Genomic DNA, 72,089 nt, shown 5'->3' with positions numbered 1-72,089 from the left:
CAATGCTATCAATATCAAACCATCAAAAATCTTCACCTGAACATGCTATGTAGATTTCAAATCAACCTCAAAAGATTTTCTATATGCACATTCTGATTTCAAAAAAGATTGACACTCTTGATTTGTTTATCATAGGATATATTAGACATTTGACATATCCTCAAATAGTTCATTGAGCTATGAGTAAGTTGAATATTAAAGAATGTTGGAAACTCACTTTCTTAAGTGTTCATCATAAAATCCATATATTTTAGTTATATGTAGAAACAATATTGCGGCACTTTTATATACATTAATAGTTATCAAGTGACTCTTAAGATTTTGTAGCTTGACGTAGAAAGTCGCAAAGAAAATAATTATAATAGGCTTATTACAACAAAAACAAAAAAACGTAGTTGTCAACTTTCATGCTTTACTCTTAGAATAGTAATCCTTTATGGATAACGTACTTTAAGGGCCACCAAGAGCCTACAATGACAAACACGAATCGTGCTAAAAAGAAGCAATGTTAAAATTCTTGCATGCTAAATTTTAATTTTAAAAATGACACATTTAAGAACCAATCAGCAATGAGTGTAGATATAGCAAAAAAAATAATACTATCAACACACATATGTATAGAAAAAAATCAAATACAGATACTCTTATTATACAAAACGTACGAATAGGGTGAAAAGGTAAAAAAACGTGGTGGCATTTCCTAATTATATATTTACTTGTAGAGTAATTATCAAAATTACCCTACAAATGATCTAATAGTGTAATTTTGTAAAATAATTTTGTAGGGTAATTTTGATTTTGTACAGTAATTTTGTAGAGTATCATAATTAGTCTACAAATTATCTTGTATGATAATTTTGTAGAGTATCATAATTACTCTATAAATGATCTTGTAAAGTAATTTTGAATTGTATATTGTTTGATAAACTTGCAAAGTAATTTTGATACATTTGTAGAGTAATTTTGATAATTATCCTACATAATCATTTTACAAAATTACCCTACAAGATCATTTGTAGAGAGTAATTTTGATAATTATGCAACGAGCAAATAATTACGAAATTGCCACTGCGTTGTTTTTTTTTTTTTTTTTTTTTGCTTTTTCATGCCTTTCATACGTTTCGTACAATAAGACGCTTTGTACTTGAACTTAACTCCATATGTATATCGAGTTTATATTTATTTCAAGTGTAAAAAATGATGAGCCATAGGCACAAACTCTTTGGTCACCAGCAACCTTACCAGAAACTATAATTCCACATCTAGATTCCCCTTAGTCATAAACCATGAGACCTCCACTCAGAAACCCGATCAACATCTACGGTATGACTCGGCTTCACTTAAAAACCCGATCAACATCACCGGTATAACTCGAAAGATCGATGTCGACGATCGAATTCTAATTTGCAATTATTACCGAATCACCGATAGTCTCCTCAAGCAGATAATCGATACTTTAAATTTGCATTTCTATATGGCTTTCGAAGATATAGTCTGATTAACAGTATACATTGATTGAAATTAGGTTTAGTCGTTTACTTGGTTTGGTAATATATTAACCAGCTGATCGCCTACCTCCGGCGATCGTCGCACCGCAACTGTCGGCAACCACCTCCGATCGCTCGCTGATACCCTCCACTAGACTACCTTGTTCAGTCAAACTAGGTTTCCGATAATGATCACTTCGCCCCTTTCACGGGTTGAATTGGTTAACTGTGACTTGTTTTCTCGGTCCGTGTACGTTGGTTTTAGCTTCGGGTTCTGCAAGTTTGTTTCAATAGCTGATTCCAGAACTTCATGTGATCGTGAACACGTCATCGAGCGTGATGTTTGTTGTTTCCATTGTGTGTTTCTAAGGTTTTTGTAATCTCGTGACAGATCTTTCAATGATATCAAACACTAGTTTTGTATTCATGCGGAAACTAAACACAAAACGATTCAAGAATAATGAACACAATGAATATGAATCAAAAAGCTTATCTTGCATACACCAAGAAGATGTCAGATACAAGATTATTCTCGATTTCGGCTGGCTCTAGACTTCACAAAAGCTGATTAACCCTAAATTGTTACAAAGGGTTTCTACTTATACTAACCAAATATGGTCCTAAAGCCCCTAAATTGTTACAAAGGGTTTCTACTTATACTAACCAAATTGTTGGAAATATGTTCACTTTAATGTTAGTTAAACCTTAGTTATGTTTTATAATTATTCGAACAATATGTGTATGTATAATATGTAGTCGGATTATTAGTATATTAGGACGATAATGATAAGCGGTTTAAAGATAAGCGGGTAATCATTTCAAACTAAACTGCAATGGCAGTTACCCGCCAAATCTAACCGCCATCAAGTGATGTATGTATATGTAATACCGGCAAATATTTGCCGGTTACCAAGACATTTTCCCGCTAATCGAAAGTGTCCCTCAAATATTCTTCTTTCTTACATTATTCTGCATTGTTCTTGTTCTGCACATTTATATCCACCATGGCTGCAAATCGTTTTGCAACTTCCGCTGCAAATGTTTACTCAAATGATCATCGTGGAGATGTTTCGGATGGCCAACATAGTGGTATCAGAGCCACTACAAGATCCGATGCAGAAATTAAACCGACTGCCACATCAATGCCCTGTCAACATTGCATTGATGAGAAAAATGAAAGAAAACGAAGAACCCAACGTGAACGATTGTGTTACTATTGCCATCTGCCTGGACATCAGATTAACACGTGTAAAACCAAAGAGAATGATGAAGAGTCGCAACTGATTCGGCAAGCGATTAATGCCGGAATAAGAACACAGGAGGATGAAGTGCATTGCCGAGATGAAATGGTCGTTACAGGAACCCACGGTGGGCAATGAAAAGATATATGGTATGTCAATCCGACGTTTAATCATCATTTTGTGGGTAACATAGATGTTTTCAAGCATGTAAAACATATAATGGGGGTAGAAACTAGATTCGGAATGAATAATTTCTTATTCATCCGAGGAGTGGGTGTAGTGGAAATGAAAATGGGAAACGAAACACTGAACATTCCTAGTGTTTTCTACTCGCCGGATATTGATCGTAATGTTTTAAGTCTTGAACAGTTAACACTTCAAGGCTTCACGGTCAGAAAATCCGGTGATACTTGTAAGATCTTTCCCATGTTCTCATCTCCGGTGATGAACACAAGGAATGATAAAACCTGTTTAACGAAAGAGGAGGATTTGGGATTAAAAGAAAAGAAAAGACTGCATGATATGTGCGGTATCGATGATGAATTTAAAGATGATTTTCTGAATTCCTATTTTGAAACTCTAAATGTTTCGAATGAACAAGAAGATGACTGGAATCTGATGATTCTTAAAACATTAGAATTCCGGGAATTTGCTGATTGTAAGGCTCTAATCAATATGCTCGATGACCAAGATTATGTCTTCAAGTATAAGGTTGTTCTTCAACGAAAGTTTGAAGAAATGATTCACTGGTTTCTATATGAATACATGGGGATCACATCAAGACCTGTTCCACCGTACTTCCCAGATCAAAGGAAAATAGACTTATTAAGTCTGTATATCTTGGTGGCAAAAGACGGTGGATATCGAGAGGTGACTACCGAAAACATATGGCCCATCATAGCAAAAGATTTGGGGTTTGAATACAAGGATGGAGATTATATGAGGATTACATACGCTATGTATCTCGATGTCCTCGAATACTATTACAAATTCAAATCGGTACAGGAGGCAGTTCATGTGAAAGAGATGGTAAATGATGGTGCTGAACTCACAGGAGATAGACACAGGAAGACACGAAGTGAAGGAACAGATCAGAATGAAAATGCTGATAATGTTTACAATGGTGCTGATTCAACCCAGTTTGCACTGTTCGCCGGAAACGGATGGGAGGATAACTGGAACATGCACAAAAGGAGGAAGCGTTTCAATTTTAGCTACATGAAGAAAGCAATGGAAGACGCCAATCGAAGTGTCATGCAAAAGGGTTCTAACATAACCAAAGTTTAAGGGGGTTGTGTTGGAAATATGTTCACTTTAATGTTAGTTATACTTTAGTTATGTTTTATAATTATTCGAACAATATGTGTATGTATGATATGTAGTCGGATTATTAGTATATTAGGACGATATTGATAAGCGGTTTAAAGATAATCTGGTAATCATTTCAAACTAAACTGCAATGGCAGTTACCCGCCAAATCTAACCGCCATCAAGTGATGTATGTATATGTAATACCGGCAAATATTTGCCGGTTACCAAGACATTTTCCCGCTAATCAAAAGTGTCCCTCAAATATTCTTCTTTCTTACATTATTCTGCATTGTTCTTGTTCTGCACATTTATATCCACCATGGCTGCAAATCGTTTTGCAACTTCCGCTGCAAATGTTTACTCAAATGATCATGGTGGAGATGTTTCGGATGGCCAACTCAAATATGGTCCTAAAGCCCCTAACGAAGCCCAGCTAAAACCACCTAAATACCCACAATATCGACCCAAAACTAGTTACATTACAAGCCCAAACTAGTTAACTACTTAACCCATTATGCGTAAACCTTCAGGTTCCAATAATCCCCACTAGGTTTATAGCATAAGGGCACTTCGATCTCAACTGCTTCTACTGCCACCAATAGTATCCCTCAAACCAGCAAATCCTTGTTTCTTGATGTGCAACGCACCAGCAACAGCTCCAGTCCACCCTTTAGCAACCATTTCATAGTTCTCAGTAGATTAAATCTGATGCCGTGTTAGAACTTCTAAGATCTTGTACGCTCAATGTCAATAAGTCAACTTGATCTGCCATTCTATATTGCACATCACCATCACATACCATCAAAGCTTGCCCCACAGATTCATCATACACCCAGAATTTCAGATTCTTGAGTCCACCTCTGGGATTTTCTTCACTAACGAAATAGATTTCTCTTTATCTGTAGGAGGCCAGATCACGTTCTTCAATCGCCTATTCGTCCTTGGATCACGAACTCTAGGAGCAAGTTTAAGATAGGATTCCGCAGTCTTCATTGAAGGAAACCCTCTCTTAACCTCTCTTTTAAGTCCTTCAAAGAACATATATCCTTTTTCCATTTGGCTCATCATCAGTGTAAGGAGCATTCACAAGCATGGATAAATCCACCTTGGTTAGAGATTGAAACTGACCTGGTTGAGAATAATATTCCACCGGACCAATCTTTCTTTTGATCCACCATATCTTTCTATCATGATCATAATCCCAACTCACAATACCATACTTGTTTCCTACCTGGCCATACAAGCTCGAACCTATATCCAGCAGATGATGAGTAGCTTCAACAGTAGAATCCACAGGGTTCAAATTTCTATTCTTAACCACAACTAACTCCCTTTTCTTTTTAAATCTCTTTGCTTTTTCTTTAGCCTTTTCTTTATCAGCGGGAGTGTTGAAATACAAATTCAATGCTGCTTCACGCTCAGCATCATCTTTAGCAAACTCTCGAGCTCTAGCTTCAGCAAAATTTCATATTTCTCCAAGCCAGTTAGTTCAGCAAACCCCTGGGTAAACTGCTTTTCTAACTTTCCACGTATATCATAAACAATGGAGAATAAAAATCCCACATCTCCTTGTAACTGATCGACCTGCTGATCCTTGTGAGCGATCGTGTCTTCAAGCTGAACAATCTTCGCATCTTTATGGATAGAATCTTGTTCAAGTATTACGATCCTCTTCTTCAACTCACTAACACTGACATCATCATTATCACTTGAATCATCAATAAAAGGCATCTTCGAATTATCAAATCTTTGCTCTTGATAATGTACTCCATTCGAACTACACACACTCTAAAGATGGAAAATGGATGATGGTGGTGGATGATGGTGTTGTAGTGGTGGTTGAGTGGTGGCAAGTGAGAGAGAAGTGGTTTGCCAATGGATGAGTTGAAGTGAAACCAAGCATCCCTATTTATAGTTGAAAACAGAACATCCACCACGGCTCGTGCCCGCCTGGCATAGCCCCGTGGCCATCAGTTTCTCTCTTCTACATTAATTGCAGTGTCAGATTTGTACTAACACGAACCCATGTGTCAACGACACGGCCCGTGGCCAAAGTACTTGTTGTACTTCTTCAGATTGTGGAAACCCTAGAGTTGACCACGCACCATGTTGCTTTAGCATGACCCTATGTTGAGAAAAACTTGACGTGTGTTGGTGTAAGTATATTTTTAGTTATATTTTTAGCTCCATTTTAACTCGCCGAATTCAAGTTTTAAATTTATAAAACACGATATTTTACTATCACTCTACATACGTTAGGGCAAGTGCACCCATCGCGGACGTAGTATAGTGACGGCAAGATACCGAGGTCGTCCAAGGACACAAGAGCTTTTAATACTGGCTTATCATCAACTACTAATCGAACCAAACTTTAAGAAAATTTTAAACTAATAGAAAGATAAAAACAGAAAATAAAATAAAATAAATTTAGATAGACAAGAAAGAATCACTTGGATCCGACTTATCTTTCATGTACCCTTTTGATGATTTCCGCACTTTGGACATTTTAAGAGATTATCTTAGTTATAGTAGTAGGCCCCTCTTTTGAATGTGACGTTACCCTCGACCTACTGGTTTGAGTCAGCAAGGATACAATCCCACTTGTGACACCTGTGTCACCGCGACCATCAAACAAATACCAAGCCGATGAAATATTGTATTTCATACTTGGGATCTTGTATAAATATGTGTATCTTTTGCACATATCAATTCTTGTTCAATTTCAAACTTTATATCGCTTTCTGGAGAATTATACGCAAACTAGTGTGTAAACGTACTCAGTTTAATGCGACAAATACTCCGGAACATCAACATATACTCAACATACCTTAAATAACCTATACATAACTTAGAAATAAGTTTTGAAGGCTTTGGTATGGCAAAAACAAGTTTATTCGCTTACAGGGACTAAACTTGACAAACTACGAAAGTATGACGATTCGTACTAAAACAGACATTCCGGAATATGTCCATAAGTTAAACATACCATAAATATCCTTTACATAGCTTAGAAATAGGCTTTGAGGGGTTCGGTATGCTAAAATAAACTTTTGGATCATTCAGGGACTAAAAATGTCAAAAAGTGCATAAGTTTGCACTTTCGCGCATAACTTACGTTCTGAATACATCCGGACATCCAAAAATTTATGTAAGCATCCTAATATTATGCCTTAGTGTTTGGCATGAGAAAAATCCATTCGTCGCGTCATTTGGATCGTCTTTCGCGCTTATGCGCATTCCGTCGTAATTAAGTGAACATCGCGTTCGTACGATCAAACGAACCGACATCCGGGATATTTTCAAGCATATTTCATGTTCCCTATGTCTTAACATCATTACAGAGCTTGAAATTGGGTTTGACGGGTGTTAGAAGTGCCGTTACGCAACGAAACATGTGCAGGGACTATTTCTGCAAATTCTGCAGAAATAAGGGCTAGGCGTGACGCGACGGGTCTAGGCGTCACGCGAGGCCCCTTCTGGACCAGATTCAATGTTTAAACAGCTTGTAACAGCCCTTCAACTCTAAGGGCAATGCCACTTGTCAAAACCCTATGGTGGGGGCAAAATGAGCCACCACAACTTTTCGACAAGTGTACGGGTTAGATCGTGGCACGTTATTCAAGAAACGATCCTAACGGCTTTGCTTTTCCTATAAATACCCCCCCCCCTTTTTGCTAAAAACTCACACAATCTGATCTAAAAGCTCTAAGTTGGAACCTTTGTTTCATACCTGAGCCATTTTGATCTAGATTAGCATTCGGGGACCCTTCGTAAGTGTTCTTTCGTTCTTTTATTCGCTTTTCGAGTCCGAAAGTCAAAGTTTTGCTTGACTTTCTGTGTGACCATCCTATGGTCAACCCGAAGTTCATGGAACTTCATAACGTGAGCGTGATCACGATGGTTATAGTCCGTAGTGACTATACCTACTGATTACCACGTTATCTAGGCTCAGTGACGAGTCGTAGTTTCGGCCAAAATACGCATTCTTGCGTATTTTGTAACCAACTACTCGTGAGCATGAAAGCCGTTTGTTTTGATGCCAAACCTGTTTTCTAAACTTATTAAGCATGTTCTAACATGCTTAGCTCGTCACTTTTAGTTTAGTGCATATATAGGGTCGTAAGGTAAGCGATCTAAACCATCGCTTATACTTTCGAACCCGGCCCATTTGGTCGATCATTAGGATCCGACCAAACACATTCGGTGACCATAGCTATAACCTTCCGAGGTTATACCTTGTGGTCATGATGTTAGGCGTTCCAAACGCGTTCTACGCGAACGACGCGTTAAGGTAGCATAAGCTACCTAAACGGGTCGTAATGGGTCGCAAGCACTTAGATTAGGTTTCATTTTAGTATGTAGGCTTTGTTAAACCATATTTCACGAGTCTCCATACTCGTTTGGTTTACGAACCCGCATACTATCCGATCCTTCCGATTTTGGTCCGGTATATTAATATAGCTACCTATTAGGTGTCGTTTGATATTCCGTGATCTCTAGCATTATTTGGTTATTATACAAGAACTTCAAAGCAATCTCAGGTGAGTACATTGAACCCCTCTTTTACAGTTTTCCAAACTGTTTTGGGGTGAAACACATGTGCCTACCTGTTACTTTCATGCTTTCCATGTTTTCACATCATATACCTGCTATGTTCGTTAGTACATTATAGTACATGATTTCATTACATTTCATGCTATGTATGCCCATTGTGTGCGTACTTAGTACATTGCTTTACAATACATTTCATGCTATGTATGCCCATTGTGTGCGTACTTAGTACATTGCTTTACATTACATTTCATGCTATGTATGCCCATTGTGTGCGTACTTAGTACATTGCTTCACATCGCATTTCATGCTATTTATGCCCATTGTGTGCATACTTAGTACATCACTTTACAATACATTTCATGCTACGTATGCCCATTGTGTGCATTCGTAGTACATTATTCTACATTGCATTTCTGTTGCATATGCTCATCCAGCATATGAACACATTATACTACATTTTGAACCGTTGTAACCATTTGACTATGTGAACCATCTTAACCCTTCGATTATATGAACCGTTTGTAACCATTGAACCGTGTAAACCAGTTGTATCCGTTGACATGATTTACATTGACAATAGACATTTAACTATACATGAACATTTCTACAATAGTTAAATATTTCATCTTGATGGTTTGGTTTGAGCAAGTGATCTAAGTAACGAGGCATGTGTAATATGATACAAGCATGGTGGATACGCCGCTGGTACTTCCTATATATAAGTGTTTGTATGGTATTACATATCGTAGCGTTACTTGAATCATTTCAATTTGAGACACATAACATTTTATACAAATAACACACTTTTCACAAGACAATGATTTACAAACAACATATCTTATACAAACTCAGTTTACATGGTTATTCATTTAACCATACATTATTCTCTTATTTATACATATCATTTGATCTTACCGTTCTTCAAATGATTTACAAGACAAAGCAAAATACGAGGTTCATGACTAAACATTTTCTCATACATAAGTCATGAATTCCGTTTTCACACAACCAATGTATCTCACAGGCATTTTTATGCTGACGTACCTATTTTCACATGTGTTTTCAGGAGATGATGCATAGGACTTATCAAGATATACTTAGGCGGACCTGTGCCTTAGTGACTTAAAACGAGACAAGAACTAGTTAATTTATGTTATGTACTCTTTGGTTCTTGTTTAAACAATGTAAACTTTCATGTTTGATTAATATAACGAAACTTCAATTGCCATGGATTTGAAACAATTAATTCTGTTACAACACTCCCCGACGTTTCCGCCACGTTTTGTATGTTCTACGTGGTCGGGGTGTGACATCACTAGCTCAGAGTATTGAAAGATAATTAAGTAAGTTATTAATGCAAAATGTGGTGGGCCCGTACAGTTTATGTTTGATGGGTTTTAGGGCATTTTCAGTATAAAAGACTTGCTATAAGGGTGTTATATGCAATTATAACATAAAGTAAGTATAAAACATGTAGGTCCATTTTCGGAGGATCGATCACGAAACCAAATCCATGTTTATAACAAACACGGTCACGAGTGCGGAATTCTCGTGACGATGCAAAACCAAGCACAGAATATCAAGAACACAATGTAACCAAAGATTCACAGTCTATTGATTAAACGGATGAGAACAAACATCAAACATATACACACAATGCTTGAAGATAAACTCACAGTAGGATATGCTCTCATGACTTCTCACAGAAGTCCAAGTGTGGTTTATATAGGCAGCCTAGCCCAAACATGACGAAACACATAAAGGGCCTGACGAAAAACCATGGTCGACGAATAATCAGGTTATTCTTCACAGTTCACGACGAAACATAGAGTGAGGAATAACTAGGTTTTTCGTCACACATATGAATGACGAAAGATGGGTCTTTCGTCGAGGGCTGCAAAACAGAACAGCTGCAAACTGTTTGACAGTTTGCAGCAGAACATGTAAAAACACACACAGACATAAACTACTGACCAAATGCAACATGCATCAGTTTATAACATACATACCAAAGAGACAACTGTCGGACCAAAGTAAGATAGGAGGATATCCGACTTGGTCGACGGACGGAACTAACAGACTCAATAAATAAAAGACCGTAAAATACAACGCTAATAAAGAACAAGTTACAGACACCAAAATATGCACCAACAAACTCCCACTTGTCTGTTACTTGTTCTTCGGTCTTCAATCTTCAGTCTTCAGTGTTTCTCAGACCAGGAACTGCCAGCGTGGATCCCACGATAGTAACAAAAGCAAGCGACGCGCTGAAATCGTAACGCTTGATGCGCATCCTTGTCTTCGTAAAATATATCGTGTCGGAACAGCTTGTTGATGTCGGCCGCGGACATATTCACTACCCATATCGGGTCGAGCATGCGGAAGTTTTCTTGATCGCCCTTAAACACAATAACGTCCTCGTGCGTATCCGAGTCGTAACACCATAAAGCCATGTCTTCCAAAAATTTTTGTTTCATCGGCATCAAAGAGATCTTGTCCATAACCTTCGCCGGCTGATAAACAAGCTTGTATCATGCCGTGTTGGTCGATGGATCTAAGGTGAACTTGATTTGCTGATAGATTGGAAACTGAGGCTTGTACAACTCGTCTTTCCAGCCTGTCCTCTTGTTCATCTTTATCTTGCGAGCAAACAACGTTGCTCCTTCGAAGTTTGAGCGATTAATGAGCTCAAGCTTTGTTAAGTCCGCAACATCATAAAATGGTAAGGACAAAATGCTCAACGGCGACCTGAAATACTGAATATCGTATTCACGTTTGATGGACATGCAATGGATTTCCTTTACAAACATCCAGCAAAGAATCTTTCCGTGCAAGTTCTCTTCCTCGTATTTCAGGTAGTCGACTTTAACTGCAGCTGGCATAAGCTTGGAGACTTTCGATAGGAACTGCTTTCTCCACTCTGTGAACACATCCGAGGTATTATCAGAAGTATCACGATTTTTTAATTGATCATCGATGACGTCCACGTTTTCCTTCAACCATTCTTCATTAAAGGGAGTGAACTCAGTCCCGTCTTCTCGCACGTAGGAAGACTTCTTATCACCGCCTTCAAAGACAATCTCTTTAACATTTTCTAAATTTGTTGTTTCCGGCTCATTTGGAATATCATCAATAGCAGCATCATCAATTTCTTTCATCTCATTCACGCTAAAAACTGCTCATGCGAAAGGTCAGCAACAATCTCTCCCTCTTCCAGAACTTCTCCAGTAATAGGATGTATAGCCAGTAAAGCAATATCAGCAGAACTAGGAACAGAGGATGTACCAGCCATGGAGCTTTCAACTTAAGAACTGCTCTCTAGTTGTTGTACTTCTACGATTCCACCAGAGGTTCCTTGTGGAGATCCAATTTGTAAAGGCTTGAAGACAACAATTTGAGTAGATGCAGTGGTTGGCGGTTGCTCAGATGTCGCAGAAGGGTCAGGGTTACCCGGATCCTTAGAATCATGATCCCGTTTCTTCAAGACTTCCTATTGTTTGCATCTGTCACCCCACAAAATGTTAACACGCTTTCTTACGGCATCAAAACCATCATTGATTCTTTTAACCCCATCCGTTATCTTGGTATTGCGACTGTTGTACCACTCTCTCATATCTTCATGCTTTGCTTTGAGAGCTTCGGCTAACCTTTGAACAACAGTGTTTCTTTCTTTCAAAAGATTCATCTCAATACCACGAGTGTTATCTGTAGCTCGCATTTGCTGCAATTGATGTTCTCTTTCTTCATCAGCAGTCTTCAAGCGTGCATTCTCAGCCTTCAATTGTTGAATCTCTTCTTGTTGGCATGCAATCTCAGCTTGTTGACGCCTAACAGTGGAATTCAACATGTTTATCTCCAATTGTTGCTTGATCATGTCGCTTCTTGTAACGTTGATCACTGCCGATTGCCTATCAAACAGCAGCTTCCAATTGAGAGAACAGGAAATCTACCTTTTCATCTTGCTACATCTGAGAGAATCTACTTTGTCTGCGCTCTGAGGTCGGTTGAGAAGTCGTTGCTCGAATAGTGGATGCTATTAAGCGAGCCGGTTCTTGTGGTGTCACTGTTGGAGTTTCTGGAGCTAACGTGACTTCAGGAGTTCGTTCGGATGATCTTGGAGGAGATGATATAAAAGTAGCAGCTTCATCGGCCGTGAATCCAAGATTGGATTCATATCTACTTCTTAAGTAGGCTCTTGTTGTGGAACGGTTTGCTGCACAGATGAGGAACCGATATACTTCCTTGCCTTTTTCTTTCGACGTGCAACAACTTGCTTCCTCTTTAAACGTTCAGCTTCGGTATCCGAAGGAACGTAATCAGCATCATCTTGTTGTCTAATCTTCCCGACTTTTCTCACACCACGTTAATCGAGATAGAACTCGTATCCAGGCTCAGGTTGATTATCATCAGATTCCGTATCCTCTTCATCATCTCCAGCTGAACTAGCACCAGCTGAACCAGCACCAGATGCACCAGCAGCACCAGCATCTCCACCATCACCACCTTCATCATCACCGTCATCGTCACTGTCGGAAGAATCCAAATCCTTTCATCCAAACTTATCTTCCATCATCTTCTTTAACTTCGGCTCCTCATCGTCAGATTGGCTGTCATTGTGACGCCATTTGTCGTTTTTTGGAGCGACGTAGTCTGTTTTATTAAGAGCACAAATCAATCTTCTTAGCGGTTTGCTTTCTTTGTACCTTTTCACTGTAATGCCCCTGAATATCTTTAGTGAATGCTCGATCATAGTATCTATCTTCAGAATATCATCATCGGCTTTCAGAAGATTGGGATGCTGGACGTTCACGATCATTTGCAAAAATCGAGGATACATCCAGAACTTGTTCCCTGTTGTACGACCACCGGTTCTTTTCATATTTTCTTTCATGTTGGCATAAATGTACTTTAAAATGCTAAACGGTTTGTTTAGCACTAAAGACACAATGAGTCCCACTAGATCATTGCCTGCCATGTCGTAACCAGCTCGTTTGTTGCTAAGACATTGAATGAGTACATGTAGTAGAAACTTGTATCGCATTGGCAAGTCTCCTTTGTTGATTTGACTGCTGAAAATATCACCGGTACATTTCATCCTAAGCAAACAACCGCGTGTGCACATAATTGGAACAGAATACGGTGCATTCGGATCATCTTGAAGTTCCAATACGGTGTTTCGAACATCCGGAGAGACATTCACATTCAGTTGGTTAACTTGCCCTGTATAAGTTCAGTTCCGTCAACTTCGATAACACTCGCTGAATTCCAGAAATCTTTGATGAGCGACTTGTATACCGGTGTTGAAAAAGTAACGGCTTTGTTGATGTGGGATTCCCTTATCCATTGAGTGATCTCCTTTAGTTCCGTGATCTTCCCTTCAGGATCAAGGTATGCAACTATACTGTGATGTTTTTTAGAAATAATTTGTTCTTTCGGTTTGTCAGTCTTTTTGGTCATGGGCTTACGTTTCTTTTCTTTAGATGCCATTCTGTATTCGAAAACATCCACTGTAAGTCGTAATATCATAACATGTGCAATAGATATATGTGTATACATGTTAATGCATCAAATGGACAGCGAACATGTATATACATATCTTCTGTGAAAGTGCACACAAACAGAAAATTTTCTAAGTGTTGGACGACGAAAGACTATCATTGCGACAAAAAACATGCTTTCCTGTCGAAAAACCCTTGGTCAAACAGAGTCAACATTGACCTTTGACCCTGGGTTTTTCGTCGACAGGCTTTCGACGAAAAATGTTTATTCGTCAAGCAGGTATTTCGTCGTAGACAGTATGAAGATATACGTATTTCGTCATCAGTTAGGGTTTTTCGACAGACAGAAATTTGGGGGTTTTTTAAAATAAAAGGTTTTTCGCCGATTGAAGTTGAATCGACGATTGATTCACAAAATCAAACACAAAGGACACTTTGTTTAACCACAAACAAGAAGGAAACAACCCTAGATGTGTAACCTACACGAATTCGACCGAAAAATACCCAAACCTGTTTAAACAACAATCAACAACCCATTACCTGTTTTAGCATTCAAAACAAAACAACCTAAAAGATGTTAAAACTACATACAGTTATCACATACACTCAAATGTTATCCAGACTTCAGTGAAAAACAAAGAACTGAAACAGACAGATGTATGAAATAACCAAAAATCAAAGATCCTCCTAGGGTTTTTCAAACATTCGAACAAAAACAGAGGGTTTCTAAAGATTCAAGACATGAAAATACCCACTTTTTATACCTTGATTTAATGAAAATTTTAGAGAGAAGAAAGGGGGTTTGAAGTCGGCAAAAGGGTATGGAGGTTTGCTTGTGGAAGATGGTGAACAGGATGTTTGGTTTGAAAAAGTGAAAGGCACTGATGCACAGGGTCCCCTTATATAATCTGACCTTCGATGAAAAACCTTCCCCGATGAAAAACATGTTGGGCTCGACGAAAAACCTTAATGGGCTTGTACAATAAGCCCATGACGGAAGTCCATGAGGCCCAAGGTTTTTCGTCGTGGCTTCGACGAAAAATGGGTATTTCGCCGTGGCCCAATTTGATTTTGGCCGAGACTTGAACACCGTTGACCTGAATAGGTTTTCGTTGACTTTTAGGTCTTTCGTGTACCTTAGGTTTTTCGTGACACATTTTCACCCAAAATTACCAAGTCTTTGAAATTTGCACAGTTTGAACATATTTTATGATTTGATCAGATTCTCCCTTGTGATTAAGTTTACCAAAGGCAAAAGGACATTTTATGAAGTCGGTTTCAGGCTTTTCGGCAGAAAACTCCAAGGTTCAACTTTGGCTAATCAAAAACGAACTTTACAACATACACTAGAACAGATTTTAACGTGCGGTAAACTAACGAGAAGCAATAAAAATCAGTAAACGACTGTACAATGTCAAACTTATTGCGAGTTTCAAGGAAAAAGAATCATACCTGCTTAAGGTCTTTGTCAACATGATTTTTGTTTCGGTTTAAAGCTTTAGATAAGTATACTACCACGATTATCGATATTGTTGTCCACATAAGCTCAAACTGATCAGATGTAATCATAATTAGGAGATACGATTTACGGTAAGGGTTATACTTACAAGTCGATGTTCATCCACTCACGACACATTCCCGTATCAAGGTATGCACGAGAGTTCATCTTACCGGTGAATATACCGCTTATCATCAGTTTGACCGTATAAAAGATGTGAGATACTCACTTATTTTTTATTGAAAACAAGCCCTATGTGATAGAATCACTTATTGATGAGGAACTTGATTTTCACATGCATGAGGGCATAGGAGCAAGTCCGTGAACAGGTCAGTACTAATGTACAACAAAGAGAAGAATTTGACTCCCGGATAGATGTGATATATTATCACTTATTTTGTTTTGACATGTGATTGTTGATCACTTATTGAGGTCGAATGCAATATGTACACGTATGTATAGTATCATGCAAGATCTAGACTTCGTCTCCGTTATTTTTCGGTAAAAGATACAACCATGATACCCAGATGATAAGACAACATAAAGACTGTATATCTCAGAACCTCGGCAATCAATCAAACGAAATTTCGGTACCAAGACCATATGCCAATGAATGGTTCCAACCTGACTTGAAGTCTGTTAGGTTTGTATCATCCTGCACATTTTAATCTGATTGTGAGCCTACCGATACATCATTAATAGAGATACTTATCATATTTCTTTTTACATTTTTGACCACGTTGACCGACCACACGAGTGAATCTCATCTTTTTTCCTTATCCAAGAAACTCATTTTTTTGATTTTATAATTTTTTTTGAATTTTTGCTTTTCTATTTTTTTTTATTTTTTTATTTTTCAAACTTAAAGACGGAAAGTAAAGACTTATTTTTTGATTTTTGACTTTTTCAAATGTTTTTGTATTTTCTTGAATTTTCTCCCCCTAAAATGCGAAAAGGTTACGAAAATGAAAATCTTTTTTTATTTTTTTAGAGTTTTTTTTAAAGAAAATATTTACAAAAATGATTAGCCAAAGAAGTTTTACTCGGGTATCACCTTAATGCCATTGACCAAAAGAAGATAATCAAAACGGGATTTATCAAAAGCTTTAGTGAACAGGTCGGCACGTTGGTGATCAGTGTGGATTTTAACAACATCGATGAGTCTTTTGTCAAAATAATCACGTATGAAGTGATATTTAATTTCGGTGTGTTTGGTCTTGGAATGATGCATAGGATTTCTTGTGATTTGTAAGGCAGCATTGTTATCAACAAAAATAGGAGTAGATAGGAATTCAAAACGGTAGTCGCGCATTTGTTGTTGGATCCACAAGACTTGGGAGCAACAACTAGAGGCAACAATGTATTTAGCTGCGCAAGTTGATGTAGCAACACAGGTCTGCTTCTTGCACTGCCATGTGACCAGGCGATTTCCTAAAAATTGACATCCAGCTGTTGTTGATTTTCCGTCGATTTTGCAGCCACTAAAATCATAATCCCTGAACGCGATCAGGTCGAAGCTATCATCCCTAGGGTACCAGAGACCAGTGTCCGGGCAACCCTTCAAATAGCGGAAAATCCTTTTAACAGCTCCCAGATGTGAGGCCTTCGGGTTGGCTTGATATCTTGCAAGCAGGCATGTAGGATACATGATGTCGGGCCTCGAGGCTGTGAGATACACTAAAGATCCGATCATTGCGCGATAGTATGAAGAGATAATGCTTTCACCCTTCAAATCCGGAGTAATCTCGTGATTCTGCGGAAGTGGGGTACCAATGGGCGTTGCGTCAGACATCTGGAACCGGCTCAAGATGTCACCAACATATTTAGACTGATGCATGAAAATCCCAGACTCGGTTTGCTGAACTTGTAGGCCCAAGAAGAAACTCATTTCCCCCATTGCACTCATCTCGAATTTCTCTTGCATAACACGCTCGAATTGCCTGCACAAAGAGTCATTAGTTGAACCAAATATGATATCATCAACATATACCTGTGCCAACAGAAGATCTCCAACCTGTTCTTTGATAAAAAGAGTGCAATCGCTAAGACCTCGCCGAAAACCATTCTCCAAAAGATAGTTAGAAAAGGTTACATACCAAGCTCTCGGTGCCTGATGTAAACCATAAAGAGCTTTGTTGAGTAACCAAACCCGATCTGGATGAATAGGATCTTCAAAACCCGGAGGCTATTCGACATACACCTCTTCTTCAACCACACCATGTAAGAAAGCACTTTTCACATCCATTTGGTAGACCTTGAATCCTTTAAATGAAGCATAAGCTAGAAAGATCCGAATAGCCTCAAGACGTGCAACCGGTGCATAGACTTCATTGTAGTCAATTCCTTCGATCTGACGAAACCCTTGAACAACCAATCTCGCCTTGTTTCGAATGACTACCCCACGATCATCCTTTTTGCATTTGAAAACCCAACGTGTGCCAATTTTCTTGTAATTTTCAGGCCTTTCAACAAGCTTCCAGACACCCAGCTTTTGAAACTGTTTCATTTCTTCCTGCATGGCTTCCACCCAAGAATTATCCTTTAGAGCTTCTTTCCAAGACTTTGGTTCAACTTGTGAAACATAACACACGAAGGACCAATCATTTTGTAAACCGGATTCTCTGATAGCTAGATACAACCCAGCATTCTGGTTATTTCTCAGCTGATTATGCGTCTACACTCCACTATGGACATCTCCAATAATATTCTGCTGCAGATGAGTATCATGAATTCTCGTTTCTGCAACATCAGGAACACAAGCATTAATATCCAAATTGTTAAGATTAAGATCAACAACCAAATCCACGCCTGGCATCGGCGTAGAAGTGGATGCATTTCCTTCAGCAGTGTCTACATTCTGCACATGAGGGGTTGCTTTAGAAGCACCTTGAACAGGAGAAACTGGAGCCGAAGAGCCTTCATTTGCATCGTGGAACTCATCATCATCTTCTGACGACACATTGAAATCAGCGGCATCTTCAAATTCCTCATTTTGAACAGTGTTTTTAACCGAATTAGAAGCTTGAGGGTTAACAGCAATTAGTCACAGCAAAGATGAGTCAACAGCATTATCACTTTCCAGTAACATTTGAACAGCTGCAGATGCTTCATCAAAGGTTGGCAGATTAAAGGAGTCGAATAGCCCATCATAATCGAACATCCAAGGATCACCCGGAGCTCTAACGGGATTAGTATACCTTTGAACCCTTACTTCACTCCATAACTCAATCTTTTTGGTTGTCAAATTCCAAACACGAAAAGTTGGAGTAGCATATCCAAGGAAGAAACCCTCGATAGCTTTGGCGCCAAACTTTCCGTGTGGCTCAATCATAGTGTGTGGACCGCCAACAGGTTCTAAGTGAGAAATGTCCAGTTTCCTTTTGTGTAACAGTTCGAAACAAGTCTTGTCGTGCCTTTTAACTGTGAGAATTCTGTTTAAAGTGTAGCAAGCAGTAGCCACAGCCTCCCCTAGAACTGAACAGGAAGCTCCGATTCTACCAACATTGTTCTTGTAGTTTCTATTATCGTCCGATTCTTCCTCTCAGCGACACCGTTTTGTTGGGGAGTGTAGCAAGAATTGTATTCATGAAGAATGCCCTTTGAAGTACAGAACTCATCCATTATGCGATTTTTAAACTCAGTGCCATTGTCGCTTTTGACCCTCTTCACTTTCGACGTGTAAAAATTCTCTAGCAAAGTGAGAAGATTCTTGAGGATTTCAGGAGTTTCACTCTTGTGCGCCATAAAAGATACCCGAGAAAATCTAGAGTAGTCATCAGTAACCACCAGACAGTAAGCATCCCCAAAGGTTGTCTTGTGTTTCATAGGTCCGAAGAGGTCCATATGAAGACGTTCAAGAGGCATACTGACAGTGTTGACTTTCTTAATCAGGTGAGACTTCTTCGTTTGCTTTCCCTTTTGGCACGCAACACAGACGTCTTGTAGACGAAAACTTCTCACATGCACACCATTCACAAGATTGTTTTTCACCAAATGGTTCATTTTTCTCAAGTGAATGTGCCCCATTCGCCTGTGCCAAGATATAGACTCCTTTTATGTGGCTTTCGAGACAAAACATGTTACTTGTGCAGTTGTCGTAATCGCTTGGCTCATGTGGAGAATATAAAGATCATTAACCCTTGGAGCCTATATGAGAATCCATTCTTTTGGAATTTTAAAACCAGGCTTCAGCACATAGCAACCGGCATCATCAAAATACACGGTGAATTTCTTATCGCAGATCTGCGAAACACTTAGAAGATTGTGATCAATTTGTCGTACATAATTGATCTTATCGAAACACACAACACCATTGGAGATCTTTCCTTCTCCAGTGATATATCCGCCTTTGTCTCCAGCAAATGTGAAATAACCTCCTCTAATGTTTTTCACGTCATAAAGAAGCCGTAAGTCGCCCGTCATGTGCCTAGATGCTCCACTGTCAACAATCCAATGACTATTGACAGTTCCTCCTGGAACATCCTGCACATTTCATTTAACAATCAGTTGAAGTTGGGGACCCAAGCCTTAGTGGTCTTGGGTCGTCCCTGATCATCACTAAATGTGATTTCGATTTCATGATGATTTTGAAATATTGTACCTCCCCCTGAACCTTCACCCGTTTTAGGTTTCCAAGACTGATTTGGTTTACCAGATTGAGTTTTATGAAGAGATTTTGAAATTTCTAGTTTTAACGGATGTGATGAACTTGGTTCCCTTTTAACAGATTTGACTTCCGGTTTTAAAGCCTTTTCTATTGCCTTGACGTTTTGACGTCGTTGTCTTGTTTCTTGTTCTTTAACAGTTCGCTTATCTAGTTTTGGTGAAACAGAACGACGTTGTTGGTGACCTTTATCAGGAGGTGTAATACCTCATAAAATCACGACCAATGATGTGTTGACACGTGTACTAAACATTAAAAAGGTCAAACATTGACTATGAGGGACTAAATTTTGCGAAAAAAATCAAAAACTTTGAATGTGAAAGGACTAAAAGCGTCAACATGCTTAAACTAAGCCTCTGAATGACATTACACGGTATACATTTTCACAAATGAGCCACTTGTTGATCAAGAGTAGCCGTTTGCGTAATTACTTGAAAGTTTGCGCGACGTAGGGTTAAAAGCGTCAACATGTTAATTCTTACCTCTGAGTGACCTTTTAACAAACCGAGAGCTACACGATGTGTGTTTATACTCTCGCGAATATCCAATATTGACCATCTAAGGCTTTTATGCCTAAAAGTGACATTACGCGCAACTTTGCAAGTTAGAGGGACTAAAAGCGTCAATATGTTTAATTATACCCCTGAATGACCTTTTAACAAACCCGAAGCATCATGATGTTTAATTATATTCTCGAGAATGCCTAATATGGATTACATAGGGCTTTGGTGCTATTAAACGATGATACGTGAAAGTTTACGCGTTAGAGGGACCAAAAGCGTCAACTTTTAAATCTACGCCTTTGGATGACCATTTAAGTGAACGGGAGCGATGTAACATTTAAGCACATGCTAGGGAATACTCAACATGGACCACGAAAGGTTTAGATATCGTTAAACGATATTACGCGCTACTTTGTGCGATTAAGGGACTAAAAGCGACGACTTGCGAAACTACGCCTTGGAGAGGCCTTTTGAACGAACCAGAAACTTCGCAATGTTCATTCATACCCTCGGAAGTATTTAATAATGGCCATGTAAGAATTCTATACCGTTTCGCAATGATGCGCGCGAATTCGCGAATTAAGGGGTTAAAGGCGTCAACGTGCGAAACTACACTTTAGGGTGACCTTTTGAACAAACCAGGAACTCCGTCGCGCTCCTGAGTATGCCTAGGGTTGACCGTTAGAGGTTTTGAACCCTGTATTAACATGTAATGATAAACTAGAAACTATTGTGCCAAAAGTGTAAGTTTTGAAGGTTAAATTGTGCATTAAGGTTCAGGGACTGATATCGTAATACCTGAAACACGTTGGGCTGGTCTAAACCAGGTCGCGGGCCGCGACCAATTGGGTCTCCCTTTCTCGAGGGCCGCCAGCCCATAAAACAGCAGCAATAGCAGGTTTAAAAACCAGCTGTTTGTTGTTTCTTGCTTTCCACACAAATCCAAAACCATGTTGCTCAAATCTATGGATTGTTGCTGATTACTAACAGCTGTTAACACACATATAATTAGTCTAGGGGCGCTGGTATACTGGTTTTACAGCTGTAAAGACACTTGTATTCATCTCACAATCCATTCCAACACTTGTCATGATCCTATTCCATCTCAAAAACTATAAATAGGGGTTGAAATTCATTCAAGCAACTCACACACATCATTCCAATCTGCTATCTCTCAATGTCTAAGAGGATCCTGAACTTTTGGGAACCTCCTTTCAGTCCATAGGACCATTTGTAAGTGTCCTTTCATGACTAGTTTATTCTATTTGGCTTTTAAAGCCGAAAAGTCAAGCGTTTTCGATAAACGCTTTGACTTTCGGTAACACTTTAAATGGTCAAGCCAAGGTTCGCAACGAACATGGCAACGTGATCGTAATTAGGTAGATGTTAAGCCCTCAAAAGGGCACCTCCTAATTATCACGTTTGCTTAGTTAATTGTCGGGTCAAAGCAATTAAAATAAAAGTCAAACGAGCCGGTTTTTAAATAAAATTCATAACTAATGATGTAAAAGCAATAAAATCAGTTTTGTCACTTTAATAACTTGGTAAATATTAATTGAACATGTCTAGGCATGTTCAACCCGAAAATTCTAAGTTTAGGCTCGGTTCGCAACCGAAAGTCGCAAAATTTGACTTTTGCTTTGGCTTTCAGTTCTGACCCGATCTAACTTAGTTTAGTTATGCCTTAGCGTTCCTTTAGGACCATATCATATGTTAGTATAACCCTCTGAGGTTATACAACATGGTTCCATAGAAATTCTAGTTCATTGCATGTTCCGTTATTTGCTTAAAATGAACCATATTGCCCTTTTGATATTAAAACGAGATTTTTGAAAATGTGAGAGGATAAAAACCTTCATTACTGATATTTAAGTATGTCCTAAAAGTGTGACATCAGATTATGGTCTAAACTAGAAGTTATGCGCGATATCGTAAAATGAAAGCTTTTTATTAATTAATTGGCATTTTTGGCATAAATCATATTTAAACCCAACTTTTGACACCAAACTTGCCACCTAATGTTAAGATATAATATTTAAGGATTTTTGGAATTTTTTTTTAAATTTTAAACTGATCATAACGTAGGGTTCTTGCATAGGCTCGGTAATTGACGGTTATGCCCTTTTTGCTAATAAAATGAGTTTTACACATCCTTTACATATCAAACATTTTTCTACTGATTATATACATAAAATAAATTATTTTAAACAGTAAAGGCTGATCAAAATCTCAGATTTCCTTAATTAACCCGAATATCGTCAAATACCGACTTTTATGCGATTTAGGCGTATCAGTATGGTTTAAAACCATATTTAGCACCAAAGACTTGTTACCTACTGATGTTATTAATAAATTTTTATACCTAAACAGTAAGTAAAAGTTTTGAACTCAGATTTCCAAATTTGACCCTTAAAGCATATGTGAAATGACCAAAATGCCCCTACGGTGCATAGTTTGGTCATAAATGATAAATTTCATATATATATAATATCTTACTGATATAAATTATTAAAATAATTATTTTTACTAATTATTTTAGACTAGAACCTCATATTGCTATTTAACCTCTTTTATAAACTTTAAAATGACCAAAATACCCTTACGGGACTTAATTTGGTTTTAAATTCGTTTTGGGCATAATGGAAGGTATCCTACTGATATCATAACATATTTAAAGCATATTAACTTGTGGAACCTATACATGACTCATTTGGTTACCCGTTACGCATAATCACGTTCGGTACGGTTTATGTATCTAGTTTGCATAAATTGACCAAAACGGGTCAAACCTTATCATTTTCACTTCAAAATCCAGAGTGTATTTAGTTTACCCATTTTATACAAGTCTTCATACTTGTCGGGTCTAAATCACATTCTAATCCGGTCTTCGCTTAATCTTGCGTTTTGAACCGTAAACCTTTCTTTAAAACTAACCGGTCTAAGTTAAGACTTAAATAAGACCCGTTAGGAAATTAATAGGTTATTAAAACCTTTGTTCCAGATTAGGAGCCCAGTAAAAGCTACTTGTACTTGCTGATTGAAATACGGCTGGGAATAAAATTATATTTTAGCTCAGGTAAATACTTTTAACTTATTTTCCGTTATACGGGCTTGGGATACGGTATTATAATAACACCGCTTGGTCTGGTATGTAGTTATTTATATCGGATTGTGATTAATACATTTACATAACCCGTTTTAATCTGTTTTGTTTGATACAATGCCTTTGGGGGGTTAATGACCATGTCCTGGATATCCTCGGCTCGTTCATTAGAAATGGCCACGACTTAAGCACGAGGTGTAGGCGTACACCTGACAGTTGCGTATGTAAAACGGTACCCCACTCGTGAGGAAACTTCTTGTGGGTATTATTCCAAGTGGTGTGTCTACTAATCTTATCCGGCTCTTCTAACCGGGTCCTGAATTGTAACACCCCGTGTTTCGAAAATCAAAGTCAAAGTCAAGATTGAAGTCAAAGGAAGAAAAGATCGCTAATTGCGATCTGTCGCTCCTTGCTCTAATCCTGTTTTGACTTCTTTGGCTTATAATTAGTCTAATTTATTGTCTACGTTAGTTGTATTATGTGGAGTATCTATTAATAATCGAAGTTATTCGCTATTTATTGCTAATTATCGCATGTTTAATCGCTTTATCGCTTATCGCAATCGCGCTTGCAACTCGAAATACGCATATTGGTTACTGCTATACGTGTATGTGTGCCCTACGTGTTACTTATGCATGTTTATTTATGTTATGTGTGGTAATCAATCGAGTCGCAATCTAATCGCAATCGAACTCAATCGAAATCGAACTATGATAATTAGTGGAGAAGAGATAGTGCTCGATATGAATAGTTGGGATTAAAAGTAATTTGAATAGGAAACCCTATTGCAAGCGATGCGCAATCGCAATCGAAATCGAAATATCAAAAATCATCGCACCGAATACTCGAACCAGATGTCAGCCGACCAGATCGCCATCCGACCGGGCTACCATCCGGTCGAGGTGTCATCCGACCGGGCTGTCACCCGGGTGAGATGTCATCCGACCGACCAACTCTTTCTTCTTTTGGAACTCTATAAATACCCATGTGACTTTCATTCTTTCTACTTTTGGCAACTCTCTGTCCGAATAGCTCGTGCTCCCCACCTTTTCTTCGATTTCTCTCAAATCCGGTAAGATCTCGTCCTAAATCTTGTACTTCCTTAATCTACACGCACTCCTACACCTTTCTATCTTTTGAATCTTAACTTTTAACCGTTAAATCACTAGATTTGAGGTGTTCTAGGATGACGTTATCATGTGTTCTTGAAGAAATTCATGTTTTGGCCTCAATCCACCAAGAATAACTTAGATCTAACCGATTTCCACACAAATTAACAAAGATCTTGCATAGATCTAGACGCATTCATGGTGAAAAAGGATTGAAAGATGGTTTCTAACTTTCTTTCAACTCTTTTACACTCAATGCACTCAAAACCGATAGAATCGGACCTTGTTCTAGCCTTCTACTCATTCTTAGTGATGTGCTAGCTCAAGATCTGGATTCTACTCACGAGACCACCGATTTCGGGTTAACCAAGAACAAACGTCTTGAACCGGTTAACTGGCCGAACTAGGGTGATTCCTGTTGATCGGGCCACTAGGGTCAAGGTGGGGTTCTGTTGCTTAACACGTTGTCAAAACGTCTCGATAAAACGACAAACAATCAAAACGGCCAAGTGGAAGACGAACGGAATGACCAGCACGGAGTGCTATCCGACCGGACTACCGTCCGAACGGACAGCCATCCGAGTGACTGGCCATCCGAGCGACTTACACCTTGGGTCCCACACTTAACCAAATTTTATCGGAAGTTTGAGTATTGAACGAATTGCTATCCAACCGGATTGCCCTTCGGATCATGAGATACTTGGACTTTAATACTTAATCGATTTTTCAATCATGTTCAATGCACTAAGGATGCCACCCGACCGGACTGCTGTCCGATCGAGTGACAACTTGCAGTGAACTTGTTCTCATTGAAGTGTCAGCCAATCGGATTGTTGTCCGATCGGACGACCGCCCGATCGACCGACCTGAAAGGTAGAGATACTTCAATGTTTTCAAATGCTACAACAAAAACTTCAAAAGTCAAGCCATCATACACAAACACATCTTTCTCAAAAGAAGAAACAATCCACTCGAACAGTCATCCGACCAGACTACCGTCCGACCGCACGACTGTCCGAACAGATTGCCACCGCACGACTGGCTGTCCGATCGGATTACCATCCGATCGAACTATTGTCCAACTCAATTGTACGTTGCATCGTGTTACGCGTCTCTTATCGTTATGCTATCAATCTAATCAGGCTAACCCTACTCTCAAGCGCTCCCTTCAATCCATCAACCGCTGTGAGTATACTCGATCCCTTTTTGCTTTACGCACTTTTGGGTGTTACATACGTTACTTATACTAAATCACATCGAACACACTACGCAATACTTTAAACACTAACCGTTATTGCATGATATACATGACTTAATGAATGCTGTTTGTTATATTTATACAAGGAATGCTGTCTACCTGCCTTAGCAACGATATTACTATAGTTTGGACTCAGCACCCGCTCATGCGGGGGTTGTTAAGGACAATTATTTGCATGGATTACAGTGGTGATCATGTATTACGAACTGCCTTGGGCAGTCAACCCGCAGTCATTGGTATCGATAGGTTCATGTCGATAACTAACATGCTTCGTTTTACTCAGTGTACGTGCTGGTTATGCGTAAACTATTTCAAACTCTATATGCTATTATCAAACTTGTATACTCGCCTTTACACTATGTCTATTGACTTTTATTTTAACGTATGTGACAGGTGCTTAAGGTGTCTATTTGCTTGGAAGTCAAGGCTAGGAAAGAGTCTTAGTAACCAACAAATAGTTGTCTGTACTATTGAAACCTGAGTTGTCGAAACAGAACAATTTGCCTAGTTTTTATCTGTAATAATTTGTTTACCTTTTGAGACATGGTATGGGACATGTTACTTTAAATTAATTGGTAATGATAATTGTTATGGAAACTTCTGGACAATCTGTTTCGCTCAGTGCCACGCCCCGATGTTTCCGCCATCGGTTGGGGTGTGACATGAATGGACGACAAACATGTAAAACTGTATACAAGATTATATTTAAAATAATTGTCCCAAGTTACAAAGGATTTTATGCCTTGTGCATTCAAACCAATTTTATAAACACTTTTCAAAAGAGTCAGTTAATTGTATTTACCAGTGTAAACTGACGTATTTTCAAAAAGATTAAGTGCAGGTACTACGCGTAATGGGCTGGAAGCTCCTGAGTATTAGATAAAGGGTCTTGCAAACTCGTAATACTTAAAGTCTGCTGAACAAAGATTCACTATCTGTTTTAGATCCGCCTGTGGATCCACTTACAACCGTTGTGTAGTATTTTATTATACTTTCAATTTGGTTTGTAATATTATTTTAGACTTCCGTTGTGCATTAAACTGTGATTAATTGACTATGATGATATCAACTACGTCACGATACTCCCTACCGGGCCCACCAGTAATATGTGGAAATATCGGGGTGTGACAGGAGGGGCTCTCTCAACAAACTTTTCTTTGGGAGGATTTGTACAGTTTTTAATGATATGTCCAAACTCCCTACATTTAAAACAAGTTCTCCTTTCAACAAACTTAGAAGATTCCGATTGACAAACAGATGTCGAACCTGTAGATCCAGAGGTAGTTGTTCCTTCATCACACCCATTTTTGTGTTGGGTGTAGTTGTTTTGACTATTACGTTTTAAAATTCTAACTTGTTAAACAAAATCGGTATTTGATTTATTTCAAAAGTCTCCACTTTATCAGTACCTCTTGATGCTACAAATTTAACATCATTGCTTTTCTTTTGGTAACGAGCTCCCTTTGTTTCAGACTTTGGTTGAGAAGCCTTAGGCTTTGGAGCTCGTTGTTCTTGCTGTTTACCCTTAGAAGCAATAGGTTGTTGCTTTATCGGTAATCTTTGATTTCCATATTGTTTTATAACTTTAGATTTTGGAATAGGATCAAACTGAGTTACAACAACTCCCGGGATCGTCTTTCCCAAAAAATTATTGGTAGAATCTTCAAACACTTTATCAATCAAAGATGAAATGGCGTTTTTAATTGGAAAATCTTTGTTTGAATAGATTTTATCATCACCGACCAAAGTATACAACACATTATTATTCTTAGCGGCAGACACAGATTCCTTTACTTCCTTGACAGGATCTATCACTTGTTTGACAACAGGTTACACAACAGGAGTAGGAGGATCACACAGAATAGGAATTTCTACTCCTTTCATCTTATCAAGTGATTTATCCTGATCAATCACATCTGTTTCATCATCAGACGAATCATAGTCCTCAATAATTGGAGCACTTTGATTCGTAGATGTTGAAGTTCCTGTTCCTTCAGATGAGTTACCCGAGGAAATGTCCAGTTTGAACCCTAATCCTGTAGTAACTTCCTCATAATCAAGAGGTACACTTGGTTCAAAACGAGGCATTTCCTCTTCATCGGGCATTCTGGTATAGTTGTGTCTCAAAGGGGGCGGACACGACTTATACCCAACGCCTTTCTTATTCCCTTTCAGCTGTTGAGCGTCTATAATGTGATCAAGCACATATCGGGAGTTAGAATAACTCTCCAATTTGAGCTTGATTGCATCATGCTCGCATTTTGCCATGGCTAGCCCTTTCTTTGTTCCCTCAATAATATTAATGTAGTTATTAATACCAATTTGTTTATTAAAAACAATTTTTGTTAATTCGGAAACACTTTTCTTTAAAGTTTCAATTACTGATTTGAAATCCTTTTCATTTCGAGTTAAAGCCATGTTTGCCTCTTTGCATTTTGACAGCTCAATAACCAAACTCTGATTGTGACTATGAATCTTTTCTGATTCAAGTTTCAAATCTGCATAATTATTGCATACACTAGGAGTAAGAGGGTCGGAATTTACCTGACTTGTTGAGGCTGCGACATTTGCCATAAAGGCAGTCTGATAAGAAAAAGATCCATCTCCAGAGAAGAACTTCTCCATTTCCTTTGATGCAACAACAACCTTCTTTACTAGAATAGATTTCTGACACTTTAACTCCTCAGCTTCCTTTAACAAGCTATCAACATCAGAATTCATTTCCTCCTTCACATCCGATTCTGAATTATAACCTCCCACACTCGAGCATTCTTCATCCGAACTACCACTATAACCCGAGCTATCATCAGTTTCAGAAAACTCTTCTTTGTGAACATGCTTGATGTGATTGATGATCTTGGCATAACATGCAGTTCCTCCTTCTCCTTCATCACCATCTCCAAACTGTACTGACCAGTTACACCCTTCATCAGCTTGAACAACTAATGCCCGATTGGTGTTTGAAGGCCCAGACTGGTCTCGGTTGGTTGTGTTGTTCACAACTACTATCCCTCTTTCACGATTACCTTGATTTGTGTTGGAAGTATTTGTCTGATTTCGGAAGGGATTTTGGTTGCCTTGTCTGCTGGGTAGGGTGCACTCACGCTTGAAGTGACCCTTTTCGCCGCAATTAAAGCACGTAACTGCATCCTTGTCGAAACCATACTTTGTATCCTTTTTGCTTTCCAAGGTAGTTCACCGAGTTCGTTTCATAAAATCCTTAGCCCTTCGAACAACACTCGCAAACGCCCATTTAATGTCCATTAACTCCATTTCATCACGGTGTATCTGTTGATAATCTTCATTGGTCAAATTAATGTTTCCAATTTGACCTGCAACCAATCCACAGTAGGCACTGAACATTGTGTTGAGAAGTTCCATATGTTCCTTTGCAACTACTATACTAACTTTTGAAAAATTGGAAGTAACAACTCTGACGGTGTTGGGGTTTTGGGGTTGAAAGTTGTTACCATAACATGCTTGTTGTGCTTGTTATGGTTGGGCATGTGGTGGTGGCGAAAGATAGGCACTTGGATCAAATTGAGGTTGAGTTGTGGAAGTTTGAGGTTGAGATTGGGGTTTAGGGAGCCAGGCACTCGGATCTAATTTAGGTTCTGGTGTAGGAACTTGTGGTTTACCGAAATAGACATTTGGATCGAATTAAGGTTTTGAAAGGGCATGGGCTTGTGCAATAAGATGTGGTGGTGGGTGATAGGCACTTGGATCGAAAACCTGAGGAGCTGAATGGGGAAAGGGGCTTGTATTGGACACAAAGGCCATTTGTAGTTTTGGTTGCTGACTGGAACTAGATGCAAGATTAAACCCTCCAAGGTACATTTCCGTATTTTGAGGAACTGAAATGCTTTTAGCTTTCCGGATTTCTTCTTCATCCGTGTTTTCCAATTTCTGAACGAATTCATAGATAGTGACTGTGTCTAAAACACCCGTATGCTTTAACAATTCAATTAACGGACTCCACTTTGGGGGTAGGGCATCAGCCAACCTTGCAACCATTTCCTGTTGAGTTGCAAGAACATTATAAGAATACATTTCACTAATTAAATGATAAAAACGAGTTGTCATATCATTTAATGTTTCATTTTCCATGAACTAAAATCCTTCAAATTCCTTTTTCAACAAATCGTGGCGTGTCTTTCTTGTAGCCGCATTTCCTTCTCCTCTTGCTACCAAGGTTTCCCATAAGGCTTTTGTTGTAGTACAATAACCGAATTGATGATAAATGTCTTTATGGAGTGCTTGTGTAAGGATAGCAAACGCCTTCTTTTCCAGATCATATGCCTTTTGGTCGTTTTCTAACATATTTGCATAAGTTGCTGCAGTTGATCCTGCTTCTTCAAGAGCTGTGTTAAATGGCGTAGTCAAACACGTCCATAGCTCGGTGTTTTGCCCTAGAACATAAGTGTGAAATCGACCTTTCCAAGATGGATAGTCGTTCATGTGATTCATCTTTGGTGGGCGATTGTTGCTACCCATTTCACTTCACTTAACAACAAATTCCGAATGCTTTGATTTTGATTGGTTACGCATGCCCATTGACTTGCAGTAATTGATTGTTGTGGCATCATCATTCTCAACCAAGCCACTGCGGAGGTCGGATCTTGACCCGATCCTGAGCCAATGTTCCAATCCCATGGACTAATACTCATGTTTGATGTATGAATGAGAATACCTAGTCACACACTTGAAAAGAAACTGTTAAAATACTTTTGCAAAGCTTCTGTTGAAAATTTGACAAGTGACCCCACGAAAAACTGGGTTTTTGGCGAAAGACCAAATTAGACGGAAAATGGTTTTTCGTCAACAACTCTTTGACGAAATACTAGGTAATTCGTCGCCTGGGTTTTTCGTCAACAGATGGTCATGGACACAGAGAGTTGGTGAGACTTTTCAAAAAGTAAATCTTATCTTGTACTCTGACAAAGACACCCGTTCAACCGAACAACACACCCACCTTACCAACCCATGATGTTGTACCATATATTGTAATCAATTATTATCAGTTATCTTTTAATTTTAAAATCAAGAACACTTTGAAGGTTTGAAGGATATGAAGATATGAAGTTTCCGGCCAAAATTTTCACCGGAGAATTCTTCCGAAACACAAATTTGCTCATACTTTCAATGAAAACCCAGTTCTATCACGTGAACAAGCAATATAACAAAGGTTTTTGATAAAACCTTTAGCAAATAACAAGATCTAGACAGATTTTAAGGAATTTCTCAGAAAATTATGAAAGTTTTTCAAGAACACAAATCTGAAAAATCACGAATAACACTTGATGAAAACACAACCATGTTTGGTTTTAAACAAGGATAAGAGCCAAGGCTCTGATACCGCTTGTAGGTCCGTTTTCGGAGGATCGATCACAAAACCAAATCCCTGTTTAAAACAAACACGGTCACGAGTGCGGAATCCCCATGACGATGCAAAACCAAACACAGAATATCAAGAACACGATGTAACCAAAGATTCACAGTCTATTGATTAAACGGATGAAAACAAACATCAAACATATACACACAATGCTTGAAGATAAACTCACAATAGGATATGCTCTCATGACTTCTCACAAAAGTCCAAGTGTGGTTTATCTAGGTAGCCCAGCCCAAACATGATGAAACACATAAAGGGCCTGACGAATAATCAGGTTATTCGTCACTTTTCACGACGAAATATAGAGTGAGGAATAACTAGGTTTTTCGTCACACATATGAACGACGAAAGATGGGTCTTTCGTCGAGGGCTGCAAAACAGAACAGCTGCAAACTGTTTGAAAGTTTGTAGCAGAACATGTAAAAACACATACACGGGCATAAACTACTGACCAAATGCAACATGCATCAGTTTATAGCATACATACCAAAAAGACAACTGTCGGACCAAAGTAAGATAGGAGGATATCCGACTTGTTCGACGGACGGAACTTACAGACTCGATAAATAAAAGACCGTAAAATACAATGCTAATAAAGAACAAGTTGCAAACACCAAAATATGCACCAACAAAACAAGTATGAATAAGTACGTTTGTCGAGAATAAGCATCGTATACGCATGAATTGAGCATGTATGTCAAATATTTGTAAGTTTAACGCATTTTGCAAGAATTAGGAATCACATGTATAATTAATCCAAACGTATGAACATGTATGAAATATGTAGAACATGATTTTAAAGAAATATGAATTTTATTTATGATCCAAGTCTCGGATTTTACAATGATACAACAAAATGACGAATTACAAGATTCCAAAAATAGAAATACGAACAATGCTTTCTAATTATGGAAAGTTTGAAAAAGCAGGGCGTTACAGATAACATTTCAAAATACAGTCACTAATCAAAATTAATACGTTCTAGGACAAGACAAAAGTTCATCAAACTTTCAACAGATCAAATTTAGATTCAATTCCTTTAAAATCGTCAAACATTAACACTAGAATCCAACAGATCACTTCACCATGAACAAATTTAGGTTTTACATCTTGAATATTTTTAGAAAATAGAAAAAAAAACTAACCAGATGAAAGGCAGATTGTAAGATAGAGAGAAGCCGATGGACATAATCTTTGTAAACGATTCCGGTTGCGATTTCTTCCTAAATATTCGTTCCAATCGCACATAATCTTCAATTATCCCCCAAATTTCCGGTAATTGTTCTTCCAATCGATTGAAAATCAAAATTAGCGTTCATCAAATTCGTTTCAGTTCAAGGTTAATCAAAGTCATTTCAGCTCCCCTAACCTAATCGATTTGAATGCCGTGATCCTTGAGTGGCGATTGAGATGTGTTTGAGAGATCTAGGGTTTTAGAATGTGGTGATGATAGCGAAGTGTCGGAGAGAGAGAAACCAGATGGGCCGCTGTGAGAATTTAATACAATAAGCAGTCCTTTACATATTCTCGGGATAAAATTAAACTAAATTAAATTAAATATTATATAGCAAGACAAACTTTATATAAACAGTACTACTCCAAATTTATATAGCAAGACAGACTTCATATAAATGGTACTACTCCAAGTTGATATTCTCGAATTTGCGACCGCTTTAGACGATCGCAACTTTTGTTTTTCATATATATCTCGTATTTGTGACTGCTTTAGACGGTCGTAACTTTTGTTTTTTTTATATATTTCCCGTATTTGCGAACGCTTTGGACAGTCACAACTTTTGTTTTTTTCATTTTTCTCATATTTGCGACCGTTTTCCAACCACTATTCAACTCTTTTGCGACTGCAAAATATGGTGACAAAATTTTCGACCGTTTTGCGACCGAATCCGGGTTGGTCTTTTTATTTGCGACTGTTTTGGTTTTGATCGCAAACCAGTCGCTAATTTTGCGACTGCATGATGTTGGTCGCAAATTTTCATCGCAATTGCCTAGTTTTCTAGTAGTGTTATTTCTTCCTTCCAATTTATGTTATATACTCATTATTAACTTTAGAGCCTGAAAAAAAATTAAAAAACAAACCGGACTCTATTTCTTTAAATGTTCTAAGACCTGGAACAGCAGGTTGAATAGGAAATCAGCTTGGCCACCAGTTCAATTCTTACTTCTAACCACTCATGAATAAACCGGACGGTTTTCATGTGACTCGGGTTCAACTCGGAACCGGTGGGACCGTTGGAACCGGCTTTCAAGAATTTACAGAAGTATTTTCTTGGGGCGAAGTGGGGCACTTTTTTGCTATTTATATAGTCTAGGGAGCTGTAGGAATATATAAGTGGGCGATGTTGGATGTGAATCTGATATTTGAAGGAGTAAAAATTAGAGTATGATGCTTAACTTGTTCAGTTCTATTTTCTGTTTTAGCTTTTATAAACTTTTTATACACTTTATGAGTCTTATACATTTTTATGTATTTAGTGAATCTAGCTATCAAGTATACAATGATATACAACATATAATTAATTTTATATATTTTTATGGGGTTAATTATAGCACTAATGGTTTGCCTGTTGTTGCCAGATTGATAGAAGCCGATTCGAGATGGCTAATTTTCTAAAAGACTCGTAGAGTGAGTTAGGCTTCAAAGAACATAAATGAGAGAAGAAGACAATAATAACTTTGATCTAATTTTTTCTTCTTCTTTCATAGCTTTAAATATGCAATATTAATTTAACAACTACCTAGTACAGTGAGAAGTAAACAAAGGAACATGGGAACATATAAAGGAAACACGGGTGACGTCATGCAAGTAAACGTGGGTTTGGGTTGCTGATGTGTTAGTGGACCCGGGGTGGAACACTTTTACCCCGTGATGAGTGTATATAACGAGTTATACAATCCCAAACACCACCGCCACTCAATTGTATCACGCGTCAAACATAAAACGCGTTGTATTTTTAACGGGTAATTGTTTTGATTGTTTGAGGGAAATTGTTGGGTGTGGTGGTGAGGGATCGACATTTCCACTAAAATCCATCCCTAGTGATGGAATAATGCTTGATGACATGGCGGAACTTGATTGGAAGTTGTGAGTGAGTGATGATCACCGCTACCCTCTTATGCACGTATCATAGATAGACATAGACGTTGACTTTCAGCAATAGCGATTTCTCTGTTGCCAAATTGTTTTTATATATGGACGTCTATAAATTCAGGTTCAAGCCCTGTGATCTCCATTCATGATCATATATAACACCATTGGTCAGTACGTGTTGAAAGATAACTCAGATCCTCACAGGTACTTTCAAAGCTAAAAAGCTCACTGGATGTTCTTGTGATTCTATTCCAGTAATATTGCTACTAATGACTAATTGCTATGACATTGCAGCCGAAAGGATGAACCATCCAGGTACAAGCTCTGGCCATGCAAATCCAGTCAATCCCATAGACCCTCCGCACAACCATAGTATCGTTCAGATCCCTCAACAATTACCACCAGCGCCACAACAACCAAACTCACCTCCTTTAGATCTACTTCAAGGTAATTAATTTCTTAACTTTTTTCACTAATATATCCATCAGTACCTTCCAACCTTGATGGATATGAGTCGAGGATTTTTGTTTTAAAGCTTATGTGATGTAGTATGACTGTTTTCGCATCTATAGTTACAAGAGAAATTGAGGCCAACTATTGTTGGAGATAATTTGGATGGGTTTATTTGAGAAGACAAACTAAGAAGATAAAGTAGAAAGTTTAATTAATTGTTTGGTTAAAATTGTTAGGTTCATAGATTAAATTTAGGGTAAATTACACTTTTCGTCATTTATGTTTGTATTGGATTGCAATAGATAGGTAAAATGACTTTATTGCCCTCACATGGGGTGCACGTGACCAAACTTAACCTTTAAAATAAATCAAGTTAAAGCTAAAGAACGAAAGGTGTGATGAGTTTTTCAAATAAAGAATTGCGACTATAATTATTGAAGTTAAAGGCTATACATTGCGATTCGATACAAACATAAAGGACGAAAAGTGTAATTTACCTTTAAATTTATTTGATTATTTTATAAATTCAGTTTAAGTTAGGTTATGATTATATAAGTTTAGCATAAATAGAGGGTTATGTATTCAGTTTTATAGTAACGAAAGAGTCAGAAGCCAAGCTTTGGCATGGAATATGTTTTCGGCCATGGCATTATAGCCTAGTACCATCTTAGGGGTGGGATAAGGCTTAGAGACCATTAGGTCCTGTGTTCGATTACCACAAGTGGTTTTTTCCCAGATTTATTGAGTTTTCTCCTGAATTGGTGTATCACCAGTGATCCAAATTTGTCGTTAAAAAAAAAAAAGAATATGTTTTCTTGTTTTTGTGTTCATCAAATCTGGGTGCCGTGTTTGAATTTTGAAGGACCTAGAACAGAGTACGCCAAGGTTGGTGTTCCGCTTTATGAAGCAGCAATCAAAGGAGATTGGAATGCAGCGAAACTCATTCTTGACGAAAACCTAGATCTGGTACGTTATGCTATCACCGAAAACCATGAAACACTGCTTCACGTGGCAGCGTCAACAGAAAGGACCAAAGCTGTGAAAGAATTTGTGATAAATCTAGTAACTATGATGAAAAAAGAGGACTTGGAGTTACAAAACAAAAATTTGAACACTGCCCTCACTCTAGCAGCTCAAGCAGGAAATATAGAAACAGCAAAGATACTGGTGGAAAAGAATCCAGCATTGATTGAAATCAGTAATATCAGTGGAGTTACACCACTCTATATGGCTGCTTTGTTTTCAAAACCTGATATGGTGAATTATCTATATGGTGTCTCTAAAAAAATGAATGGCGATTGTTGGACACCTAACAATCGGGGCTGGGTCCTACAAAAATGTGTTGAAGCTGATATCTTTGGTTAGTACTTCTTACCAGTTGGCGTTTCTTTTTTCACATGTTTTCTTCACCATTTAGTTTCTTGCAATTTCTCTCATAAGCTGACCATATTTTCTTACGTAGATGTTGCTATACAAATAGTTATTGATCGCCCCGAACTGTGTGATAACAAGCAGTTACTTACGCATGTTCTTTTAGCTTTGGCTCAGAAGACTAAAGCATTTGAAAGAAAAAAACTAAATGTTTTCTTAAGTGGCATCAAGTCAAGTAAGTTTATGCTCCTCACTTTATTTTCTTTGCTTCTTTATACTCTCACATTCATTCCATATGCTCGCGATTCGTGGGAGTAATTTAAACTCATTCTTACCTACCTATGTCTTTTAGCTTCAGTGGCCACTTTTTTTTCGTTCGATGAATTTTAAGAATGATTGATATGTTAAATACATTACTAAAACTATATGTTATCACAGTCATGATCTAGTATTAAAGAAAATTATGAGAAGTGTACAAATTTCAAAACATGAAATTTGTACAAATTTCAAAACATGATAATTAATATTGTATGGTGCTTCAACTTGTACATTTCAAGTGTACAAATTTCAAAACATGATAATTAATAGTGTGTTCTAGTTATCAACAACTAATAGCCCGTTCGTATGTCAGTTTTACTCAGAGGATGTGGTATGATGGTCTTCTTCGTTGTTGTTTTTTTCTTTCAGTTTCTGCATTGTTTCATGTGAACTTATGGCCCCGTGAAAAAGATGGTGAATTAGCCTTGCAATTGCTAAAATTAATTTGTGAAAAGCTTTCCAAAATGTCCAAGACTGATATTGATGACATAATCCGAGGGCCGTCTATATGGGTTGAAAAGGAATATGAGAGCGATACTAAAAATAAAATAAAGACGTACCCTTTTCGAGTACTTTTTCATGCTACTAAAATGGGCAACACACGTTTTATAATTGAGCTCATTCGCATATATCCTGATGTGACATGGAAAGTAGATGACAAAGGGAAAACTATATTTCACTTAGCAATCAAACGTCGTCAAGAAAAGATCTACAGTCTGTTACATGAGATTGGTGCTATGAAAGATTTAATAATACGTATTAAAGACAAAAAAGGCAATTACATGTTGCATATGGTCGCAAAGAGTGCTAAGCATATACGATTTCAAAGTGTGTCCGGAGTTGCTTTACAAATGCAAAGAGAGTTATTATGGTTCAAGGTACATCTTACTTTTTAAGCTTAATATAATATCATGTATCTTTTTACATATGTTCATATAATCAACTAGGATGCCACATATGTAATGATGCCAAAAAAAAATCAATGCTAAAAAAGGAAGCTTAAAATGGGGCCGTATAAAGTTAGCGAAAGTGTGTGCTATGCATATAATCTTCTCTAAAATTTTATATCAAAATTTAGCTTATTAACATAGTTTACCATGATCATATATTTAATACATTAATTATTATGTTCCTTTAAGATCCATGAAAAAAAACTAATAGGTGCACTTGTTACATGTTTTCATCGATCTGACAGGTGGAGTGAATTGTTTTCACTCATTAAAATAACTTGACATATTTTGCAGGAGGTAGAGAATACGATCACACTTCAATACAGTCATAAGAAGAATGCAGATGGTGAAACACCACGAGACTGGTTCACGAAGAAACATGTAGACTTGGTAACCAAAGGCGAGATTTGGATGAAAGATACAGCATCTCAATGTATGGTGGTTGCAACTCTCATAGCCACCATCGCATTTGCAGCCGCCTTTACACTTCCGGGTGGATACAACCAGAACACCGGTATTCCTTTCTTCCGCACAGAGCCAGCCTTCATTATTTTTGTGATCTCAGATGCAGTTTCTTTAATATCCTCATCAACATCAGTCCTCATATTCTTATCTATCCTCACATCACGTTATGCTGAACATGATTTCTTGACATCTTTACCCAATAAATTATTGACCGGTCTTGCAACACTCTTTTTATCTATTCTAACCATGATGGTGGCATTTAGTGCGAGTTTCTTTGTACTTTACAATAAGCAGCTGCAGTGGGTGCCCATTACTATCACTGGTTTAGCTGGCATGCCGGTCATTATATTTGCCATACTCCAATTTCGTCTTCTAAGGGATGTTTTCGTATCGACATATCGATCTAAATATCTCTTCAAGCCCAAGAAACGTGTCCTTTACTATTAAAACCTTTGTGTGTTTCTTTTCTTCAAACGCTTATGTACTATATCAACCACTTTTGTATTATTCATCGTCCTAAAGGTTTTCTTTTGTAAAATTGTAATAATTACTATCAAAATCAATAATTATGTTTTGTTTCATAACTTTCTTTTAGTTTATAATCATTTTGATTAGAACACATTGTGATTTGGTATAATTCGATGATTTCTCATTAATCAAAACCGGGTATATATACAAGAATACAATAGCACAACTAGGAATCTATATCTCCATAAATCAAGAAGAGATTATCTATACATTAAATACAATAAATACTATAATATATTCCGCTAATAGCCCTCCGCAGTCGAAGCAGTAGCCGGCCGGATGCAAAGACTAGACTTGAAACGTTCAAATAGAAGGCATGGAAGACCTTTCATGAAGATGTCAGTGAATTGATATTCTGTAGGAACATGCAAAACTTGTACAGCTCCAAGGCGAACTTTCTCTCTGACAAAATAGATATCAATTTCAACATGCTTGCTACGTTGATGCTGAACCGGGTTTTGTGACAAGTACATGGCAGAAATATTATCACATCAAATAATTGATGCTTGTGTAACCGGAAGATGGAGCTCAAGAAGAAGGGTGCGGATCCAAGATAACTCTGCTGTAGTGTTCGCGACCCCTCTATATTCCGCTTCAACACTGGAGCGCGAGATGGTGGGCTGACGTTTGGAGGACCAAGATACCCAATTGTCCCCGAGAATGACACAGTAGCCGGACGTCTAACATTGTGTGTCAGGGCAACCCCCCAGTCAGCATCTGAATAAGCTGTGAAATTCGTCGACTTGGAGGGGGATAAGTGCAAACCATGATCAGCAGTGCCCTTGAGGAAGCGAAGTATGCGTCTGAGATAAGCAAAATGACGCTCCCGTGGGGCATGCATAAAGAGGTATACTTATTGTACAGCATAGGAGATGTCCGGGCGAGTAAAAGTAAGGTATTGCAACGCGCCCGCAAGACTGCGATATAAAGTCCCGTCTGAAAGAGGTGCACCATCCAAAGCATTGAGTTTTGAATGGGTATCAACAGGCATATGGCAAGGTTTGCAATTGTCCATTTTCGCTCTACTCAGAATATCCTGAATGTAGGCACGCTGTGAGAGAAAAAGGCTGCCAGAATTATGAGTAATCTCAATGCCTAAGAAATGATGTAACCTGCCAAGATCAGTCATAGAGAATTTCTGAGACAAAGCTGTGATAAAATGATGTAAGAGACGATCATTAGATGTAGTGAGAACAATATCATCCACATATAAAAGGAGGTAGGCCATGTCGTTGCCCTTTTATAGATAAACAAGGAGCTGTCAGATGTGGATGTCCGAAATCCACAACGAATAATATAAGTAGCAAACCTGTGGTACCAAGCCCGATGTCACACCCCAACCGATGACGGAAACATCGGGGCGCGGCACTGAGCGAAACAGATTGTCCAGGAGAATCCATAACAACTATTAGTTATAATATATTAAAGGTTCATGTCCCATACCACAAACATATAAAATAAAAACAGTTATTACAGACATTGTTCGCAAAGACAAATTATCCATTCCGACAACTCAGATATCATTAAATTGTTTGTTTCTAAGACTCCATCCTAACTTGATTCCCACATAGCAGCAAAACATCCTAAGCACCTGTCACATACGTTAAAATAGAGGTCAATACACATAGTGTAAAGGTGAGCATACAAGTTTGATATAGTATAATAGAATTCTAGATAGTTTACGCATAACCAGCATGTAACATGTACAAAGTGAAGACAAGTAGGTTATCGACAGAGAAATATGCACAGACATGACTGCGAGTTGTGGAATGCGCATCACATATTCCCACTGGGACACGTGAAGTAAAGCCCTAAACAACCCCTGTCCACGACAGGTGCTGAGTCCAAACTATAGTACTATCGCTGCTAAGGTGTCAGGCAACAATCACTGTGTTAACATAACATACAAGCATTCATCGAATAACACGTAGCATGCAGTAACGGTTAGCGTATAAATAGTGTTTGTGTTGTGTGTAGATTGTGATTTAGAATATGTAACGTATGTAAGACTCAATAGTGCATAAAGCAAAAAGGGTTCGAGTATACTCACAGATTGTGTTTAACAAGTAAACATTCTCTTGGATTCAATGGAGCGCTGAGAGAGATTAGCCTGAACAGTAAACGATAGCATAAACGATAATCGGCGCGTAAAACGGTGCAATGTACCAAGTGTCGGATGATAATCCGATTGAATGGAAATCCGATCGGATGGCCAGTCGACCGGATGTCAATCCGTTCGGATGGTCATCCGATCGGATAGCCATTCGATTGGATTGACATCTTGTTTGGTAAGGATGTGTTTGTGTATGATGGCTTTGAAGTTTTCATTGCAACATTTTGAAAACAGAGAAGTATCTCTACCCTTCAGGTCGATTGATCGAACGACAGTTCGATCGGGTAGCAATCCGATTGGTAGGACACTTAGTGAGAACAAGTTCACAGCAGGGTTGTCACTCGATCGGATTGCAATCTGATCGGGTGGCAATCCGTTGGTTATTGAACATGTTGAAAATTGTTTAAGTGTTGAGGTCCAAACGTCACATGGTCGGAAGGTCGTTCGATCGGATGGCAATCCGATCGGACAGTAATCCGTTCGACGTCCAGAGTCATTGAATAGTTTGAATAAAAGTTTAAGTGTAGGACCAAGTGTAAGCCGATCGAATGGCTGTCCGATCGGATGGCAATCTGATCGGACGGCAATCCGTCCCAACGACCTGGTCGTCTTTGACACTTGATTGTTTTGAAAGTTTTACAGTTTTGATCGAGACGGTGTGATGACGTGCCAAACAACAGAAACCCCATCCCGAGTTAAGTGACCCGATCGAACAGGAATCCCCCTAGCCCGATCAGTCAACTGTTCAAGATGGTCGTTCTTGTTTAACCCGAAACCGATAGTCTCTTTGATAGAAACCAGATCTTGAACCAATTCCTCACTAAGAAAGGAGTAGAAGATCAGAACGAGCTCCGATTCTATCGGTTTTGTGACAACCCTCAAAATTTCATGTATTCCGTACAATTAATTAATGATAATTAAAGTGCTTGACGACTGCGTGGAATTACTTAACTGCTCTCTGATTACTGTGTTATAATTACATGTACTTGTTAACATACTAATAATGTACAGAAAATGTCCGTTATGTTTTCCTGAGTGTTGAAAATTAAAAACGTCACAAAAATATATATGTATGACACTTTACGGATTAATTAAGCACTTTAACGGAACAACACCGAACCGAACAACCGACTTTACCCGTAACACAAAAATATTGTCAAACACATTATTCTTATTTTTCTGAGCTAGTTAGGGTCCCCGAACACCCTAACACACTATATAATTAATAACACACCTTAATACACTAACTAAATACTTGAAATCCAACTAAACTAGTAACCTTGCCATTGAAACCCAACCCTATACCCCCCCCCCATCTTACGGTCACATGGGTGGTGCCCCACCACTTGATTTTCTTGATTAGTTTAGTGGATTTGTATGTACATATGGGGACATTAGACCTAAGGGGTAAAAGGGTGTTGGGTGATTTCTTATTTAACCACTAGACCCTCACACATTATCATCATTCAACCCTCAACAACACACCAAAGCTCTCCCTCTCTTCTCTTGTTCAGCCGAAACCAAGCACACCCACCATCACCACCTTCAAGTCTTCCTTCAAGCATTCTACATACATCCAAAGGTGCTACGGGTCATACAACGAAGCTTGGTGCTCTCGGAAGTGGAAGGACCTTCTCCATTCGCTATTAACCATCACTTTTCTAATCTCGAACTTCCCTAGCCTTGAGCTAGTGGTAAGAACTTAGATCCGTTCATTCTTCATGTTATTTAAGTGGTTAATAGTTGTTTGATGATGAAAATCCATGAACACTAAAGAACCATGAACAAAGTCTTGCATATAAACTAACTTGTAATGAAATATTGATGAAACATAATGAAGTGATGATAAACTGAAGTTGTCTTGATTATGTTACTGATTTACTCATTGATCTACTTGTAATATTGATGTTTGATGTTGTTGTGATCACTAAACATGTTAACGGAATTAATCGAACACAAGTTAAAAAGATAAAAGCTTAAATAGTAGGTTGTTTGGTTTTTACAGCCAACTTTAGTTCGCTGTAACAGAACTGTAACTTAACAAAAAATGTATTTTCTGAAATCTAGATTTATGTATTATGAAATACGGTTCTAATGGCACCGGAATCGTAAATTTTGGACTTCGTTTACTATTTTTAAAGTGTCATTTTGTAACAGCAGCTAGAGCTGCATTTTTACTGCTGAAAATATGCATTCTGTTTTCTGTCATAACTTGAGTTCTGTGTAGAGTTGGATCATGAAACTAGTATTGTAGGTGGTCACTGATGTCGTAGTGATTGTCCCACTGGAATTTCGTCAATCCGACTTACAATGAATTTCTAATGAATTATTCCGTGGACTGCAGTCAGAAAAAGATAAATCTGAGTGCAGTCCGGAAAATGATTTTTAATAAAATATTGGTGATGAATTAGATCCCGAAAACAGCCCAGTTTCGGATATTTAAGATGAAATGACATAAGTAGTAATTTGCGTGTCTAAATGTCGAGTATGTTATCTGTGAATGATCTAACTTGTTACGTGTCTATAAAAATATTACGTGCAATGTCGTATGTTTGTTTATGAGTGGGGAATAGATGGGAAGGCTATATGGGCATAAACCGTTAAAAGTGATGCATGTTTTGTGTTGGATGCGTGTAGGAATTTTGTGCTTATTTGAAGTCACTAATAAACTAAGTGGTAATCCTACTAGGACGTGATTGACCGACTTTGACGATTAGCTATATTTGAGAATCTAACCGAGCAAACCAAGGTGAGTTCACACACTTTCTAAGGCATGGGATTCCCGGTGGTTTGGGAATGGGTTAAAGAATTAAAACGGAATCTACATATCTTACTTAGGTAGGATATGTACGGCCATCCTCCTTGGGTAGGATGCCAATATTAATCCTGCGTATTCTCTTTGGGAGATCTACGTACGTTCGTCCTCCTTGGGTAGGACAACAACCTTAAAACTTACTAGACAAAACTCTATCATAAGTCCCTCATTTTATATCGACTTAATCGCCGAGGTCGATGGCGAGCGGGTCATTAGTTAATAGCGCTATTAGGTTTAACAAACCTCACACCGTATCGTCCGAACGGGAGTGTACTAATGGACTAAGGCAAAGGGTCAATGCTGATAGACATTGACTTAGGGCACAACTTACTTTCGTTAGTAGTCGATATCATACCGTCTAGTAGTTCATATGGGGAAGCCCCCACTAATCATGGATATGGTTTGGGTAATAAAGAATGAACTGGTTAATCATGCTTTCAACTACGGGGTAACCCCCACGGCAATTACGCCAACGAAAGACAAACCATGTTTTCAGAAAACAACTTAAAACTAAACAACCAAATGTGAACTCACTCAACTTTGTTGTTGTCTCGTTGTTACATGCCTTACAGGTCATTAAATGCTTGGAGCTTGCACGAGGAAGGAGTCGTTGTGGGATGCGGACATGATATGTCCCGTTCTTAATAAATAAACCTTATGAACTTATGAAACTTATGATTTGGACTTTAAACTTATGAACTATGGACTTATGTTCTTGGATTTACGTTTATGCTTCCGCTGTTTAAACTAAACTTAGTTAACTAGCTTTGGTCACCAATTGTATTGTGGTTGATTTTATTTACTTAATTACGTTGTTCAATATGATTGGTGGCTCGGTCCTGGTCACGTTACGCCTCCAAGCGGTGGTACTCCGCATGGTGGATTTTGGGGGTGTGACAGATTGGTATCAGAGCCATTGGTTATAGTGAACTTGGTTTTAAAAAAAGGAAAAGCTTTTCGATAAAACCAGACTATAACCTGTACAGTGCTCAACGATCCACAACGACGCTTCGCTCCACGTGCAAGACTCAACATCCTAGGTGATATGGTTTATGTTTATATTACCGACTTGTTAGTTACATGGTACATTGTTCATGGTATGCATTAGTTAATGTGATAACTGCTATTTGAACCTTGTGTGCTTACTCTCTTCTGTCACTCCACACTTATGCACATTTCGACACCTTTCTTACGTGTGTTCCTTCGATATAAAGATCATGAGTGGACGTCTCGACTTGACCCAGGGTCAGCTGACGGCCTTGATTAACGAACGGATCGCTGAAGCCTTAGCAATCCAATCAGGGAGTCAACCCGTGCACCCTCAAACATGCATGGGCACCTTCAAGGCTTTCCTAGAATGCAAACCCCCCACTTTCGATGGCACTGGAGTGGCAATCAGCCTTCTACAATGGATCCGAAGAATCAAATATACATTCGAAGAAAGTGAAAGCCCTGCCAGCAAACGAGTAGAGTACGCTACTAGCATGTTGCAAGGGAAAGCGTATTCTTGGTGGAATGCACAAGTTCAGATGCTCGGGTTGGCAGACGCGAATGCCATCCTCTGGAGCGACTTCAAGGATTGGATTAAGGAAGAATTCTGCCACCTGGACGACATTCTGGAACTGGAAATAGAGTATTATGGTTTGAAGATGGAAGGATTAGAGATTGAGGCGTACACAAAGAGGTCCAACGACTTGTGTAACACCCCGTGTTTTCGAATCTCAAAGTCAAAGTCAAAGTCCAAGTCAACTTTGACTTCTTTGACTGTTAACGGTCTTTTCTTATTTTTGTATTATGTGGAGTAAGTGTTGTCTAAGTAAAATGACCGAATGTTTAATCAATGCGACCGATTTACGATTTTGAATAGTAGGAAGTAACAATGTGATAAATTAATCAATCGATAATCAAGTAATCAAATCAATCATCGAACTCGAACCTCGAATTATGCGAATTTTGGTATTGCTATATATGTGTGTGTGCCTTATGTGTTACTTGTGCATGTTTACTTTATGTTTTGTGTGGAATTCAATCGAATCAATCGAAACTCGAATCGAAACTCGAAAAGCAATCAAACTCAATCGAAACCGCCATCGAAACGTGACTTATAGATGATTGTATGTTAGATATAGTAGTTGGGACTGAAAGTAATTTGACTAGGAACTCTATCGTATTCATATCATCGTCCATCGAAATCGAAATATCAAAAATCATCGCGAAACACTCGAAAAGGGGTTCCTGATCGAACAGGAATCACTGATCGAACAGGCTAGCCGATCGAACATGATGTTCGATCGAGCAGCCCAGCCGATCGGAGATCCTGGCCGATCGGCTACCACTTTCCTCTTTTAGAGCCTATAAATAGCCCTGTCATTGTCACTCTTTCTACTTTTGGAAAGCTCTGACCGAACCAGCACTTGTTCTTCACCTTTTCTCAGATTTCTCTCAACTCCGGTAAGTTTTCACTCAAATTCTTGTACGTTTTTTATCATTACACGATTCTACACCTTTCTATCTTTCAAAACTTGATTTCTAACCGTGAAATCATCAAGATCTAAGTGTTCTTGGGTGATGTCATCATGGTGTTCTTGAAGAACATCATACTTTGGCCTCATTCAACCGTGAGTAGCTTAGATCTGACCGATTTCCACATAAACAAACTAGGATTTGTAAGATTCTTAACATTTTCATGGAAGGATTTCCAACTTCCTTTCAACTCTTTTACACTCAAAACCTTAAAATCGATAGAAACGGAGCTCGAACCAACTAACTAATCATTCTAACAGTCAAGAGGTTCAAGATTCGGATTCTATCTACGAGGTTCACCGATTTCGGGTTAAACATCAAACTACCGTTCCGAACAGTTCACCGGCCGAACTTGGGTGATTCCTGTCCGAACCGGTGAAGCAAGTAAGAACCCACGTTCTACGGTTTAACTCGTTGTCAAAATACCTTAAAATCATGACAAATAATCAAACAGCCAAGTGTTCGACGAAAGGCCGACCAGGTCAGAATTGCTGGCCGAACGGCTAGGCTGTTCGAACGAACAGCCCAGCGGATCGGACATACCAGCCGATCGGCCGGGCCAGCCGATCGGCTAGCACACGGTTCCACACTTTTCACTTTTCAAACTTCATGAAGTATGCTATTGATGAGGTGATGTTCGATCGAATATGCTAATCGATTGGTAAACATTACTCTTCGGATCATGAGATACTATGCTTCAGCACTTATTCGATTTTGCAACTCATTCGTAGTATGGAGTCCCAGCCGATCGAACAGGCTGTTCGATCGAGTGACATCCTGGTGAGAACTACTTCTGAAGTTCCTAGCCGATCGGTTAAGCCGGCCGATCGAACAGACCGTTCGATCGATCGACCTGAAAGGTAAGAACACTTTAGTGTTCTCAAACACTACAACGAAAACTTCAAAAGTTCAAACCATCATACACAAACACATCAGAGGAAGAAACAATCCACTCGAATGGCCCAGCCGATCGAGCCTACCGGCCGATCGAACAGGACTGTTCAAACGGACTTTCAAGCCGATCGAACAGCCCGTTCGATCGAACCTGCTGTTCGATCGACCATGCTATTCGATCCATTCACACTTGTTTACATTTCCGCGTTACTCATCATTATGCTATCGAACTATTCAGGCTAACCCTACTCTCAGCGCTCCCTTCAATCCATAATCAATCACTGTGAGTATACTCGAATCCCTTTTTGCTTTAGCACTTTTGGGTGTTACATACGTTACTTATCAAAATCACAATCGAACACACTATTCAAACTATTTAAACGCTAACCGATTGCATGTATTACGTGACTAAATGTATGCTTGTTGTTATGTTTACACGTGGAATGATGTCTACCTGCCTTAGCAACGTAGTACTATAGTTTGGACTCAGCACCCGTTCACTCGGGGGTTGTTAAGGACAATTACTTGCATGGATTACGGTGGTAATCATGTATTGCGAACTATCTCGGACAGTCAACCCGCAGTCGTTGGTATCGATAGGTCCATGTCGATAATTAACATGCATCATTTCCCTTTGTGTACGTGTTGGTTATGCGTAAACTACTCGAACTCTATATGCTATTATTAAACTTGTATGCTCACCTTTACATTTTATGTATTGACTTTATTTTAACGTATGTGACAGGTGTTTAAGATATTTGCTTGCTAGGGATGTGAAGCTAGAATAAAGCTTTAGAGCCCCCCAACAAATAGTTGTCTGTCAGGAACAAGCAACTAGGGCATAGTTGTCTGTAGATCTTGTCAGGCTGGGTCTTAGAAGCATTGAACAATATTTATTTATGTTAAATCTGAGTTGTCGGAACAGAACTACTTGTTTGGATGTTATCTGTAATAATGTATTTGTTTATTCAGGATACGGTATGGGACGTATCTTTAACTGGATTATATAGATAGTTGTTATGGAAACTTCTGAACAATCTGTTTCGCTCAGTGCCATGCCCCGATGATTCCGCCATCGGTTGGGGTGTGACAGATTGGTATCAGAGCCATAACTATAGGGAATTAGGCTAGACACGACCTAGTCCGGGTCGCTGTCTTAGAGACCTAGACTATAGTTAGGAACCAACAAACCAAGCCTATATGCCTCATATTTCTTGCTTGCACTACACAGCTATCACCTCACCATCTGACGCCGAACGAGTAATTTGGTCAAGATTAGGTGTGAAAGCCTCAAAACTCTCGACTAAATTATTTGTTCCGGCTGCATTTATTCACAAAAGAGGAGATTATTCATCGGGAATAGGTGTGGAAACCACAAACTCTTGACCGAATTATCTGCTCAACTTCCTCAAATGTTGCTAAAACAAGGAAGAAATTGCTAAGCCAGGGGTGAAACCCGCATCTTGGCAACTTATTCCAACTTTTACTCATCTCACCAAAGCCTCGACGGACTCCAACGACCTGAACTCACAAGTATGACCTAGGGAATACGCGCGGAATGCCCAAGAATCGAGGCAGAAACGCGTTCCCGAAAGTCAAAAAGTGACGACAAGTCTACTGCGAATAGTCGAATCGCTTTGGGTAGTCGATGTCTAGTAGCCGCAGACAATCTATTTCTCGATTTCATGTGTTTCGATTTTATGTGTTTTATGGGTGTTTACCTGTTTATGTGTTTTATTTTGATGATCGCTCGATTTTTGCTATCACTCCGATTAACACACACGATTCGTATCGCTATCCTATCTCAAAATGGTAACAAGTTGCTATAGTTCTAGACGATACTATGCTACGAAATACAGTTATACTATACTACTCGACACGCTATACGACTATACAATGCTACCCGATATACTATACGCGACCAATATATACGAACGACACGCGAAGCTTCGAATGATAGGTTTCTGTATTCTGGCTGCCTCTGTGATTAAATGCCTATGTGTGCTTCTGTGTTTATGTGACTCTATGCTCTACGTGCCTATGTGTTTATGTGCTCTGTGATTACGTGTATCTGTGGTTATGTGCCTATGAGTTTATGCGATACGTGTTTCGACGTGCTCTTAAAGCTTTAGTAGTCTACACGTGTGAGGTGAGATTCGATTTCGTTGCGTTGAATCCTGTGACGATGTCTGTTGCAGACCATGTCATCATCTGGATCCCAACACAACCTGACTCGTCAACAGAAGAGCGACAAGCGTCTCGCCACCATCATCGCCAAAAGCGTAGCAAAGGCCGTGAGCAACGTTTATGAAAATGCCAGCAAGTCGTCTGAAGAATCGCGAACAGACGCTCCCAAAGATGCTAACAAGGCTGCTTTCAGTTTCAAGCAGTTCAAAGCATGCGGACCCAAAGAGTTCACCGGAGAAGATGGCCCTACCGCCATGTTTCACTGGTTCGACTCAGTCGAAGTCACTCTGCGACAAAGCGGAGGTCCTGAAAATCTCCGCACTCTCAACGCAACAGGCGTCTTCCAGTCCCGTGCTCTAGACTGGTGGACGGCCGAACGAAACAAGCGCGGAAATGATGCAGCTTACGAGCTAACATGGGAGGAGTTGAAGGCAATTATGATCGACGAATTCTGCCCTCCTCATGAACGCCAAAAGCTGGAGGACGAGTTTTGGACCATCAAGCAGAAGGATGGAGACAACGCTGCTCTCACTGCTCGTTTCAAGCAGCTTAGCATCATATGTCCCGACCAGGTCAAGACCCCAGACCAAACCATCAAGAAGTACATTCGAGCTCTACCCGATTGTGTAGCCGACTTTGTTCACGCCGCCAAGCCAGCAACGATTGAAGAGACTTACTTACTCGCCGCTGAGATCAATGACAAGCGAGTGAAGTCTAGCTTTTGGGATAAGCAAACCAAGTCTCTACACCAAGCCATCGCAACAGCACCCACCGACACCGCCACTGCTCAATCCTCCAAGTCATCAAGAAGAAAGAAGAAGCACAACAACAGCTCCAGCAACAAGAGCTGTGCTGCCGCAACAACTGCTGCTCCTCTACAAGCTGTACCAGCTCAGCAGCAACAGCACCACCGCTCAGCTCCAGTGATCAATGCACCGCCAGCGAAGCGTGCATACACAGGCCCTCACCTGCTCTGCCCGACATGCTCGTATCATCATCCAGTGGGTCTAGCCCGTCAAGCCCCAGTGCAAGCTACTGTCAACCAAGCTCCACTCCCCGCCCCTCAAGGCCAACAAGCAGCTCAAGCACCTGCAGTCAATGCTCGAGTCTGCTTTGCATGTGGTGACCCTAACCACTTTGCAAACAGGTGCCCGAACAGGGTGGTTAAGCAAGAGCCCCAGCAGCCCCAGCAGCAACAACAGCAGCCTCAGCAACAGCAGCAACCAGCCCATGCTCGAACCTTCAACATCAATGCCCGTCAGGCTCAGGCGGATAACAAGGTTAATGGTACGTTCCTTGTGAATGGTATTTATGCATCGTGTTTGTTTGATACTGGAGTCGATAACTGCTTTATGTCGTTTGAATTCGAGAAGCTCCTTAGTCGTAAGCACTCTTATCTGTCCTCGTCATTCGAAGTCGAAGTCGCTACTGGAAGAATTGTCGCCGTTAACTCTGTTCTCCGTGATTGTACCCTGGAACTCAACAACCACATCTTTCCAATCGACCTTATTCCGATGCAACTCGGAAGTTTTGACGTCATAGTAGGCATGGACTTTCTTCGCGAAAACCATGCTGAAGTTGTGTGCTTTGAAAAGATGATTCGATTCTCGCTCGCAAACGGTGATCTTCTATGTGTGTACGGTGAAACTACTTCGAAAGGTCTCAAGCTAATGCCGTGTATTCAAGCCAGCAAGTATCTCCGTAAGGAATACCGAGCCTTCTTGGCCAACATTGTAGTAGCGGAGAAGGAAAAGAAAAAGAAGGTTGAAGTCAAAGACGTTCCAGTGGTTCGTGAATTTCCTCAGGTGTTCCCTGATGATCTTCCTGGACTACCTCCAAGTCGTGATATCGACTTTCATATTGACCTTATTCCTGGAGCTAACCCCGTTGCCAAAGCTCCTTATTGACTCGCTCCATCCGAAATGCGGGAACTCTCAAGCCAACTCCAGGAATTACTTGAAAAAGGCTTTATTCGCCCGAGCACCTCTCCTTGGGGCGCGCCAGTCCTTTTCGTCAAAAAGAAGGACGGATCGTTCCGGATGTGCATCGATTACCGGGAGTTGAATAAACTGACCATCAAGAACAGATACCCTTTGCCTCGAATCGACGACTTATTTGATCAGCTGCAAGGTGCCCAATGTTTCTCGAAGATCGATCTACGTTCAGGCTATCATCAGTTGCGCATTCAAGAGGAAGACATCCCCAAAACCGCTTTTCGAACCCGATATGGCCATTATGAATTCGTTGTTATGCCTTTTGGTTTAACTAACGCACCCGCGGTCTTTATGGATCTGATGAATCACGTGTGTAAGCCTTTCTTAGACTGTTTCGTCATCGTGTTCATTGACGATGTCTTGATCTAGTCCAAATCGAAGACCGAACACGCGCAACATCTACGTTTGGTTCTCGAGTTACTTCAGGGGAACCAACTCTATGCCAAGTTCTCCAAGTGTGAATTCTGGTTAGAGGAGGTTCAATTTCTGGGTCACATTGTGAATAGTCAGGGAATACACGTCGATCCCGCGAAGATTGAAGCCGTCAAAAGTTGGATTACGCCTAAGAACCCATCTGAAGTTCGTTCTTTCCTCGGACTAGCGGGCTATTATCGACGATTTATTGAAGGATTCTCCAAAATCGTTGTGCCGCTTACCGCTCTTACTCATAAAGACAAGCCTTTTGTGTGGGGAACCGCACAAGAGTCTGCCTTTCAAACCCTCAAGCACATGCTGTGCAACGCACCGATTCTTACGCTGCCCGACGGAAGCAACGATTTCATTGTCTACTGTGATGCTTCCAACCTTGGTCTTGGTTGTGTTCTCATGCAGCGAGATAAGGTTATAGCTTATGCATCTCGATAGCTCAAGATCCACGATAAGAACTATACAACCCATGACCTCGAGCTAGGCGCAGTTATCTTTGCATTAAAGATTTGGCGACACTACTTGTATGGTACCAAGTGTACGATCTTCACTGATCACAGGAGTTTACAACATATCTTCAATCAGAGGGAACTTAATATGCGTCAACGCCGATGGGTAGAACTCCTCAACGATTACGACTGTGAGATTCGTTATCACCCAGGCAAGGCGAATGTGGTTGCCGACGCGCTCAGCAGAAAGAGTTATGTGCTCAGTATCCAAAACGTTCAAGCCCAGCATAACCTCGAAACCCTCATCCGCGAAGCTCAACATGCTTGCTTTAACGAACGCACTTTGAAGAAAGAGAGAATCTATCACGATGGAGCTCAGCTTGTAAGCAAGGCAGATGGGATTTTCTATTATCTGGAGCGAATCTGGATCCCTAAGCGGACCGATTTGCGAAAGATTATCATGAATCAAGCCCACAAATCCCGATACTCTATTCATCCCGGTGCAGATAAGATGTACCAGGACCTGCGTTATAAGTACTGGTGGCCGGGTATGAAACGTGATAATGCTCTTTACGTTGGAAGTTGCTTAACTTGCGCAAGAGTCAAGGCTGGACATCAAAGACCTTCTGGCTTACTCAAACAACCGCCGATTCCTATATGGAAGTGGGAGATTATAGCTATGGATTTCATAACGAAACTCCCGCCCACGCCATCAGGTCACGACAGTATTTGGGTTATAGTTGATCGTCTAACAAAATCAGCCCACTTTTTGCCGATACGAGAAGACTATAAGGTGGAACGACTAGCCCAGATCTACACCGACGAGATCATTTGTAATCATGGTATGCCTCGCGACATCATCTCAGACCGTGATGCTCGGTTTACTTCTCGATTGTGGGAAACTTTTCAAGCGGCTCTTGGTACGTCGCTTTATCTGAGTACTGCATTCCATCCACAAACCGACGGACAGACTGAGAGAACGATCCGTACTCTTGAGGACATGCTCCGGGCGTGTGTCATAGATTTTGGTGGTAGTTGGAACAAACACCTGCCGCTAGTCGAATTCTCGTATAATAACAGCTATCATGCCAGCATCCGGATGGCACCATTTGAGGCTTTGTATGGAAGGAGATGTCGATCGCCTATTGTGTGGCACGAGATCGGTCACTCGCAACTAACCGGTCCCGAGATTCTACAAGAAACGACTGACAAGATCCACCAAATTCGAGACAACTTGGTGAAAGCTCGGAACAGACAGAAAAGTTATGCCGATAGAAGACGCAAGCCCCTTGAATTTGACGTTGGCGACTACGTACTTCTAAAGGTATCACCTTGGAAGGGTGTAGTCAGATTCGGCAAGAAAGGGAAACTAGCGCCTCGATATGTTGGACCTTTTAAGATTCTGGAAAGGATCGGAAAAGTCGCCTACAGACTCAAACTACCGGAAAAACTCAGTAACGTCCACCCGACTTTCCATGTGTCTAACCTCCGAAAATGCCTTGCTGAGCATGATCTAATCGTACCACTCGACGATCTTCAGGTCAACGAAACCTTACACTTCGTGGAAAAGCCTGTCGAAATCATGGATCGCCAAACCAAGTAACTCAGGCGCTCGCGCATCCTTATCGTGAAGGTCCGATGGGAAGGCAAGCGAGGCGCGGAGTTCACTTGGGAACTCGAAAGCGACATGAAGGCCAAGTACCCGCAACTGTTTAAATAAAGATCTGAAACGTCAAATTGGTAAACGACTCACGGTGATGTGCAGCTTCGAGCCTAATTTCGGGACGAAATTCCCTAAACAAGGGGAGGCTGTAACACCCCGTGTTTTCAAATGTCAAAGTCAAAGTCAAAGTCCAAGTCAACTTTGACTTCTTTGACTGTTAACGGTCTTTTCTTATTTTTGTATTATGTGGAGTAAGTGTTGTCTAAGTAAAATGACCGAATGTTTAATCAATGCGACCGATTTACGACTGTGAATAGTTGGAAGTAACAATGCGATAAAGTTAATCAATCGATAATCAAGTAATCAAATCAATCATCGAACTCGAACCTCGAATTATGCGAATTTTGGTATTGCTATATGTGTGTGTGTGCCTTATGTGTTACTTGTGCATGTTTACTTTATGTATTGTGTGGAATTCAATCGAATCAATCGAAACTCGAATCGAAACTCGAAAAGCAATCAAACTCAATCGAAACCGACATCGAAACGTGACTTATAGATGATTGTATGTTAGATATAGTAGTTGGGACTGAAAGTAATTTGACTAGGAACTCTATCGTATTCGTATCATCGACCATCGAAATCGAAATATCGAAAATCGTCGTGAAACACTCGAAAAGGGGTTCCAGATCGAACAGGAATCACTGATCGAACAGGCTAGCCGATCGAACATGCTGTTCGATCGAGCAGCCCGGCCGATCGGAGATCCTGGCCGATCGGCTACCACTTTCCTCTTTTAGAGCCTATAAATAGCCCTGTCATTGTCACTCTTTCTACTTTTGGAAAGCTCTGACCGAACCAGCATTTGTTCTTCACCTTTTCTCAGATTTCTCTCAACTCCGGTAAGTTTTCACTCTAATTCTTGTACGTTTTTTATCCTTACACGATTCTACACCTTTCTATCTTTCAAAACTTGATTTCTAACCGTGAAATCATCAAGATCTAAGTGTTCTTGGGTGATGTCATCATGGTGTTCTTGAAGAACATCATACTTTGGCCTCATTCAACCGTGAGTAGCTTAGATCTGACCGATTTCCACATAAACAAACTAGGATTTGTAAGAATCTTAACATTTTCATGGAAGGATTTCCAACTTCCTTTCAACTCTTTTACACTCAAAATCTTAAAATCGATAGAAACGGAGCTCGAACCAACTAACTAATCATTCTAACAGTCAAGAGGTTCAAGATTCGGATTCTTTCTACGAGGTTCACCGATTTCGGGTTAAACATCAAACTACCGTTCCGAACAGTTCACCGGCCGGACTTGGGTGATTCCTGTCCGAACCGGTGAAGTAAGTAAGAACCCACGTTCTACGGTTTAACTCGCTGTCAAAATACCTTAAAATCATGAGAAATAATCAAACAGCCAAGTGTTCTACGAAAGGCCGACAAGGTCAGAATTGCTGGCCGAAAGGCTAGGCTGTTCGAATGAACAGCCCAGCTAATCGGACATACCAGCCAGTCGGCCGGGCCAGCCGATCGGCTAGCACATGGTTCCACACTTTTTACTTTTCAAACTTCATGAAGTATGCTATTGACGTGGTGGTGTTCAATCGAATATGCTAATCGATTGGTAAACATTACTCTTCGGATCATGAGATACTATGCTTCAGCACTTAATCAGTTTTGCAACTCGTTCGTAGTATGGAGTGCCAGCCGATCGAACAGGCTGTTTGATCGAGTGACATCCTGCTGAGAACTACTTCTGAAGTTCCTAGCCGATCGGTTAAGCCGGCCGATCGAACAGACCGTTCGATCGATCGACCTGAAAGGTAAGAACACTTCAGTGTTTTCAAACACTACAACGAAAACTTCAAAAGTTCAAACCATCATACACAAACACATCAGAGGAAGAAACAATCCACTCGAATGGCCCAGCCGATCGAGCCTACCGGCCGATCGAACAGGACTGTTCAAACGGACTTTCAAGCCGATCGAACAGCCCGTTCGATCGAACCTGCTGTTCGATCGACCATGCTATATGATCCATTCACACTTGTTTACATTTCCGCGTTACTCATCATTATGCTATCGAACTATTCAGGCTAACCCTACTCTCAGCGTTCCCTTCAATCCATAATCAATCACTGTGAGTATACTCGAATCCGTTTTTGCTTTAGCACTTTTGGGTGTTACATACGTTACTTATCAAAATCACAATCGAACACACTATTCAAACTATTTGAACGCTAACCGATTGCATGTATTACGTGACTAAATGTATGCTTGTTGTTATGTTTACACGTGGAATACTGTCTACCTGCCTTAGCAACGTAGTACTATAGTTTGGACTCAGCACCCGTTCACTCGGGGGTTGTTAAGGACAATTACTTGCATGGATTACGGTGGTAATCATGTATTGCGAACTGTCTCGAACAGTCAACCCGTAGTCGTTGGTATCGATAGGTCCATGTCGATAATTAACGTGCATCATTTCCCTTTGTGTACGTGCTGGTTATGGGTAAACTACTCGAACTCTATATGCTATTATTAAACTTGTATGCTCACCTTTACATTTTATGTATTGACTTTATTTTAACGTATGTGACAGGTGTTTAAGATATTTGCTTTCTAGGGAAGTGAAGCTAGAATAAAGCTTTAGAGGCCCCCAACAAATAGTTGTCTGTCAGGAACAAGCAACTAGGGCATAGTTGTCTGTAGATCTTGTCAGGCTGGGTCTTAGAAGCATTGAACAATATTTATTTATGTTAAATCTGAGTTGTCGGAACAGAACTACTTGTTTGGATGTTATCTGTAATAATGTATTTGTTTATTCGGGATACGGTATGGGACGTATCTTTAACTGGATTATATAGATAGTTGTTATGGAAACTTCTGAACAATCTGTTTCGCTCAGTGCCATGCCCCGATGATTCCGCCATCGGTTGGGGTGTGACAACTTGGCTGCCTTATGTCCTAACATGTCACAGCCCATATCTAGGCGAATCAAGCTATACCTTAGAGGCTTAGTCCCGTAAATCCAAGGGTCTGTGAGTGCGGCCAACCTTCCCACAATCCAGCAAGTCGTTCGTTTGGCGCACCAACTCACCGATCAGGTGGTGGAAGAGGGCAAGTTGCCCAAGCGTAGCTCTTCCAATGCAAATGCTCTTTTTAGTAACAAGTATATTTGGGGTGATCACCAAGGTGAGGGTCCTAGCTCTATACGACGGGAACCGCACAGGAAACTCGGGCTGAACTACCAAAATCAGGGGGGATACCTAGGGAATAAACCGAGATGCCACAAGTACCAACGGCACCACAGCGGGTCATGTGCGGAATCGTGTTGTCATCGGTGCAAGAAGTTGGGACATATGTCTAGAGACTATAGGAGCCCATATCCTGCAAACCGGAACCAACGGCAACACCAGCAGGGTAATGAGAGATGTTACCAGTGCGGTGCTGAGAGTCACTTCAAGAGGAACTGTCTGCTGATGAGACAGAATCGTGACAACAGCGGAAACCAGGGCAACGGGAACAATAACGGAGACAATAAGGATAACCGCAGGACTGGTAAGCATGAGTTCCTGAATGGACAAAAGGAAGAAGGAAACAACCCCAACGTTGTGGTGGGTAAGTTCCTACCAGACAATTTCCTTGTTTCTATTTTAGTTAATTCGGGTACAGATGTTAGATATGTGTTCCTAAGAGTTAGTCAGGTGCTTAAGCGTACCCCATTATCTTTAAAACACCGAACATGCTGTAGAACTAGCTAATGGTGAAAGTCTTAAGGGCACACACGCAGTTAAGGGTTGTAACCTCGTCTTAGCTGGTCAGACCCTCTCTATCGACCTCATTCCTATGGTTCTGGGTAGTTTTGATGTTGTCATTGGGATGGATTGGTTATCTCGACACCAAGCGGAGATTATTTGCAAGGAGAAAATCGTCCGGATTCCTCGTCCTAATAAAGAACCCCTCGTGATTCGTGGCGACAAGAGTGGTGCTGTTGTAGGCATCATCTCTTCCCTTAAGGCCCAGAAGTGTTTGCGAAAGGGCTACTCCGCTATCCTAGCCCTCGTTTCTGATTCATCCTCGGAAGAAAAGAAGATAGAAGACATTCCTATTGTGCGCGACTTTCCTGGAGTATTTCCTGAGGAATTACCTGGTCTTCCACCTCATCGACAAGTCGAGTTTCAAATCGAGCTAGCTTCTGGAGCAGCACCAGTAGCTCGAGCACCGTATCATCTAACTCCATCAGAACTCGAAGAACTGTCTACGCAACTACAAGGACTCTTGGAAAAGGGTTTCATACATCCTAGTTCTTCGCCTTGGGGAGCTCCAGTGTTATTCGTGAAGAAGAAGGACGGTACCTTCAGAATGTGTATTGACTACCGCGAACTCAACAAGGTGACCGTGAAGAATCGTTATCCTCTTCAACGTATTGATGACTTATTTGATCAGTTGCAAGGGTCGAGTTATTACTCTAAGATTGATTTGAGATCGGGATACCACCAGCTAAGAGTCCGAGAGGAGGACTTCTCCAAAACAGAATTCAGAACTCGTTACGGCCATTACAAGTTTCTGGTTATGCCCTTTGGATTAACGAATGCACCTGCGGTTTTCATGGATCTCATGAACCGAGTGTGCAAGCCTTACCTGGATAAGTTTGTCATAGTGTTCATCGACGACATCCTGAGCTATTCTAAAAGTCAGGAAGAACACGAGCAGCATCTATGACTTATTCTGGAACTTCTCCGAAAAGAGCAGTTGTATGCCAAGTTTTCGAAATGTGACTTCTGGATTCACGAAGTCCACTTTCTAGGCCATGTTGTAAACAAGGATGGGATTCATGTTGATCCATCCAAGGTTGACTCGATCAAGAACTGGCCTGCACCCCGCACACCAACAGAAATCTGCCAATTTTTGGGTTTGGCGGGCTACTACAGAAGATTTATCAAGGATTTCTCAAGGATTGCGCAACCTCTCACTTCACTGACTCAGAAGGGTGTCACCTATCGTTGGGGTGATGCACAGGAGTCCGCACTTTAGCACTTGAAAGATAGACTTTGTAGCGCGCCTATCCTCTCATTGCCTGAAGGCACAGATGATTTTGTGGTTTATTGCGACGCTTCCATCCAAGGACTTGGTTGCGTGTTGATGCAACGTGACAAGGTCATTGCCTACGCATCACGTCAACTTAAAGTTCACGAAAGGAACTACACTACCCACGATCTGGAACTGGGAGTAGTAGTTTTCGCGCTTAAGATATGGAGACATTACCTTTACGGTACCAAGTGCACCATTTACACCGATCACAGGAGTCTCGAGCATATCTTCAAGCAAAAGGAGTTAAACATGCGTCAATGCCGATGGGTCGAACTCTTGAACGATTATGAATACGCTATCAAGTACCATCCGGGCAAAGCCAATGTTGTGGCCGACGCCCTCAGCCGAAAGGATACTATACCTAAGCATGTACGTGCGTTACAGCTTACCATCCAATCTAACCTTCCCGCTCAGATTCGGGATGCTCAGGTTGAAGCATTGAAAGCAGAGAACATCAGGGCTGAGTCCTTACGAGGAACGAGGCAGCGACTAGAACGAAAGGAAAACGGCGCCTACTATGTTAACTGACGCATCTGGGTTCCACTTTATGGAGACCTACGCGAGCTTGGGATGGATGAAGCACATAAGTCTCGTTATTCAGTACACCCGGGTTCGGATAAGATGTACCACGATCTAAAGACTACATACTGGTGGCCTGGTATGAAAGCCAACATAGCAACCTATGTCAGTAAATGCTTGACTTGTGCTAGGGTCAAGGTCGAATACAAGAAACAATCAGGCCCACTCCAACAGCCAGAGATTCCTAAATGGAAATGGGAGCAAATTTCCATGGATTTCGTTACTGGACTGCCTAGATCTCAACGCGGTAATGATACCATTTGGGTGATCGTGGATCGACTGACCAAGTCTGGACATTTTCTGGCTATCAAGGAAACGGATAAGTTTTCCACCCTAGCAGACATCTACCTAAAGGAAGTGGTATCAAGGCACGGAGTGCCAACCTCCATCATTTCTGATCGTGATGCGCGTTTTACTTCGGAACTGTGGCAAGCCATGCACAAGTCTTTTGGCTCACGTTTAGATATGAGCACCGCTTATCACCCACAGACGGATGGGCAATCTGAACGCAACATCCAGACCGTTGAAGACATGCTTAGGGCATGCGTAATCGATTTTGGTAACGGCTGGGAAAAGCATCTCCCGTTAATGGAGTTTTCATATAACAACAGCTACCTCCAGGCCGCTCCGTTTGAGGCATTGTATGGACGGAAGTGCCGATCACCTCTTTGTTGGGTAGAAGTTGGTGACAGCCAAATCACTGGCCAAGAACTTGTAGTAGATACAACCGAGAAGATTGCTCAGATACGACAACGAATGGCGGCAGCTCGTGACCGTCAGAAAAGCCATGCTGATAAGCAAAGAAGGCCACTCGAGTTCCAGGTTGGGGAACGGGTGCTACTCAAAGTCTCACCTTGGAAAGGTGTAGTTCGTTTTGGCAAACGAGGCAAGCTCAATCCGCGTTACGTCGGACCGTTCGAAATTATTGAGAAAATTGGCAAGGTGGCCTACAGGCTGAATCTACCTGAAGAACTCAGCGGAATTCACAACGTTTTCCATGTGTCGAATCTGAAGAAGTGTCTGTCAGATGAGACCCTCATAGTTCCCCTCAAGGAGCTCACTATCGACGACCAGCTGCGATTCGTCAAAGAACCAGTAGAGATTACTGACCGAGACGTTAAGATTCTCAAGCGCACCAGAATACCTCTTGTCCGAGTTCGTTGGGATTCCCGTCGTGGCCCAGAGTATACCTGGGAACGAGAAGACCAAATGAAACTCAAGTATCCCCAGCTGTTTAAGAAAAGTGCAACCACTACTGAGGCTGAAGCTACTATAGAATTTCGTGACGAAATTCCAAATCAACGGGGGGATGATGTGATACCCAAGGAAAACCAGGAAACCAACGCAACATAACTAGCTTCCTCAGTAACCACGAGCTAAATTTTGGGACGAAATTTTCTTAACAGGGGGAGAATGTGACAACCCTCAAATTCCATGTATACCGTACAATTTATCGTCCGTTATGTTTTCCTGTGTTATAATTACATGTACTTGTTAACATACTAATAATGTACAGAAAAGTCACTAAATAGTCCGTTATGTTTTCCTGAGTGTTGAAAATTAAAAACGTTACAAAAATATATATGTGTGACACTTTATGGATTAATTAAGCACTTTAACGGAACAACACCGAACCGACCAACCGGACTTTACCCGGAACACAAAAATATTGTCAAACACATTATTCTTATTTTTCTGAGCTAGTTAGGGTCCCCGAACACCCTAACACACTATATAATTAATAACACACCTTAATACACTAACTAAATATTTGAAATCCAACTAAACTAGTAACCTTGCCATTGAAACCCAACCCTATACCCCCGCCCCCATCTTACAGTCACATGGGTGGTGCCCCACCACTTGATTTTCTTGATTAGTTTAGTGGATTTGTATGTACATATGGGGACATTAGACCTAAGGGGTAAAAGGGTGTTGGGTGATTTCTTATTTAACCACTAGACCCTCACGCATTATCATCATTCAACCCTCAACAACACACCAAAGCTCTCCCTCTCTTCTCTTGTTCAGCAGAAACCAAGCACACCCACCATCACCACCTTCAAGTCTTCCTTCAAGCATTCTACATACATCCAAAGGTGCTACGGGTCATACAACGAAGCTTGGTGCTCTCGGAAGTGGAAGGATCTTCTCCATTCGCTATTAACCATCACTTTTCTACTCTCAAACTTCCCTAGCCTTGACCTAGTGGTAAGAACTTAGATCCGTTCATTCTTCATGTTATGTAAGTGGTTAATAGTTGTTTGATGATGAAAATCCATGAACACTAAAGAACCATGAACAAAGTCTTGCATATAAACTAACTTGTAATGAAATATTGATGAAACATAATGAAGTGATGATAAACTGAAGTTGTCTTGATTATGTTACTGATTTACTCGCTGATCTACTTGTAATATTGATGTTTGATGTTGTTGTGATCACTAAACATGTTAACGGAATCAATCGAACACAAGTTAAAAAGATAAAAGCTGAAACAGTAGGCTGTTTGGTTTTTACAGCCAACTTCAGTTGGCTGTAACAGAACTGTAACTTAACGAAAAATGTATTTTCTAAAGTCTAGATTTATGTATTATGAAATACGGTTCTAATGGCACCGGAATCATTATTTTTGGACTTCGTTTACTATTTTTAAAGTGTCAATTTGTAACAGCAACTAGAGCTGCATTTTTACTGCTGAAAATATGCATTATGTTTTCTGTCACAACTAGAGTTCTGTGTAGAGTTGGATCATGAAACTGGTACTGTAGATGGACACTGAATTTCGTCAATCCGACTTACAATGAATTTTTAATGAATTATTCCGTTGACTGCAGTCAGAAAAAGATAAATCTGAGTGCAGTCCAGAAAATGATTTTTAATAAAATATTGGTGATAAATTAGATCCCGGGATTTTTACACAATAATATTTGGATCGTTTAGCACCCTCTGTAAAAAGTTGGGAATTTTTGAAATAAGATAACTATTTTATTAAAATGCTCGAAAACAGCGCAGTTTCGGATATTTAAGATGAAATGACATAAGTAGTAATTTGCATGTCTAAATGTCGAGTATGTTATCTGTGAATGATCTAACTTGTTATGTGTCTATAAAAATATTACGTGCAATGTCGTATGTTTGTTTATGAGTGGGGAATAGATGGGAAGCTTATATGGGCATAAACCGTTAAAAGTGATGCATGTTTTGTGTTAGATGCATGTAGGAATTTTGTGCTTATTTGAAGTCACTAATAAACTAAGTGGTAATCCTACTAGGACGTGATTGACCGACTTTGACTATTAGCTATATTTGAGAATCTAACTGAGCAAACCAAGGTGAGTTCACACACTTTCTAAGGCATGGGATTCCCGGTGGTTTGGGAATGGGTTAAAGAATTAAAACGGAATCTACATATCTTACTTAGGTAGGATATGTACGGCCATCCTCCTTGGGTAGGATGCCAACATTAATCCTGCGTATTCTCTTTGGGAGAACTACGTAAGTTCGTCCTCCTTGGGTAGGACAACAACCTTAAAACTTACTAGACAAAACTCTATCATAAGTCCCTCATTTTATATCGACTTAATCGCCGAGGCCGATAGCGAGCGGGTCATTAGTTAATAGCGCTATTAGGTTTAACAAACCTCACATCGTATCGTCCGAACGGGAGTGTACTAATGGACTAAGGCAAAGGGTCAATGCTGATAGACATTGACTTAGGGCACAACTTACTTTCGTTAGTAGTCGATATCATACAGTCTAGTAGTTCACATGGGGAAGCCCCCACTAATCATGGATATGGTTTGGGTAATAAAGAATGAACTGGTTAATCATGCTTTCAACTACGGGGTAACCCCCACGGAAATTACGCCAACGAAAGACAAACCACGTTTTTAGAAAACAACTTAAAACTAAACAACCAAACGTGAACTCACTCAACTTTGTTGTTGTCTCGTTGTTACATGCCTTACAGGTCATTAAATGCTTGGAGCTTGCACGAGGAAGGAGTCGTTGTGGGATCCGGACATGATATGTCCCGTTCTTAATAAATAAACCTTATGAACTTATGAAACTTATGATTTGGACTTTAAACTTATGAACTATGGACTTATGTTCTTGGATTTACGTTTATGCTTTCGCTGTCTAAACTAAACTTAGTTAACTAGCTTTGGTCACCAATTGTATTGTGGTTGATTTTATTTACTTAATTACGTTGTTCAATATGATTGGTGGCTCAGTCCTGGTCACGTTACGCCTCCAAGCGGTGGTACTCCGCATGGTGGAATTTGGGGGTGTGACAGGTTTTGAGTGCATTGAGTGTAAAAGAGTTGAAAGAAAGTTAGAAAACCATCTTTCAATCCTTTTAACCATGACTATGTGTAGATCTATGCGAAAACATTGTTTAATCCTGTGGAATTCCTTCAGATCTGAGTTGTTCTTGGTGCAATGAGGCCAAAGCTTGAAGTTCATAAGAACTCCATGATGACATCACCCTAGAACACCTCAAATCCACTGATTTCACGGTTAAAAGTTAAGATTTAAAGGTGAAAAAGATGAAGGAGTGCGTGTAGATTATAGAAGTACAAGATTTAGGTTGGAAACTTGCAAGATTCGTGAGAAATCAAGAGAAATGAGTGCTTGAGCGAGCTGGTCGAGTGTGAGTGCTGTCACATCACAAATGATGTGACATGAGGGTATTTATAGGGTTTCCAAAAGAGGAAAGTGCACTTAGATTGGATTGGTCACCGATCGGATGACAACTCAATCGGATGGCAATCCGATCGGATGCCCACTCGATCCGGTGTCCGGCGCGTTGAGTTTTGTCGTTTTGATTCATGTGATGAGTGTTGCGATGCGTTTCGAGCGAGCGATGTGATAGATTTACCCATTAGTTACACAAATAACCTAACTACTATATCTAACATACAATCACTATAAATAACTTGCGTTTAGCGTCTGCGATTCGATTGCGATAGAGTTGCGATTGCGTTTCGATTAGTCACCACCAAAACATAAACATAAATTAAACACACACAAGTAACACATAAATAGCACACACGTACAACAATATCCAGAACGCATAATTCGAGCTGCAAATGCGATTGCGATGCGATAGGCAATAAAGCGGTAAAACATGCGATAAATAGCGATAAACCCCCGATTATTAACATGTACTCCACATAATACAACTAATGCGATAAAATAAATAGATTATCTACAAGTCAAAGAAATCAAAACAGTAATTAAGCAAGGAGTGACAGATCGCAATTAGCAATCTTTTCTTCCTTTGACTTCAATCTTGACTTTGACTTTGACTTTCAAAACACAGGGTGTTACAGCCTCCCCTACTTAAGGGAATTTCGTCCTGAAATTAGGGTTTAGCCATAATAAACAACTGCAGGTACTTCGCCTTCATGTCACTTTCGAGTTCCCAGGTGAACTCTGCGCCTTGTTTGCCTTCCCAGCGAACCTTCACAATGGGAATGCGTGAGCGCCTGAGCTTCTTGGTTTCTCGGTCCATGATCTCGACAGGCTTCTCCACGAAGTGTAATGTTTCATTCACTTGGAGATCCGCTAGAGGAACTTGTAAATCATGCTCAGCCAGACACTTTCTGAGGTTCGAAACGTGGAAACTCAGGTGGACGTTGTTAAGTTCCTCCGGTAGTTCGAGTCTGTAGGCCACTTTGCCGATCCTTTCCAGAATCTTAAAGGGGTCCAACATATCGAGGCGCGAGCTTTCCTTTCTTGCGGAATTTAACCACACCCTTCCAAGGTGATACCTTTAGGAGTACACGGTCGCCAACATCAAATTCAAGGGGCTTGCGTCATCTATCGGCGTAACTTTTCTGACGACTTTGAGCTTTCAGCAGATTGTCTCAATTTGGAGGATTTTGTCAGTCGTTTCTTGCAACAACTCAGGACCGGTTATTTGCGAGTCTCCGATCTCGTGCCATACAATAGGCGATCGACATTTTCTTCCGTATAATGCCTCAAACGATACCATTTGAATGCTGGAATGATAACTGTTATTGTACGAGAATTTGACTAGAGGTAAGTATGCGTCCCAATTACCAGCGGAATCTATGACACACGAATAGAGCATGTCTTCAAGGGTACGAATTGTTCTTTCAGTCTGACCGTCGGTTTGAGGATGGAAAGCGGTACGTAGATTAAGCGTAGTACCGAGAGCTGATTGAGACGTTTCCCAAAGACGCGAGGTAAACCGACCATTGCGGTTAGAGATGATGTCGTGAGGCGTCCCATGTCGACAAATGATCTCGTTGGTGTAGATTCGGGCTAATTTTTCTACCTTGTAGTCTTCTCGTATCGGCAGAAAATGAGCAGATTTAGTCAAGCGGTCAACGACAACCCAGATGCTGTCGTGACTTGATGGCGTGCGAAGAAGTTTCGTTATGAAGTCCATAGCTATACTCTCCCATTTCCACATAGGGATCTCGGTTTGGACGAGTAAGCGAGAGGGTCTTTGGTGCTCGGCCTTGACTTTCGAGCATGTCAGGCACTTCGAAACATAGAGAGCGATATCCTTCTTCATGCCCGGCCACCAGTACTTGTAGCGGAGGTCCTGGTACATTTTGTCGGCACCGGGATGAATAGAATATCGAGACTTGTGGGCTTCGTCCATTAGAATCTGTCATAAATCCGTCTGCTTTGGGATCCAAATTCAGTCCAGATAATGGAATATCCCATTTGACTTATTCACTAAATGGGCTCCATCGTTGAGAATCCTTTCCTTCTTCAAAGTGCGCTCGGTGAAACAAGCATGTTGGGCTTCGCGGATGAGAGTTTCGAGATGATGCTGGGCGTGAACATTATGAACACTATGCAAATAGCTTCGTCTGCTGAGGGCGTCGGCAACGACGTTTGCTTTGCCAGGATGATAACGAATCTCACAGTCGTAATCGTTGAGCAGTTCCACCCTTCGGCGTTGACGCATATTTAGTTCTTTTTGGATGAAGATGTGTTGTAGGCTCCTATGGTCGGTGAAGACCATACACTTAGTACCATAAAGGTAGTGTCGCCAAATCTTCAACGCAAAAACAACTGCGCATAGCTCGAGGTCATGGGTTGTATAGTTCTTCTCGTGGATCTTGAGTTGACGAGATGCGTAGGCGATGACCTTGTCCAGTTGCATGAGAACACAACCAAGACCAAGGTTCGAGGCATTGCAATAGACAACGAAGTCATCGTTTCCATCGGGTAAAGCAAGGACGGGAGCATTGCAAAACATGTGCTTGAGGGTTTGAAAGGCAGTCTCTTGTCCAGTTCCCAAACAGAAGGCTTGTCTTTGTGCGCGAGAGAAGTAAGCGGCACGGCGATTTTAGAGAATCCTTCGATAAATCGGCGATAATAGCCCGCTAGTCTGAGAAAAGAATGGACTTCAGATGGGTTCTTAGGTGTAACCCAACTCTTAACAGCTTCGATCTTCACGGGGTCGACGTGAATACCTTGACTATTGACAATATGACCGAGGAGTTGAACCTCCTCCAGCCAAAATTCGCACTTGGAGAATTTGGCATAGAGTCGATTCCCTTGTAGTAGCTCGAGAACCAAACATAGACGTTGCGCGTGTTCGGTTTTCGACTTGGAATAGATCAGGATATCATCGATGAACATGATGATGAAGCGGTCAAGAAATGGTTTACACACGCGATCCATCAGATCCATGAAAACCGCGGGTGCGTTGGTTAAATCAAAAGGCATAACAACGAACTCATAGTGGCCGTATCGAGTGCGAAAAGCGGTTTTGGGTATATCTACCTCTTGAATGCGAAGTTGGTGATAGCCTGAGCATAGATCAATCTTCGAGAAACACGATGCACCTTGCAACTGATCAAATAAATCATCGATTCAAGGTAGGGATAATGATTCTTGATTGTCAGCTTATTCAATTCCCTGTAGTCGATGCACATCCTGAACGACCCATCCTTCTTTTTGACGAAAAGGACTGGTGCTCCCCATGGAGAGGTGCTAGGGCGAATGAAGGCTTTATCAAGCAATTCCTAGAGTAGACTCGAGAGTTCGCGCATTTCGGATAAAGCGAGGCGATAAGGCGCTTTAGCAACAGGATTGGCTCCAGGAATGAGGTCGATACGAAAGTCGATATCACGACTCAGAGGCAAACCTGGAAGATCATCAGGGAATACATTTGGAAATTCACACACAACAGGGACATCGTTTACTCCTGGATTACCTTTCTTTTCCTTCTCCGCTAATACAATGTTAGCCAAGAAAGCTCTGCATTCCTTGCGGAGATACTTGCTTGCTTGGATACACGACATGAGCTTGAGACCTTTCGAGGGAGTTTCGCCATACACACAGAGTTGATCACCATTAGCAAGTGAGAAGTGAATCATCTTATCGAGACACACAACTTCAGCACGATTTTCATGAAGAAAATCCATGCCTACTATGACGTCAAAACTACCGAGCTGCATCGGAATAAGGTCGATAGGAAAGATGTGATTGCTGAGTTTGAGAGTACAATCACGAAAACAAAATTGACAGTGACGGTTCTTCCGGTGGCAACTTCAACGTCGATTGACGAGGGGAGATGGGCGCGCTTAGTATTAAGGAGCTTTTCGAATTCAAACGACACAAAACAGTTATCGACTCCAGTATCAAATAAACACGAAGCATATATACCATTCACAAGGAACGTACCATTAACCACGTTGTTGTCGGCTTGAGCTTGATGGATGTTGATGTTGAAAGTACGTCCGCGTGCTGCTGGCTGCTGCTGCTGGGGCTGCTGATGCTGTGGCTCCTGCTTTACTACTCGGTTCGGGCACATATTCGCAAAGTGGTTGGGATCACCACACGTGAAGCAAGCTCTAGCATGGATCGCGGGTGCAGGAGCCGCTTGTTGGCCTTGAGGAGCAGGAAGTAGAGCTTGATGAGCAGGAGTTGGACCTTGAGCTGGAGCTGGAGCTTGATGTGGACCAGTACGGCAGTTGGCGGTGAAGTGGTCGTACATGTTGCAGTCCACACAGTATCTGCAAGCGATTCCCACTGGGTGGTAATAGGTACAAGTTGGGCAAGCCGGGTGGGGACCAGTATATGCATGCTTGGCCGGCGGTGCATAGGTAACTAGTGCCGCGACTTGGCGGTGTTGAGGTTGCGGTTGAGCTGGAACTGATTGGAGCGGGGCAGCAGTGGTGACAACGCAATTTTTGCTACTATTGTTTTTGTTCTTCCTCTTGGGATGAGAGGACTTTGAAGATTGCGGAGCTGCGGCGGTTTCGGCGATTGCGGCAGTAGTAACTTGATGTAGATTCTTTGAGGCTTTGTCCCAAACACCAGCCTTGACTTGCTTATCATTGATCTCAGCAGTGAGTAGAAAAGTTTTCTCGATGGTCGTCGTCTTGGCAGCTTGGACGAAATCAGCCACACAATCCAGAAGAGTACGGATGTATTTCTTGATGGTGATTTCGGGTGTAGTAACTTGGCACGGACAGATTATGCTTAGCTGCTTGAAGCGAGCAGTCAACCCAGCGTTGTCTCAATCTTTCTACTTGATATGCCAGAATTCGTCCTGCAGCTTTTGGCGCTCATGGGGAGGGCAGAACTCTTGCATCATAACGTCCTTCAACTCATCCCACGTCAGCCTGTAAGCTGCATCATTTCCGCGTTTGTTTCTTTCGGCCGTCCACCAGTCTAAAGCGCGGGTCTGGAAGACGCCAGTTGCATTCAGAGTACGGAGATTGTTAGGATAGGCACTCTGGCGTAGGGTGACTTCGATAGAATCAAACCATTGAAACATAGCCGTAGGACCATCCTCGCCGGTAAATTCTTTCGGGCCGCAGGCTTTGAACTGCTTGAAGCTAAAAGCAGCTTTTGGCGAATCTGTTCGGGACTCTTCAGATGACTTGCTAGCGTATTTAGTTAGCTCGCGCTAACAATTTGTGGGATGACTTTTGCTATCTGATTAGCGACCAGAGAGGCGATGCGTTTGTCATCGTGATTGCGCGAGCGGTGCGGGAATGAAACGATCCAAATGACGACATTGTCGGCAACAGGCAGCGCCATAGGATTCAAAACGCTTATATAAACGATCTCACCTCTCAACACACTGCTACTAAAGCTCAGGAACACAGTCAACCCTACAAGCTCATAATCACATAAGCACATAACCACAGAACACATAAGCACGTAGGCGCATATAAGCACGTAAAGCACAGAAGCACAAGAGGCAGTCAGAATATAGAAACCTATCATTCAAAGTTCGCACGTTCGAGAATAGCGATTGCGATTAGCGTGCACACAGCGAGTCGTATAGCATAAGTGAGTAACATAGCATGCGAGCATCCACAAGTGTTAACGATTTGTTAGCGTGTTGAGATAGATGTGCAGTGCGATTTGAGTGTGTCGATCAAAGCGAGAGCGAAAAGCGAAAAGTTCACCAAAAATCGAAATCACAAAAACAGATAAAACCACATAAATCACATAAAGTAGATAGTCTTGGGTGTGTAAACGTCAACTAGCCAAAGTGATTCGACTATTCACAAGGGTGATCGGCATGCATCCCTCGTGTTACAGTGTGACTTCAAGTCGTTGGAGTTCGTCGAGACTTTGGTGAGAGTGTTATAAAACCAAAATAAAGTACGGAACAAGTCATCAAGGTTCAGGTTTCACCCCTGACTTAACAATTTCGTTCTTGTTCTGATAAATTAGAGAAGAAAATCTGCGTTAAAGTACGGATTTCACTCCTGCTTCAACGCAAATTCTCCTGTTTATAGTAAAAATGCGGGTCGAACAAGCGATTTAATCGAGAGTTTGTGGTTTTCACTTATAATCTCGATCTAGTCACTCGTTTATTTGTGAAAATATTGCAGTGCGACTACCTTAGGAAACGTAGTGTGTTAGTATAGCGTGAGTACGGATCGATCGAGAAATAGTAATAAGCTCGTACGGAAACCCTAACGGGTTCGCACAAGTCGGTCTGTTGGTACTTAGACAATAGACTAGGTTGTTTCTAAGACATCGACCCGGACTATGTCGAGTCTTGCCTAATTCCCTATAGCTATGGCTCTGATACCAATCTGTCACACCCCAACCGATGACGGAAACATCAGGGCGCGGCACAGAGCGAAACAGATTGTCCAGGAGAATCCATAACAACTATTAGTTATAATATATTAAAGGTTCATGTCCCATACCACAAAAATATAAAATAAAAACAGTTATTACAGACATTGTTCTTAAAGACAAATTATCCATTCCGACAACTCAGATTTCATTAAATTGTTTGTTTCTAAGACTCCATCCTAACTTGATTCCCACATAGCAGCAAAACATCCTAAGCACCTGTCACATACGTTAAAATAGAGGTCAATACACATAGTGTAAAGGTGAGCATACAAGTTTGATATAGTATAATAGAGTTCGAGATAGTTTACGCATAACCAGCATGTAACATGTACAAAGTGAAGAAAAGTAGGTTATCGACAGAGAAATATGCACATACGTTATTGCGAGTTGTAGAATGCGCATCACATATCCCCACTGGGACACGTGAAGTAAAGCCCTTAACAACCCCTGTCCACGACAGGTGCTGAGTCCAAACTATAGTACTATCGTTGCTAAGGTGTCAGGCAACAATCACTGTGTTAACATAACATACAAACATTCATCGAATAACACATAGCATGCAGTAACGGTTAGCGTATAAATAGTGTTTGCGTTGTGTGTAGATTGTGATTTAGAATATATAACGTATGTAACACTCAAAAGTGCGTAAAGCAAAAAGGGTTCGAGTATACTCACAGATTGTGTTTAACAAGTAACCACTCTCTTGGATTGAAGGGAGCACTGAGAGAGATTATCCTAAACAGTTAACGATAGCATAAACGGTAAGCGGCGCGTAAAACGGTGCAATGTACTAAGTGTCGGATGGTAATCCGATCGGATAGCAATCGGATCGGATTGCCAGTCGACCGGATGTCAATCCGTTCGGATGGTCATCCGATCGGATAGCCATTCGATTGGATTGACATCTTGTTTGATAAGGATGTGTTTGTGTATGATGGCTTTGAAGTTTTCGTTGCAGCATTTTGAAAACAGAGAAGTATCTCTACCATTCAGGTCGATCGATCGAATGGCGGTTCGATCGCATAGCAATCCGATTGGTAGGACACTTAGTGAGAACAAGTTCGCAGCAGGGTTATCACTCGATCGGATTGCAATCCGATCGGGTGGCAATCCGTTGGTTATTGAACATGTTGAAAATTGTTTAAGTGTTGAGGTCAAAACGTCACATGGTCGGATGGTCGTTCGAAATCGGATGGCAATCCGATCGGAAAGTGATTCGTTCGACGTCCAGAGTCCTTAATAGTTTGAATAAAATTTAAGTGTGGGACCAAGTGTAAGCCGATCGGATGGCTGTCCGATCGGATGGCAATCCGATCGGACGACAATCCGTCCCAACAACATGGTCATCTTTGACACTTGACTGCTTTGAAAGTTTTGCAGTTTTGATCGAGACAGTGTGATGACGTGCAAAACAACAG

The 72,089-nt window shown here is 40.5% G+C and overlaps 2 protein-coding genes across 2 annotated transcripts; one reads left to right on the top strand and one right to left on the bottom strand.

The window, feature by feature from the left end:
- The first annotated feature begins 34,558 nt into the window (after positions 1-34,558).
- Positions 34,559-38,865, top strand: LOC110924818 (protein ACCELERATED CELL DEATH 6). Its single transcript, XM_022168807.2, has 6 exons — positions 34,559-34,933; positions 35,024-35,176; positions 36,045-36,542; positions 36,645-36,788; positions 37,241-37,749; positions 38,116-38,865. Exons 2-6 carry the CDS (start codon positions 35,032-35,034, stop codon positions 38,731-38,733), a joined length of 1,914 nt encoding a protein of 637 aa, XP_022024499.1. The 5' UTR covers positions 34,559-34,933; positions 35,024-35,031; the 3' UTR covers positions 38,734-38,865.
- An 802-nt stretch (positions 38,866-39,667) lies between these two features.
- Positions 39,668-40,042, bottom strand: LOC110924320 (uncharacterized mitochondrial protein AtMg00810-like). Its single transcript, XM_022168343.1, has one exon. The coding sequence runs from the start codon at positions 40,040-40,042 to the stop codon at positions 39,668-39,670; it is 375 nt and encodes a 124-aa protein (XP_022024035.1).
- Between the last annotated feature and the right edge of the window lie 32,047 nt (positions 40,043-72,089).

The sequence above is a fragment of the Helianthus annuus genome, chromosome 16 (assembly GCF_002127325.2).
Source record: "Helianthus annuus cultivar XRQ/B chromosome 16, HanXRQr2.0-SUNRISE, whole genome shotgun sequence".
NCBI lineage: Eukaryota > Viridiplantae > Streptophyta > Magnoliopsida > Asterales > Asteraceae > Helianthus > Helianthus annuus.
This window is presented reverse-complemented; position numbering and strand designations above follow the sequence as displayed.

Bases quoted from the DNA above. Each gene is read 5' to 3' on its own strand.
- LOC110924320 (XM_022168343.1), bottom strand. From the start codon at position 40,042: ATGGCCTACCTCCTTTTATATGTGGATGATATTGTTCTCACTACATCT.
- LOC110924818 (XM_022168807.2), top strand. From the start codon at position 35,032: ATGAACCATCCAGGTACAAGCTCTGGCCATGCAAATCCAGTCAATCCC. The intron at 35,177-36,044 runs GTAATTAATTTC...TGAATTTTGAAG, and splicing joins TCCTTTAGATCTACTTCAAG to GACCTAGAACAGAGTACGCC. The intron at 36,789-37,240 runs GTAAGTTTATGC...TTTTTCTTTCAG, and splicing joins CTTAAGTGGCATCAAGTCAA to TTTCTGCATTGTTTCATGTG.